This window comes from Phyllobates terribilis, unplaced genomic scaffold (genome assembly GCF_046119375.1).
Source record: "Phyllobates terribilis strain yellow unplaced genomic scaffold, ASM4611937v1 Scaffold_12__6_contigs__length_324123572, whole genome shotgun sequence".
Lineage (NCBI taxonomy): Eukaryota > Metazoa > Chordata > Amphibia > Anura > Dendrobatidae > Phyllobates > Phyllobates terribilis.
The window spans coordinates 278,194,610-278,255,557 of NW_027362772.1; the positions used below are offsets into that span (position 1 = coordinate 278,194,610).

General features: G+C 47.3%; 1 protein-coding gene and 1 pseudogene across 1 annotated transcript; both read left to right on the top strand.

Annotated features, from left to right (window-relative positions):
• The first annotated feature begins 22,797 nt into the window (after positions 1 to 22,797).
• LOC141171604 (nicotinamide N-methyltransferase-like) lies at positions 22,798 to 35,067 on the top strand. The gene is made up of 4 exons (XM_073655277.1): positions 22,798 to 22,852; positions 31,848 to 32,054; positions 32,392 to 32,599; positions 33,760 to 35,067. The coding sequence occupies exons 1-4, from the start codon at positions 22,801 to 22,803 to the stop codon at positions 34,187 to 34,189; spliced, it is 897 nt and encodes a 298-aa protein (XP_073511378.1). The 5' UTR covers positions 22,798 to 22,800; the 3' UTR covers positions 34,190 to 35,067.
• A 15,096-nt stretch (positions 35,068 to 50,163) lies between these two features.
• On the top strand, positions 50,164 to 59,968 carry LOC141171605 (nicotinamide N-methyltransferase-like; annotated as a pseudogene).
• Positions 59,969 to 60,948: the final 980 nt, after the last annotated feature.

Sequence of the window (60,948 nt, forward strand, 5' to 3'; positions counted from 1 at the left end):
AGTAAAGCATTGGAAACTGCAATTACAAGTCTCTGTGTTTCATCGCCGCACCAGCACCATTACTACTGGGATGCTCACACCATCACTCCCATCATCCACATTAGCTGCCCTGAGGCATTACTTCTCCCGTGGGGAGTTATCCCATACTCGGCTGCGCAAACTACATCAGCCTCAGCGGTCTGCAGCGCAGCGGCGGTCCCCACTGACCGCAATCCACGGGTGGCGTAGTCGGACAATTACAATACCAATAGACTGCCACTGGTTTGACCACCCTGATGCTCCTTCCTCCCACCATGCCGAGTGTCGTCAGACAGCAATTGATCCCACACTTGGACACTCTGAAGAGCTGTTGACTGGTCCATTTCCATATTTGTACCCCTCGCCTGCTACGCTTGAAGTGGTGGAAGAGGAGATCCCATGTAGCGATGCCCAAATATTTGAACAGCCACGGCCACAGGAAGTCGACGCTGGCAATTTGTCACAAGAGGAGGACGAAGACGAGACACAATTGCCAGGAAGTGAGGAGGAGCATCGTGGTGCGCAAGTGGAAGTGGAGGAGGTGGTGGATGATCTAGTAACTGATCCAACGTGGCAGGAGGATATGCAGAGTGAGGCCAGCAGCACACAGGGGGAGGGAGGCAGAGTACCCCAACAGGCAGGAAGAAGCAGTGTGGTGGCCGCAGACATAAGGCGGGCAACAGTTCCCCGTAACACCAACACGAGGGACGTTGCCAGTACAAGCGGTAGGTCTTCCAGAGTCTGTAATTTTTTTAAAGACTCTGCTGATAACCCCAAAAAGTCCATTTTTACCACCTGCCATGCCAGCATCAGCAGGGGTGACAAAACTACCAGCCTGACCACCACCAGCATGATCAGGCACATGGCAGCAAAGCACCCGACTTTGTGGGGCGAAACCCAGGGTCCACGACCAGTGTCAGCGGGTGTCACCACTGCTTCTATGGACAATTGAACGCTGCGGTGGGACGTGGACGTTGATGCTGTTTCTTGAGAAACTGCCATAACAAGTGAAGACTGAGAGGAGGGGGCATCTTTACATGCAGTATGGACAGGGGATTGCCTTGCACACACAACAGGGGGTTCTATTGCACGCACAACAGCGGAAGAAGCAGTGGTGACACCCGCTGACACTGGTCGTGGACCCTGGGTTTCGCCCCACAAAGTCGGGTGCTTTGCTGCCATGTGCCTAATCATGCTGGTGGTGGTCAGGCTGGTAGTTTTGTCACCCCTGCTGATGCTGGCATGGCAGGTGGTAAAAATGGACTTTTTGGGGTTATCAGCAGAGTCTTTAAAAAAATTACAGACTCTGGAAGACCTACCGCTTGTACTGGCAACGTCCCTCGTGTTGGTGTTACGGGGAACTGTTGCCCGCCTTATGTCTGCGGCCACCACACTGCTTCTTCCTGCCTGTTGGGGTACTCTGTCTCCCTCCCCCTGTGTGCTGCTGGCCTCACTCTGCATATCCTCCTGCCACGTTGGATCAGTTACTAGATCATCCACCACCTCCTCCACTTCCACTTGCGCACCATGATGCTCCTCCTCACTTCCTGGCAATTGTGTCTCGTCTTCGTCCTCCTCTTGTGACAAATTGCCAGCGTCGACTTCCTGTGGCCGTGGCTGTTCAAATATTTGGGCATCGCTACATGGGATCTCCTCTTCCACCACTTCAAGCGTAGCAGGCGAGGGGCACAAATATGGAAATGGACCAGTCAACAGCTCTTCAGAGTGTCCAAGTGTGGGATCAATTGCTGTCTGACGACACTCGGCATGGTGGGAGGAAGGAGCATCAGGGTGAGGAGGAGTATGCGGTCGAGACTCACAGCTACTAAGAGTTGACCGTGTGGAAGACAGACCGGAGGTGGTGGTGCCCAGGTAATTGGAAGTATTATCTGCTATCCAATTAATAACCTGTTCACACTGATCAGTTCGCAATACTGGTGTTGTTCTGTGCTTCCCTAGTAATTCGGTCAAGAAGTGGGAGCGAGAAGATGTGGCTGTTGGTTGTGGCACATTTTCACCTTGGCCACGTCCTCTGCACGTACCATCACCAGAACATCCAGTTCCACATCCCTTGCCACGCGCCTTGCCCATTGTAAAGGAAGTAAAATAGCTTACACTCGCACTATCAATGGAAAAAGGGTAATAAAAAGTAGATTAGAACCGTGGAAGAGGAAAACCACAGCTCTATTTCTCTGGCCTACACCCGACTCTTTTAAACAATCTGAACAATCAGGGAGAAACTATTACTGTTTTTCCTTATGTAAAAAATACCAAAACCTGAATAATAGAGATTTTTTACAGTGGAACGGCAAAACCACAGTTTTAATTTACTGGTGTATACCACACTTTTTAAAATATATAGATTTGCGGCTGAACAGTGAGCGACACACTCAAACTGTTTTTTTTTTAGATACCAAAGGCCCAAAACTGGATACTACAGAGATTTTACCCATAGAAGTGCAAAACCACACTGGGATTTGTCAGGCGTACACCAGACTATTTTCAACAGATATATTTTTGTGTCAGAACACTCAGGAGACACTACTGGGTTTTTTTAAGGCAAAAAATGCGAAAAGCAGGATAATAGAGATTTTTTACCGTGGAACAGCAAAACCACAGTTTTAATTTACTGGTGTGTACCACACTTTTTAAAATATATAGATTTGTGGCTGAACAGTGAGCGACACACTCAAACTGTTTTTTTTTAGATACCAAAGGCCGAAAACTGGATACTACAGAGATTTTACCCGTAAAACTGCAAAACCACGCTGGGATTTGTCAGGTGTACACCAGACTATTTTCAACAGATATATTTTTGTGTCAGAACACTCAGGAGACACTACTGTTTTTTTTTACTGCAAAAAATGCGAAAAGCAGGATAACAGAGATTTTTTACCGTGGAACAGCAAAACCACTGTTTTAATTTAGTGGTGTATACCACACTTTTTAAAATATATAGATTTGCGGCTGAACAGTGAGCGACACACTCAAACTGGTTTTTTTTTAGATACCAAAGGCCGAAAACTGGATACTACAGAGATTTTACCCGTAGAACTGCAAAACCACACTGGGATTTGTCAGGCGTACACCAGACTATTTTCAACAGATATATTTTTGTGTCAGAACACTCAGGAGACACTACTGGGTTTTTTTAAGGCAAAAAATGCGAAAAGCAGGATAATAGAGATTTTTTACCGTGGAACAGCAAAACCACAGTTTTAATTTACTGGTGTATACCACACTTTTTAAAATATATAGATTTGTGGCTGAACAGTGAGCGACACACTCAAACTGTTTTTTTTTAGATACCAAAGGCCGAAAACTGGATACTACAGAGATTTTACCCGTAAAACTGCAAAACCACGCTGGGATTTGTCAGGTGTACACCAGACTATTTTCAACAGATATATTTTTGTGTCAGAACACTCAGGAGACACTACTGTTTTTTTTTACTGCAAAAAATGCGAAAAGCAGGATAACAGAGATTTTTTACCGTGGAACAGCAAAACCACTGTTTTAATTTAGTGGTGTATACCACACTTTTTAAAATATATAGATTTGCGGCTGAACAGTGAGCGACACACTCAAACTGGTTTTTTTTTAGATACCAAAGGCCGAAAACTGGATACTACAGAGATTTTACCCGTAGAACTGCAAAACCACACTGGGATTTGTCAGGCGTACACCAGACTATTTTCAACAGATATATTTTTGTGTCAGAACACTCAGGAGACACTACTGGGTTTTTTTAAGGCAAAAAATGCGAAAAGCAGGATAATAGAGATTTTTTACCGTGGAACAGCAAAACCACAGTTTTAATTTACTGGTGTATACCACACTTTTTAAAATATATAGATTTGTGGATGAACAGTGAGCGACACACTCAAACTGTTTTTTTTTAGATACCAAAGGCCGAAAACTGGATACTACAGAGATTTTACCCGTAAAACTGCAAAACCACGCTGGGATTTGTCAGGTGTACACCAGACTATTTTCAACAGATATATTTTTGTGTCAGAACACTCAGGAGACACTACTGTTTTTTTTTACTGCAAAAAATGCGAAAAGCAGGATAACAGAGATTTTTTACCGTGGAACAGCAAAACCACTGTTTTAATTTAGTGGTGTATACCACACTTTTTAAAATATATAGATTTGCGGCTGAACAGTGAGCGACACACTCAAACTGGTTTTTTTTTAGATACCAAAGGCCCAAAACTGGATACTACAGAGATTTTACCCGTAGAACTGCAAAACCACACTGGGATTTGTCAGGCGTACACCAGACTATTTTCAACAGATATATTTTTGTGTCAGAACACTCAGGAGACACTACTGGGTTTTTTTACTGCAAAAAATGCGAAAAGCTGGATAATAGAGATTTTTTACCGTGGAACAGCAAAACCACAGTTTTAATTTACTGGTGTATATACCAGACTTTTTTAAAAATATAGATTTGCGGCTGAACAGTGAGCGACACACTCAAACTGCTTTTTTTTAGATATGTAGCGCCCCGAGGGTTCGGTTGCTACAGGGGTATTGCACCTCAACCAGAGGTGTGATATTTCACTCCCAGGTAAGGATGGAGTATGGACCAGGGCTCAGTAGCTGCATACACACACTCACCCCATTTCCAGGGGACAGCTCGATGGTGCTCCCATATAATTGCAGGCACAACTGACCATGTCCCTGGCTGGAGTGGGGAGGGGGGAGAGAACCCAGTGATGTAGGAGCAGAAGGGGACGGTTTCTGGAGCATAGGAAGGAGCTCATTGGGTGCAGGTCACCTGGGCTCAGACACAGAGAAGCAGATAAAAGGTGGGGGCCATCTTAAGAGGGAGTTCAGTCAGTACAGTGGAGAAGTGACAGGGAGCAGGGGCTCTGTAGGAGCTCTGCTCAGAAGGCAGGCCTAGAGAGAAGGCCGGGGCCAGAGAGAGAGAAGAGAGAGAAGGAAGGAAGGAGAAGAGACAGAGGAGTAGAAAGGCTCCAGAGACAAGAAGGCAGAAGGGACCCTAAGAGAGAGCAGAACGGACAGTAACCGTTGCAAACCCACGTGATATTGGGTGAAGGGTCAGGCCGTGGAAGGACACCGGATTCCCAAGTTGGTGGAGGTAAATTATCCCTCAGCCAAAGACCGGAGGTCGTGATCATCTATTGGTGCTACCCCCCGCCAAACCTGCTAGGAAGGCACCATATAGGATAGCGGGAAACGGGGGCCAACGTTTGCCCGCATAGATCCGCGGCAGCTGGACAGAAGTTTGGTCACTGGTGGGGCACAAGAGGCCAGAGAAAGGACAGAAGGGGGTCCTGTACCATACTCCTGAATTGCCTGGGGGTTGACCGAGCCCCTCACCTGGTGGACGCAGCATGGCTTGGGCAGTGACCTGGATAACAACTGTGAGTAAAAACCCTGGACTGCATTATTGGACTCTGTGTTATTTACGCTGCGCCTGCACCATCACCCCCAGCATCCACCTACATTGACCTGAGGCTACACTCTTCCCGTGGGGAGTTATCCTATCCCTGTGCTGCACACCAACATCAGCCTCAGCGGTCTGCCTTGCAGCGGCGGTCATCCCTGACCGCAATCCACGGGTGGCGTAGTCGGACATTCCAGAACACTGATAAATAGACTGCCACAGCATTTGGTCTGACCACCCTGAGCCACGGGATCGGGTTGCCACTACTACCCCCAACATTGCACCGAAGCCCGGTTCCGGGTGCCTCACGGCCCAGGGGGCGAGTCAGATACCAAAGGCCCAAAACTGGGTACTACAGAGATTTTACCCGTCGAACTGCAAAACCACACTTCTATTTCTGTGGCCTATACCAGACTCTTTTCAATAGATATATTTGTGTCTGAAAAATCAGAGACACACTTTTTTTTTGGGGGGGGGGGCGGACACCAATAGGTTAATAAGACGGGTATTTGTACCGTGTGTAGGAGGAAAAAGAAAAGAGGATTTAGATGAAAAAAAGGATTTTTACTGGCCCCCGAGACCTGCAGCTAAGTCCAGCAATTTCAGAAACAGGAGCACACAGGACTGTAATGCAGCGTTTGCTGGTATAACCACTGCGTCTCCTATACAGGATGGATATTAGTCCTGAGAAGGACTGTTTGTTTGTTCTGGCAGCCTTTACAGACCCTACACTAACTATTTCGCAGGAAAAATCTCTCCCTAGCTCAGCAGAGCTGTCCCTACACTGTCTGATCCGGAGCGTCTGTGTCCAAGATGGCGGCGCCTGGTTTTAAATACTCGAGGTGACGCTGTGCAGCCAGCCAATCACTGTAATGCCCACAAACAACATGGCTGCGGCATTACAGTGACTGGCTGGCAGTCCCTGCATGTTCATTGGCTCTGTAAAGAGCGCTAAACATGCAGGGCGGAGACCCGAGCTCCCGCCCGAGTAACCTGGAAATGCTCGGTGCTCGCCAAACATCCCGAGTAGCGTGATGCTCGGGCGAGTACCGAGCAGTGTCGAGCATGCTCGCTCAACACTAGTGTCTTTCAAAACTACAAGTCGTTCTGGGAACCTAATCTCTGCAGGACACAGCAGGGTTAAATTCCTACAGCAACCAGCCATGTCCCCCCTAAGGCTAGATGGAAGTCACATGCAGATGCTGCATGGAGCAGACTCAGCTCTTCAGACATGAAGAAAAACTGCATGGTGAGCAGAGTAGCGCTGGGGAGGCCTTCGAGTCACCGTCATGACATGCCCTATGTGAATGTTGGGAACGGGTTAAGAGGGAGACTGAAGTCCTCAGTGTTAACTCAACAGATGAAACTTTCTGGCTCTTTGATGGGAGATGCCACTGGGTGGGGAGACTGCATACAGCAAATGGACAGAGGAGATCTGTGCTGTTGTCTTCATGCTGAATAGTACGTATAAACCAATAGAAGATGGATTCTTGTGTAGTATTGTCGGAGTGGTGGAGATGATGTTCCACCTTCTGACACCCTAAGTGGTTAAATGCATTTTATAGTAATGTATGTTATCTGAAAGCATGAAAGCAAACCTCCCAGGAGCTGCATTATAGCCTAGACAGGGTCAACTGTAACAGCCAGCCCAGAATGGGGAGGAGGAACTGAGAGTTTGTGTCAAGTTCAGGGAGTGCCAGGTTCCATTAGTGGATTTGTGGTCATATGCTGTGGGCTGCTAGGGCCAATATGACCCTATTACTTGGGGCAGTGGATTGCCATAGAACCCTTCCATGCAAATTCGTCTTTCGGCCTTGGGACCTCGAGAAGGACATTGTGGCCTTTGGGTGCACTAAGCCTGTAGTGCTGCAGGGAAAGATGGACTCAAACTCTCAGAGGCCTAAGGTAATGGAATCCAGGTGCACTGCCTTAGGTGGAGAAGAATTCCTTGTGCAAGAGGAGTTAGCAAGAGGGATGCTCTACCCAGACCGAGAATTAGGGCTCAAGTTATATCCAGTACCTATGGGAAAGACTGTAACCTGTTGTGCCCTATCCTACATGCTTCATTGTAATGACCGTAAACTGCTCAGTAAAAGTTTGACTATTATAAAGCATTCTGTGTCCTCTGGATTGTGTTGCTGTTCTGGAAGATAGAAACCTGGAGCCAGTGAAGGCCTATGGGCCACAAGTAAGTGTAATGCACCCCACACATAGCAGCACACCGGGACTTGGAAACAATTTTCCTGTAGGGTTCCAGAGCATGCAGCATGCAGAAGCAGCGGCTTGCCCACGACTACCTCGCTCAGGCATCTTACATTTGACGTAGTTGGCACGATGCAACACTCAAGCATCGATATGGTGGATCAGTCAGTAACTGAGTCCACAAGGGGTAGCCTTCCCCTCGGAGCAATATTCAACAACATACCAAAATTTCGGGTGACAATTTAATGATGTGGGAGAGGGTTAAACATCTAAAAAGTATGTTACTTATGCACCCTATGACAACTGCCTCACAGGCGGAGATAGCCCTGCTGACTTTGGATGGAGAGGCCCAACAGATGGTCATGTTCAGTCAACCATGAGACCGTAATATTGTAGATAAGGTGGTCAAGATTCTAGAGGACATGTGACAAGCCCAGGGGGATGGGGACGACTCGGTACCCGGGCCTTTGCCTGGCCTTGAGGATGTCGCGGTGGTCGGCTCCCGGGCCCGTACCCTGGGGTCAGCTTTTAAAAGGGGATTATTTGTTAACTCTATGAAAGTTTGTGACGCCACCTGTGGTTTCTGGTGAGAATCACCAGCGCTGCGGCAGTCCACTGAGGCCAGTGATAAGGCAGCTCGATGGTATAGCTCCCCACAGGTTGAGCTAGGCCTCAGGGCAGCGTACGGAGAGGGGGATGCAGGACAGGCGAGACCCAACCGGGTCAGAGCAAGAACGGGGACGGACACGCTAGTCACTTCAATACCTTTTACTGGTGGTAGTTCAGGCACATCCCGGAGCACTGTAGGGTGAAGGGTGCATATCAGGATCCTCCCCAATGAGCGGGTGTAGGGCCTCCTGTTTCTTGCCTCTGCTTAGTAAGTCTCTGACCTGCCTGAAGCTAGGCCTAACTTTATCTCTGTCCTGCACCGGCTGACGTTGTGGTAGGGCTTTCTCTTGGAGTGCACGCTCCCAGCTTACGGGGCCTATGTGTCTCCTGGCTCTGTTACGTATCAGCTCTCTGGTGAACCTGGGACCTGTAATTCTCCAGGGATAACGGTTATGCCTTACTGGGTCGTAGAGATCCCAGTAAGCTCGGACCCGGTGTCCGGTATATGTTTCGGGGTGAGCTGGGTAAGCTCCTCTGCCCCCACTGCTACTCACTTTCCACTCGCCTTCGGCCACGCTCGGGCCCTCACTAGGCTACTCACAAAAACGGCTGCTTGCCGCTCTTCACCGCTCTTACAGGTGTCGGCACACCTTAAGCTCTAACTGAGCTCCCTGAATCTAGCTTGGCCTCCCTCTGCAGACAGACTTCTGCAGGAACCGAACTGAGAACTCTGTCCCTCTCTGGCTGTGAGCAGGAACTCTGTTCTGGCTAGACTGAACTGCCTAGCTTCACCTTCCCTATTTATATCCCTAACGGGCCCCCTCTGCTAGTCTGAAGTGGAAGGTGGAGATGTGTGAATGTTTATGGGGGCCTGATGTGGAGGATTCCATTAATGCATTCTTCTAGGATCTGTGGTACCAAGCGCAGCTGGGCGCCACATTCCCCCCTAGCAAAGCTCAGCACTCCCGGGCTGAAGTACATTTTAAAACAACAATAGTAAACATTAGCAATTCAATAACTCTTCCCTTTATGGGAGGCACATTTCTTAAACATTGCATAATAACATAAACAGGCACAAAGCATCCTTAGAATTCAAGTCTCTTGTGGTGAGGTTCCCAGAAAGGATGTCCATCTCACAGGGTAGAGTACTTGGTGGTTTGAGGGACCTGTCCCAAACCCTCAACGTAGGCCCTGGGGTGGCTGCAGGGCATGAAGATCCCGAGTTGGACCTCCAGTAGAGCCACTCCAGACAAGTTTTACTTCTGAGGTCACCTAAAGGGGCACTCCAGAGAGCGCAATTATATACAATAAATAGTTTTTGGGCTGCACACAGTCCTCAGCCACGGAGTTCTTAGATAAATAAGGAAGTCATTAGGCAAGTGTCCATATCACTTAAACTGTTCAGTAATAAAGCAAAGCACAAAATAATATACAGTACAGACCAAAAGTTTGGACACACCTTCTCATTTAAAGATTTTTCTGTATTTTCAGGACTTTGAAAATTGTACATTCACACTAAAGGCATCAAAACTATGAATTAACACATGTGGAATTATATACTTAACAAAAAAGTGTGAAACAACTGAAAATATGTCTTATATTCTAGGTTCTTCAAAGTAGCCACCTTTTGCTTTGATGACTGCTTTGCACACTCTTAGCATTCTCTTGATGAGCTTCAAGAGGTAGTCACCGGAAATGGTTTTCACTTCACAGGTGTGCCCTGTCAGGTTTAATAAGTGGGATTTCTTGCCTTATAAATGGGGTTGGGACCATCAGTTGTGTTGTGCAGAAGTCTGGTGGATACACAGCTGATAGTCCTACTGAATAGACTGTTAGAATTTGTATTATGGCAAGAAAAAAGCAGCTAAGTAAAGAAAAACAAGTGGCCATCATTACTTTAAGAAATGAAGGTCAGTCAGTCCGAAAAATTGGGCAAACTTTGAAAGTGTCCCCAAGTGCAGTTGCAAAAACCATCAAGCGCTACTAAGAAACTGGCTCACATGAGGACCGCCCCAGGAAACGAAGACCAAGAGTCACCTCTGCTTCTGAGGATAAGTTTATCCGAGTCACCAGCCTCAGAAATCGCAGGTTAACAGCAGCTTAGATTAGAGACCGGGTCAATGCCACACAGAGTTCTAGCAGCAGACACATCTCTACAACAACTGTTAAGAGGAGACTTTGTGCAGCAGGCCTTCATGGTAAAATAGCTGCTAGGAAACCACTGCTAAGGACAGGCAACAAGCAGAAGAGACTTGTTTGGGCTAAAGAACACAAGGAATGGACATTAGACAAGTGGAAATCTGTGCTTTGGTCTTATGAGTCCAAATTTGAGATCTTTAGTTCCAACCACCGTGTCTTTGTGCGACGCAGAAAAGGTGAACAGATGGACTCTACATGCCTGGTTCCCACCCTGAAGCATGGAGGAAGAGGTGTTATGGTGTGGGGGTGCTTTGCTGGTGACACTGTTGGGGATTTATTCAAAATTGAAGGCATACTGAACCAGCATGGCTACCACAGCATCTTGCAGCGGCATGCTATTCCTTCCGGTTTGCGTTTAGTTGGACCATCATTTATTTTTCAACAGGACAATGAATCCAAACACACCTCCAGGCTGTGTAAGGGCTATTGGACCAAGTAGGAGAGTGATGGGGTGCTAGGCCAGATGACCTGGCCTTCACAGTCACCAGACCTGAACCCAATCGAGATGGTTTGGGGTGAGCAGGACCGCAGAGTGAAGGCAAAAGGGCCAACAAGTGCTAAGCATCTCTGGGAACGCCTTCAAGATTGTTTGAAGTCCATTTCCGGTGACTACCTCTTGAAGCTCATCAAGAGAATGCCAAGAGTGTTCAAAGCAGTCATCAAAGCAAAAGGTGGCTACTTTGAAGAACATAGAATATAAGACATATTTTCAGCTGGTTCACACTTTTTTGTTAAGTATATAATTCCACATGTGTTAATTCATAGTTTTGATGCCTTCAGTGTGAATGTACAATTTTCATAGTCATTAAAAAACATAAAAATCTTTAAATGAGAAGGTGTGTCCAAACTTTTGGTCTGTACTGTACATATGCATGAAAACACACAGAAATACAGTTTAATACACCAGGGGTAACTATCTGCACTTTTTAGAGTTCAGCTATCTTACACAGTATATCTGACAGGGGGTTGACTTTTAGTACTAAGCGTGGACCTGCGTGGTACTGGAATGCGTGAGGCACTAATAGGTGCTTTACCTCCCAATGTGTCAGTACTAGGTGTGGAGGGGCTACAAGGCTGCATTGACCTCTCTACAGGACTGACAAGTTTACCATTGGCTGGGCCTTCTTGCTCTTCTCCTACCGGGGATCCTTCGTCCGGGGATTCTTCTTGAGCTGGCTCCTCTTCAGCACTTACAGGCTCTTCTTGCTGTGGGTAGAAGGTAATTACAGGGATGATTACTGCTCCTCCTAGTTGGGGCCAATCTGCCGGGAAATCTCCTAAGTCAGTGTGTATTACTGCTTCTTTAGGCTCCTCCGGAATAACGAGAGGCACTTCCTCTTGGGGTTTTAGCAGATCTGGACACAATTTTAGGTGATCCCTGGATACTGTTGCAGTTGTCCTTCCTCCGTCTCTACTAATTATGCAGGTCTTCTTATTATCAAATCTTGACTTCAACACAGTGTAGGGTTCCCTCTCCCACTGGTCATCAAGTTTGTGGTTCCTTCTTTTCCTTTTTAGTACTACTTCATCAGGTGTGAAAGGTTCTGCTTGGGCACCTCTGTTGTATTGAGCTTCCTGCTTGTCCCTCACCCGAGTGAGACTATCTTCAACACAGGCTTGTACTCTTCTGTACTGCTCCTGTCTGGCCGTGTCCCAGTCCTCAGTGGTAAAATCGCTTCTGGTTCTACAACACCAAGCTCCAGGTCCATGGGCAGCTTTCCTGGCCTAGCTCGCATGAGATATGCCAGAGTACAGTTGGTGGAACTTACTGGTATGTGATTGTACAGATCGACTAGGTCAGGTAGTAGGTCTGGCCACTGATTTCTCTCCTCAAGTGGTATTGTCTTTAGCAGGTCGATGATGATGTTATTCATCTTCTCACAGAGACCATTGGTTTGTCGGTGGTACGGTGTAGTTCTTATATTCTTACACCCGTAGAGATGGCAGAACTCCTTGAACAACTCAGCCTCAAAGGCCGGGCCTTGGTCCATCAGCACCTGCTCAGGATAACCATGGGGTCTACAGAAATACGCTTGGAACGTCTTTGCTGCTGTCTCTGCCGTCAGGTCTTTGATGGGGGCGACCACCAGGAAACGTGAGTAGTGATCCACCATGGTCAGACTATGTCAACCTGCTGGGGGACAGCTCGACATGGTCCAGGGCCACGATCTCCAGGGGTCGGGTCGTCTTGATGGATTGATGGATTCTACCCAGTAGAATCGACACTTCAGCAGGGTCTCTAGCTTTTTCCAGCCAAAGTGCCCTACCTGATCGTGGTAGGCCTCCAACACCATTTGGATGTCTGTCTTGGGGACCACTATCTGCCATACCATCTCATGGGTTTTTGGATTGACGTACCTCCGGCACAGCTTCTCACGGTAGATAAACAGCCGGCTTCTCTCGTTCCACAGCTGCTTTGCTTGCAGAGACGCTTCTTTTTCCAGGGAGGAACCTTCTTGGGTTATCAGCTCCTTGATGCGGCTGACAACCAGGTCACTGTCCTGGGTCTCTTTCCAGCTGTGGTGAGGCAGGGGGTTTAAAGTCTTTCCACGCTGCCTCCTGGAGGCTCGTTGCTCATGGATCATCCCATTCCGGTGAAAGGCAGGTAGCTCAATCTCTTCCAAGTCATCCACTTCTTCTTCTTTGTCTGAGTGGTGAGGCATCCTGGACAGGGCATCGGCGTTGGCGTTCTTGCAGGCAGCCCAGTATTTAATTGTGAATTGATAGTTTGACAGCCGAGCCATCCAACGTTGTTCCAGTGATCCTAGCTTAGCTGTTTCAAGATGGGTCAAGGGGTTGTTATCAGTGAAGGCAGTGAACTTACTGGAGGCTAGGTAGTGCTTGAACCTTTCAGTGATGGCCCAGACCAAGGCCAGGAACTCCAACTTAAAGCTGCTGTAGTTCTCTGGGTTCCTCTCGGTCGGGCGGAGCTTCCTGCTTGCGTATGCGATTACCTTCTCTTGGCCATTCTGCTTCTGACTTAAGACAGCTCCCAGTCCTTCGTTGCTGGCATCTGTATACAGCAGGAACAGTTGCCTGTAGTCAGGGTAGGCTAGGATCTCATCGCCTGTCAGGATCTCCTTCATCTCTTGAAATGACTCGGCTTGCTCCTTACCCCAGTGGAATGGGGGATTTCTGCCTTTGGGGGACTGCCCTACCAGGAGGTCTTGCAGAGGAGCTGCTTTCTTAGTGTGGTCTTTTACAAACCTCCGGTAGTATCCTACTAGTCCCAAGAACTGACGCACCTCTTTGAGGTTCTTCGGCTCCGGCCACTTCTGGATGGCAGTGACCTTCTCCGGGTCTGGTGCTACCCCTTCCGGACTGACAATGTGCCCCAGGTTCTGTACCTTTCTCTTGAGCAGGTGGCACTTTGAGGGCTTCAACTTCATCCCATACCGGGACAGTGACTCAAATACCTCTGCCAGGTGCTTCAAGTGGTCCTCATACGTTTTGGAGTACACTATCACGTCATCCAGATATAGTAACACAGTCTCGAAGTTGCGGTGTCCCAGGAAACACTCCATCAATCTCTGGAACGTTCCAGGGGCATTGCAGAGTCCAAATGGCATACTGTTGAACTCGCAGAGTCCCATCGGGGTAGTGAAGGCTGTCTTCTCCCGATCCTCCTCAGCCACAGCTACTTGCCAGTACCCACTAGTGAGGTCAAGGGTGGAAAAGTAATCTGCAGACTTTAAGGCAGCTAGGGACTCCTCTATGCGTGGTAAAGGGTATGCATCTTTATGTGTAATGCGATTTACTTGTCGGTAATCTACACACATTCTCATGCTCCCATCCTTTTTCCTAACTAGCACTAGGGGAGCTGCCGAGGGACTACAACTATCCCTTACTACCCCCGCCTTTCTCATGTCGTGCAACATTTCATTTACCTTCTGGTAGTGTGCTGGTGGTATTGGCCTGTAACGATCTTTGATGGGTGGATGGTCACCTGTGGGGATATGGTGTTGAACCCCCTTAATCCTCCCGAAGTCAAGTGGATGTTTACTGAACACCTGCGCATATTCTTGAACCACGCGGAGTACACCCTGTTTCTGATGGGCAGGAGTGGTGTCTGTCCCAACATGGAGCTGTTGACACCAATCCTCCACCTGGGTTGCAGGATCATTATCCTCCACTTCGTCTGGTGAAGTTAAGGACTCCACCTTGTGAATGCAGTTGTTATTTACAGCATGTAATTTGGCAACAGTGGCATAACGTGGCAATCTGACTTCATCTTCCCCACAGTTGAGAAGACGGACGGGCACCCTCCCATTGCGTACATCTACCACTCCTCTGGCGGTTAAGAGCGTGGGTCTGTGCTCGGAGCAAAGGGGTTCTACTACCGCCTGGTAGCTCTGTCCTCTAAGACCTATAGCAGCTCTACACCAGATAATCATTTCACTCATTGGGGGGAACACAATGGGTATGGGGTCCGTCACCCACACATTACCGATTTCACCATCTGTTAACCTTAATTGCTGTTGGTACATCAGGACTCGGATCTCCTTCTGCAGCGCCCTCCTCTGTCCTGGTCTGGCAGTGTCAGCTATCTGTTGGAGCAAGAACACAACTTCTCCCAAACAGTTACCAACTATGTTAGTGCCTAGTACCATATACGGATTGGTATCATCAGGATTAGTCTCTACTACAATTAGTCCCTGGTCCTTCAGCTCCACTCTCCCCACCTTTACTGTCACATTCTTAACCCCGATTAGGTTAAGGGGGAGTTCATTTGAGGCATAAACAGAAAGATTTGGAGCTGGCGGACGTAGGTCGTCCATGGACCAGAACCTCTTGTAGAGGACGTCAGTCATTATGGTTACCTGAGATCCTGTGTCCAGCAGAGCGTGCGTTGGGATGCCGTCCAGCACAATCGACAGGAAAGGTCTTCCTCCGACGAATCTGTTGTACCAGTCTGAGGAGCCTGGGGAATTTACTCCTGGGTGTCGGCCCTCGGCCCCAGGGTTTTCTCGTTTAAAGGACAATTCTGGGCGGTGTGTCCGGTCTTGCGGCAGCGGTAGCAGGTAGGGTCCTTCTGTTGACGGCGCTGGTCACTGATCCTTGTAGAGGGTGGTGTGGTCCTCCTCCTCCTTTGCATCTAGGGGACATCATCAGGGCTATCGGCTAACAGGATTTTCCCTCCTTCCTCGGGCTCCGTCCGCAGCTGCAGAGCACTCAGCACAGTGGTCAGGGTTTTTCTCAACTGGCACACTTCAGAGCGCAGACTGTCCAGCTCTCTAGGGGACGTTGCTGGAACCTTGGCTTCAGCAGCCACTGGGGAAAAGGTGGGTGTAGCAGGCACTGGGGTAGCCCCACCCTGGTAACATTGGATGGCATTTGTTTCCAGGGGCTGCAGTCCTTTTATAGCCATGTCCTTAAGATTGTCAAAGGTGGCATCTGGATGATCTAAGGACCACCAACATACAGTCCTGCTCTCCTCTGGAGACCTCAGTCCCCGGACAAACTGTTCCTTCAGCATTTTGTTTTCATTTTCGATGCTAGTCGGACTAACCTGTTTCAGAGCCCGCAGGGCCCCTTGTAGACGCCAGGTATAGTCCCGAACATTGTCCTCCGGCTGTTGGGAACAGTTGTAGAACCTCATCCAGAGGTCCGCCTGAGTATGATCCTCAAAAACAGTCTGTAGCTTTTTAAAGATTGCGGACACTGACTCCTGTTCTGCGGCTGACCATGTTTCCACTTCACGTTCCGCCGCACCAGTCAGTTGTCCTAATACAACAGCGGCCCTCTGCTTGCCTGTCATAAAGTACATGTCCAAGATACCGCATATCTTCCGTTTGAATCCAGACAGGGTATCTGGTTTGCCGTTGTACTGGGGGAGCCACTTTGCTCCAGGAATGTACGATAGAGTTATGGGAATGACAGGAGTTACAGGCGCTGCTGGTGGAGCGGCCGCTTCGGCCTGCCCGGCGTCGGGCGCGGGTTGAATATCAGGGCCGTTAACCGGTATTCCGGCGTCGTGCTGTTCCTTGGACATTCTGGCGCCCCCCTAGCGAACTGTGGCCTACCTTCTTTTCTTTTCTTCCGGTAGGCCGCAGCTCCGCAGGTGACAGTCGTCTTCAGGACCTTGCGTCGCTTGCGTCCTACGTCAGAGCGTTCAGAGACGCTCCTTCCAGGACCTGGCGCTTCCTGGTTTAACGTCGAGGCGTGGGGCGTGTCCGGGGCTTCACGCGCTTTTGCAGGTACGCCCCTCAGTTTCCCGCGGTTACGCCCTTCTTCTCGCTCAGCGGCCCAACTATGGCGGCAATCTTCACCACAGTTTAACGTACACAGTTTTTTTTTTTTAATTAAAGGCGCACAGTACCCGGTGGCGACGGGCATAACACTCCGTCGTTGCAGCAGGCACGCAATCCTGTTCGTGACGCCAGGGAAGATGACTCGCCCAGGGGGATGGGGACGACTCGGTACCCGGGCCTTTGCCTGGCCTTGAGGCCGGCAGTCTTGCTCCGCTCTGACCCTTTGCTCACTGCTCCGGCAGTCTCGCTCTGCTCTGACTACTCTTGCTCACCGCTCCAGGCGGCCTCGCCCTGCTCTACTCTTGCTCACCGCTCTAGGCGGCCTCGTCCTGCTCTACTCTTGCTCACCGCTCCAGGCGGCCTCGTCCTGCTCTACTCTTGCTCACCGCTCCAGACGGCCTCGTCCTGCTCTACTCTTGCTCACCGCTCCAGGCGGCCTCGTCCTGCTCTACTCTCGCTCACCGCTCTAGGCGGTCTCGTCTTGCCCTGCTCTCGCTCACCACTCTGGGCGGCCTTACTCTGCTGTGTTTGTCCGCCACATCTGTGGTTCTGTTCCTGAGTCCCAGTGTGTACTGGGTCCTATCCCGCCTGTGTTCCTACCTGCTAGTGCCTTCCTGTCTGCACTCTAGCCGTGCTTGCCTGTACCCCCCTGCCTGCATACCCGCCTGCCTGCATACCAGTCGTGCCTGCCTATATCCACCAGTCTGTGTGCCAGCCTAACCGGTCTGTTCCTGTATTCCCCTGCGTGGGTCAACAGCCGTGTCCGGGGTCTGTCCTGGAGTAGCACCTGGTCCCTCTGCTCGGTTCCTCCTTGGTGCACTGGCGTCGTATGCCGTCGTGCGACCCTGGTCGGATCGGGTGAATACCTAGTTACGCCCCTCCAGGCATTCACTCTCCGGCACGGTCCAGTGGAATCACACGCACACGCCGCTCAGCCCGGGTGTGTGCATTACAGCATGATCAGGCCATGGTTCCCGCTGAGCCCCACGGCCTTCGCTCTCTGAGACGTTTTTCCAGCGAATACGTGCATTAAAAATAAATAAAAAAATATATATATTTTTTTTTTTTTCCTTTAGCTGAGTTCCAGGCGAATTACGCACCCGTCCAGATGGATCTTTCTGCACTCATTCCTGCGGATCCGCCACGGTATTTTGGGGATCCAAAACAAAGTCGTGCATTTGTGGAGCAATGCATGCTACACTTCAAGGCCTACCCTCTCTATGTTCCTTCCGATTGGGCTAAAGTTGCCTTTATGATTGACTACCTAGCGGGTGATGCCTTGAAATGGGTCACCCCCCTATGGGAAGCTTGGGATCCTGTCGTCCTTGACTTGCAGGCCTTCCAGGTGGCCTTTCGTATGGTCTTCGAGGACCCTAACCCTGAAGCCCCTTCTGAAGCTTCACTTCCCAATATCCCGGAGCAGCCCCGATGGGTAATGTGTGTGGGTAGCGCACTAGTCCTCCTGCCCGAAGAGACTACTGCCCACCCAGAATTCACACGGGATGACTACGCTCTCCAGAATACTTCTCACGACCTCAAGAGGCAGTCCAGACGTGCTAGGCGTAGAGGCAAGCCGTCACGCCTGGGTCTGTCCTTCCAAAGACCTCCTGATCCCAACCTTGAAGTCCCTGCTGAAGCTTCATTTCCCTGTATCCCGGAGCAGCCCCTACGGGTAATATGCGTGGGTAGCGCACCAGTTCTCCTGCCCGAAGAGACTTCTGCCCACCTAGAATCCTCCAGGATACCACCTGATGACAAATGGAGAGAGACTTCCCTACACCCGGTACCCGATACTTCGTCCGCTCCGTCCTGTGAGCCTGACAATGGGTACCTCAAAGCAGTAGTTAACCCCGAGTCTCTACACCCCTCCGACCAGGCGGAGGACCTCCAGTTATCTCCAGAACCCTTCGGGGTGCTACCTGGTAGCGAATGGACAGAGTCTTCCCTATACTCTGTACCTGATACCTCGCCCGCTTCGTCCAGTGAGTCCGACCTAGTGTACTCCGAAGCAGAGGTTATCCCCGAGTCTTTACACCCCTCCGACCAGGCGGAGGACCTCCAGTTGTCTCCTGAACCCTTCGGGGTGCTACCTGATAGCAAATGGACAGAGACTCTCCTATACTCGGTACCTGATACCTCGGCCGCTTCTTCCAGTGAGTCCGACCTAGTGTACTCCGAAGCAGAGGTTATCCCCGAGTCTCTACACCCCTCCGACCAGGCGGAGGACCTCCAGTTGTCTCCTGAACCCTTCGGGGTGCTACCTGATAGCGAATGGAAAGAGACTCTCCTATATTCGGTACCTGATACCTCGCCCGCTTCTTCCAGCATGTCCGACCTAGTGTACTCCGAAGCAGAGGTTACCCCCGAGTCTCTGCACTCTTCCGACCCGGCGGAGGAGCCCCAGTTGTTTCCTGAATCCTCCGGGGTACCACCTGATAACAAAGAGACAGAGACTTTTCTACACCTTGTACCTGATACCTCGCCCATTTCATCCTGTGAGCTTGACAAGATGTACCCTGAAGCAGAGGTTACCCCCGAGTCTCTGCACCCCTCCAATCCGGCGGAGGACTTCCAGTTGTCTCCTGAACCCTCTGGGGTGCTACCTGATAATAAGTGGAGAGAGACTTCCTTGTGTGCTGTTCCTGGTACTCCACCCGTTTCATCTGTTGCTGAGGATAGCTGGATAGGAGGTAGCATCCTGGCTACTCAGATGAGACCAGTTTTTCCTGTGGACAGTGGAAGTGATCTCCTTGAAGTGAAGGATTGGCCCTCGAATTCCCTGCGGAACATTCTGGCAGGCCTGGAGAAGAGGGGGCGTAAGGGGGGGGGTACTGTAACATACCTGGCGGCGTCTTTGCATGGTGGTCCATCTCCCACTGTGCAAGAGCGCGCACTTGATCTCCGGTCCAGAATGTCTCTCTGGCTTCCCTCTATGCTGTCTGTTTTCTTCTCTTTCTGCTGCTTAAGGGCGGCGCCCGATCACTTCCTGTTTCTTGTACCTGATGCGGGCACACCCCTTGTGCGTCCTCAGCCTATTGCTGTCTGTCACCTGGTATTTAACCCAGCTGCTCCAATGAATCCCTGCCTGAGCATTGTGTTTCATTCAGTGTGCTCTTTCACTCTGAATGTGCCAGGTCCCTTTCTGTGTTTGCTTGCTTGCCTTTCTTGTAGGCTGTATTTCCAGTCCTGTCTGAACACGCTCCTTGCCTGTTCGTTTCGCCTTCTAGGGGCCGCATACCTAGACCCGCTCCCGTATCTTGTCTGTCCTGTCTGAACACGCTCCTGCCTGTTCGTTCCGCCTTCTAGGGGCCGCATACCTAGACCCGCTCCCGTATCTTGTCTGTCCTGTCTGAACACGCTCCTGGCCTGTTCCTCCCGCCTTCTAGGGGCTGCATACCTAGACCCGCTCCTGTATCTTGCTACTGTGTCTGTTCCTGTCTGTATACTCTTCTAGCCTGGTTCCTGTGTTTCTCTATGTCCGTACCTTTCCTTTTTCTGCAGAGTCTGAACTCGTACTTAACTCCTGCTCGTTGTCACTGTACTTCCGTTTGTGAGTTTGTGGTCCACTCGCTATTTCACTGCAAGTAAGCTGTGGGTATCTGGTTCTGCCATTCCCTTCCTGTCTGTTCCGTTTGAACCGAGCCCTGTCCCCCCTGCTCTGCCTTGCTCACGGCTCCGGCGGTTCTAGCATGCTCTGCCTTGCTCACCGCTCCGGTGATTCTAGCCTGCTCTGCCTTGCTCACCGCTCTGGCGGTTCTAGCCTGCTCTGCCTTGCTCACCGCTCCGGCGGTTCTAGCCTGCTCTGCCTTGCTCACCGCTCCGGAGGTTCTAGCCTGCTCTGCCTTGCTCACCGCTCCGGCGGTTCTAGCCTGCTCTGCCTTGCTCACCGCTCCGGTGGTTCTAGCCTGCTCTGCCTTTGCTCACTGCTCCGGTAGTCTTGCTCCGCTCTGACCCTTTGCTCACTGCTCCGGCAGTCTTGCTCCGCTCTGACCCTTTGCTCACTGCTCTGGCAGTCTTGCTCTGCTCTGATCCTTTGCTCACTGCTCCGGCAGTCTTGCTCCGCTCTGACCCTTTGCTCACTGCTCCGGCAGTCTTGCTCCGCTCTGACCCTTTGCTCACTGCTCCGGCAGTCTCGCTCTGCTCTGACTACTCTTGCTCACTGCTCCAGGCGGCCTAGTCCTGCTCTACTCTTGCTCACCGCTCCAGGCGGCCTCGTCCTGCTCTACTCTTGCTCACCGCTCCAGGCGGCCTCGTCCTGCTCTACTCTTGCTCACCACTCCAGGCGGCCTCGTCCTGCTCTACTCTTGCTCACCGCTCCAGGCGGCCTCGTCCTGCTCTACTCTTGCTCACCGCTCCAGACAGCCTCGTCCTGCTCTACTCTTGCTCACCGCTCCAGGCGGCCTCGTCCTGCTCTACTCTTGCTCACCGCTCCAGGCGGCCTCGTCCTGCTCTACTCTTGCTCACTGCTCCAGGCGGCCTCGTCCTGCTCTACTCTTGCTCACCGCTCCAGGTGGCCTTTTCCTGCTCTACTCTCGCTCACCGCTCTAGGCGGTCTCGTCTTGCCCTGCTCTCGCTCACCACTCTGGGCGGCCTTACTCTGCTGTGTTTGTCCGCCACATCTGTGGTTCTGTTCCTGAGTCCCAGTGTGTACTGGGTCCTATCCCGCCTGTGTTCCTACCTGCTAGTGCCTTCCTGTCTGCACTCTAGCCGTGCTTGCCTGTACCCCCCTGCCTGCATACCCGCCTGCCTGCATACCAGTCATGCCTGCCTATACCCACCAGTCTGTGTGCCAGCCTAACCGGTCTGTTCCTGTATTCCCCTGCGTGGGTCAACAGCCGTGTCTGGGGTCTGTCCTGGAGTAGCACCTGGTCCCTCTGCTCGGTTCCTCCTTGGTGCACTGGCGTCGTATGTCGTCGTGCCACCCTGGTCGGATCGGGTGAATACCTAGTTACGCCCCTCCAGGCATTCACTCTCCGGCACGGTCCAGTGGAATCACACGCACACACCGCTCAGCCCGGGCGTGTGCATTACAGGGTGGTGCACGTGGAGAGTATTATTCTAGGAAAAGCAAATCCCGAGACACTTACTTGAGGCAGGCCCTGAAAGAATGTTTGCGCTACAATTCTAACTTGAGATTCCTTGAAGTTGGAGCAGAAGCTAGGGAGAGAGCAAGAGGCTCCGACTGTAGCGGGTCTGGTCCGAAGCCAGGAAGTAACCTCCTCTGGGCGCCCAATGCCGAACCAGACTGGGCCTGTGAGTTACGACAGGAGATACGTAAAATTAAAGGGAAGCTATGGAGCGTAAGAAAAGTCACTACAGCTACCCTGGAGCTCATATGAGTAAGGGTGCGTTTTCTTGCACTAGAAACGCGTCAGGTTTCCATGTTTTATCTTTTTATTACTTTCTTTCAATAAACATATATATTATCTGGCTGGATGTGCCAAAAAATCCTTTCCTAGTTTTCTTCTCTCTTTGGCTTTTTATTCATTCCCGTGCCTTATAGGGAATTGTTATATTTTGGGCTAATTGAGATATATTGGTAATTTTTCTAGCGATTAAGCCCTACTACATCAAACAAACTGTGCCTGCTCCAGCAGACAATCTCATCTCTGCTGCATATGTCTTATATATTTTAAATTAGAGAAAAAAGATTTGCAGGACCCTGGTACAGCGGTCAAAGAACCAGAGCCCTGCGCACCTTCTCCCTACCTCTCTGCATCCGCGGCTCCTCTATGGTCGTCCACGACAAGACCTTATTGTTGTGTGGTGACGCAGGCGGTATCACAAGCACAGACAGTACAGCATCAAGCGCTGCACACAATCATGGCAATAAAACTTTTATATGATCCCCTTAATGATATATTTCACTATATTCTGAGTTTAGTATATTCTTTGTAAGTAAGGGGGACAGATAAAAGCTTTACTATCATGGCTGTGTGCAGTGCTGGTGACACTGATGGGATCTCTCCTCATCAGCAGTAGGTGATTGCACTGTGTCAGTGGTAACTGGAAGCTGCAGATTGAAGATAGAGGGGTTTGGGTGGGGTTTGGGTGGGTTTTGAGTGGGTGTGATATGTGCTGGCTTACAGGCCACTGTAATGCATGATCTGTGCCTCAGAGTTGCAGCCAGCAAAAAGGAAAAGCATAATACAAGGTAAATACTGCTAAAATAAGATTATAGATGTCATTCGAGGCACATAAGAGCAAGATTTATTAAAAAAACAACAACAGGGTAGTGGATAATCTCTTTAACCCTTTCACCACCTTGGGTTTTTGCTGGTTTTTTTTTGCGCCCCTTATTCCCAGAGTCATAACTTTTTTATATTTTGGTCAATATGGTCGTGTGAGGGCCTGTTTTTTTGCAGGATGAGTTGTACTTTTGAACGACACCATTGGTTTTACCATATCGTGTGCTTCAAAATTGGAACAAAATTCAAAAAAATGCAATTTCAGAATTTTTTTTTTTTTGCCATGTTCACTAAATGCAAAAACTGACCTGCCATTATGATTCCCCAGGTCACTATGTGTTTGTAGATACCAAACATGTATAGGTTCTTTTTTATTTAGGTGGTGAAAAAAAAAATTGCCAAAAAAAGTCGGCATTTTTTGAGACCTGTAGTGTCTTCATTTTTCGGGATTTAGGGCCGGGCGAGGGCTTATTTTTAGTGCGCCAAGCTGACTTTTATATTGATACCATTTTGGGGTAGATACGATGTTTTGATCGCTCGTTATCGCATTTTATTGCAATGTTGCAGTCAGCAATAAAATGTAATTCTGGCGTTTTGATTTTTTTCTCGTTATGCCGTTTACAGATCGGATTAATTCTTGTTATACACTGATAGATCGGGCAATGCTGAACGCGGTGATACTAAATATGTGTATATTTAATTTTTTTTATTGTTTTAATTTTTATTGGGGTGAAAGGGGGGTGATATGAACTTTAATTTTTATTTTTTTTTAATATTTTTAAAAACTTTTTTTCTTTTACTTTTCACTTGCTTCAATAGTCTCCATGGGAGACTAGAAGCTGCGATCATTTGATTGTCTGTGCTATACACATCAGGGCTTCAGCCCTACTATGTGTAGCTAAAGTGCTCACTCGCTATGAGCGCCGACTGCTTGGCGGCGATCATAGCATCCTGGCAATGACAACCACAGGAGTCTCCTGTAGACCCCAGGTTGTCATGCCAACCCATTGGCAACATGCAGTCATGTGACACGAGCGCCAATGGGCTGGACTTGTGATGTTCTTTCCACTGCAGCCATATTAAATGCTGTTGTCAAAGATTCATAGTGGCATTTAACATGTTACCAGCCGCAGATGGATTGTGATTCCACCCGCGGCTGTTAGAGGCACATGACAGCTGATCATATTAGCTGTCATGTCCCCGGAAAGGTGCGGGCTCAGCGCCAGAGCCCGCACCAAAAAGGGGGATGCAACCTATCAGGGGATAGCACAAACGGTGAAAAATTAAACAGGTTATGTTGACACAATGCTAGTGACACACGTTTCGTTCTACTATTACCATTAAACTATCGTCAGTGACGTCTTAGTCGTAATACCACAACCTAAAGGGTGTCACTATCACTACCGGCCCTGTCATCGTCGTCACTCTCTAGGCAACGCAAAATTTCGCACAGATCCTAAAGGGGCGGTCGACGATACTATTCGACAGACCACAAGTCCCAGATTGGTGGGTTACTCGGCACGCTGGACGCCTTCATTCCCTGATACCAAGGCCCGTTGTAGACAAAATGCAGCCCTGGAAGTGGGGCCAAAATGGTAACATATTGTACCTTCACACAAAAACATTTCGGTTGTATTAACATGCGCTAACTTCAGACCGCTAAACGAGCTTGATCCACAATACTGAAGTCGTTCTGCGCTTGTTTCCTGGCTTCTTTACACCGACTGAGGAAAAATGACGGGCACAGAACAATCACTAATAGATCAATCTGTTCCCATACAACATCACGTTAACAGCAGCATATCTGCAGTTTACACCAGGCGATGTGCTGCTGAGAACAAGGATTTTTTTTCCGGCATAAACAATCTATTCACTTGATAAATAGGCAGCATTTTGCTTCTTTAGTATAACACACCCCATAATCCTCCATATAGCATAATACATTTTCCATAGTCATCCATATAGTATAATACACTCCACATAGCCTTCCATATGGTATAATGGGCCTCACATACCCTCCATATAGTATAATGCACTCCCCATAGACCTTCATATAGCATAATACATTTTCCATAGTCATCCATATAGTATAATACACTCCCCATTCTCCTCCATATAGTATAATGCACTCCCCATAGTCCTTCATATAGCATAATACATTTTCCATAGTCATCCATATAGTATAATACACTCCCCATACTCCTCCATATAGTATAATGCACTCCACATAGACTTCCATATAGTATAATACATTCCCCATAGTCCTCCATATAGTATAATGCACTCCCCATAGTCCTCTATAAAGTATAATGCACTCCTCATAGTCATCCATGTAGTATAATGCACTCCCCATAGTCCTCCATATTGTATAATACACTCCCCATAGTCCTCCATATTGTATAATACACTCCCCATAGTCCTCCATATAGTTACATAGTTACATAGTTAGTAAAGCCGAATAAAGACTTGCGTCCATCAAGTTCGACCTGTTAGTTCTGTAATTGCTAAAGTTGATCCAGAGGAGGGCAAAAACCCCAAATGATTTAGCCAATCTTCACCTGAGGAAAAATTCCCTCCCGACTCTGAAACCAGCAGTCAGAATAAATCCCTGTATCAACCTACTATTTTATTCTATTTTTAAGTATATGCAGAAATCTGCCTGGTATCTAGAAATGCATCCAGTCCCCGCTTGAACTGGTGTAGTGAATCCGACATTACCGTCTCCTCACTCAGTGAATTCCATATTCTCACTGCTCTTACCGTAAAGAACCCCTTCCTATGCTGGTGCTGAAACCTTTTCTCTTCCAGTCTTAGTGAATGTCCTCTTGTTACCGTAATATCCCTCCTTTTGAACAAATCCCGGGCAAGGTCTCTATACTGTCCCCTAACATATTTGTACACATTTATTATGTCCCCCCTCAACCTTCTCTTTTCCAGGCTGAATAGTCCTAGTTTTGCCAACCTCTCTGGGTATTGCAGTCCCTCCATTCCCCTTATTAATTTTGTTGCCCTCCTTTGTACCTTTTCAAGCTCATTTATATCCTTTCTATATATTGGGGCCCATAACTGAGCACAGTATTCCAAGTGTGGTCTGACCAGTGCTTTGTACAGTGGAAGAACAATGTTCTCATCCTTTGCAGCTATACCTCTTCTGATACATCCCATTACCCTGTTTGCCCTTACAGCAGCGGCCTGACTTTGGGCACTCCAATTTAGTTTGCTATCAATCAAGATGCCCAAGTCCTTCTCCATCTCTGAATTCCCCAATGGTTTCCCATTCAGTGAGTACTGGTGACTTCCATTTTTCCTTCCCATATGTATGACCTTACATTTCTCCTCGTTAAACCTCATTTGCCATTTAATGCTCCACCTACCCAGCTTATCCAAATCCCTCTGTAGGTCTTCACTATCCTCTTTTGTATTAATTGTTTTACATAACTTTGTGTCATCTGCAAATATTGATATTTTACTATTTATCCCGTTGACTATGTCGTTAATAAAGATATTAAATAACATTGGGCCTAGTACAGACCCCTGTGGTACCCCACTAGTGACGCTTACCCAATCTGAGTATATTCCATTTATAACCACCCTCTGCCTTCTATCCTTTAGCCAGTTAGCTACCCACTTGCAGACATTTTCCCCCAGCCCCATCATTCTCATTTTGTATACCAACCTATTATGTGGCACGCTATCGAACGCTTTTGAGAAGTCGAGATACACGACATCCACTGGTTCCCCCTGATCTACTCGAGAGCTAACATCCTCGTAGAAGTCAATCAGGTTTGTTTGGCAGGAGCGATTCCTCATGAATCCATGTTGGTTCGGGGTTAATAGATTATTAGCATCAAGATGCTCCATAATTGCCTCATTAATAAAGCCTTCAAAAATTTTGCCCACAACGGACATCAGACTCACCGGCCGATAGTTTCCGGCGTCACTTTTCGCTCCCTTTTTGAATATTGGCACTACATTCGCCTGTCGCCAATCAAGTGGTACAGACCCAGTCTCAACAGAGTCCTTAAATATAAGATATAACGGTCTGTCTATCACATTACTTAGTTCCCTTAGTACCCGTGGGTGTATGCCATCAGGTCCTGGTGATTTGTTTATTTTAATGTTACTGAGGCGTTTCTGTACCCCAGCTTGGGTTAGATTTGTCATACTTAGTGGAGGATTAAGTTTGTCACTTCTCATTTCGCCTGTTAGTTCTTTTTCCTTTGTGAAAGTTGACGAAAAAAAATTATTTAATAGATTAGCTTTATCCTCATCTTTCTCTATGATTTTGCCTTCATCACTTTTTATCGGTCCAATATTATTCGATTTAATCCTTTTACTATTTATATACGTAAAGAACAGTTTGGGATTTGATCTACTTTCCCTAGCAATACGTCTCTCTGTTTCCTCCTTTGCTATTTTTATTTGTTTTTTACAGGTTCTCGTTTTTTCCTTGTAACACATTAGTGCCTCCTTGCTGTTTTCCTGTTTTAATCTCTTGAATGCCTCTTTTTTGCTATTTAACGCCCCTTTTACGTTCTTATTCAACCATATTGGTTTCCTCTTATTTCTGGCCCTTTTATTCCCATACGGTATATACCTCTCGCACTGAGTATTCAGAATTCTTTTGAAGGTTTCCCATTTACTATTCGTATTCCTTTCATTAAGAACTTTGTCCCAGTCTATAAGTTGAAGGTTTTCTTTCAGCTGATCAAACTTCGCCCTCCTAAAGTTTAATGTTTTTGTTGTTCCCTTATTGATAACCCTACTGAAGGGCATTTTGAAATTGATAATATTATGATCGCTATTACCTAGGTGCCCCCCTATCTGTACCTCAGTTATTCTATCAGGCCTATTAGTCAATATTAAGTCCAACACTGCCTTCCCTCTCGTTGGTTCCTGCACTAGTTGGGAGAGATAATTATCCTTGATATTTGTCAAGAACCTTTTTCCTTTCTGCGATCTACAGGTTTCTGTTTCCCAGTCAATATCCGGGTAGTTGAAATCCCCCATTACAATCACCTCATTATGTTTTGCTACTTTGTCTATTTGTCCTAATAGCAGTTTCTCATTCTCCTCTGTTATATTAGGTGGCTTATAGCAGACCCCCAGTAATATTTTATTATTATTTTTTGCCCCCTCTATCTCTACCCACATGGACTCGACCCCCTCTTCTCCCTCTCCTATATCTTCCCTTAGTCTGGGCTTTAGACGTGACCTTACATATAAACAGACTCCTCCGCCCTTCCCCTGTTTCCGGTCCCTTCTAAATAAACTATAATCTGTTAAATTTACCGCCCAGTCGTAGCTATCGTCTAGCCAAGTCTCTGTTATACCTACGATGTCATACCTCTCCTCCGATATAAGCGCCCGCAGCTCATCCGCCTTATTGGTCAGGCTTCTTGCGTTGGTCAGCATGCAAGATAAAACTTTGGGGTTATTTAGCATCCTATTCTTCTCTAACGATCTAACTGTACTATCCCCACCCCCCTCTCCACCCTCATTATATTCACTTCTCCCCTTCCCCCTTGCTTGCCTCACATCCCACCTATTTCCTTGGTTTCCCCCCCCCCGTCTCTAGTTTAAAAACTCCTGCAACCTATTAGCCATCTTCTTCCCCAGCACCGCTGCACCCTCCCCATTGAGGTGCAGCCCGTCCCTACGGTAGAGCCTGTAGCCGACAGCGAAGTCGGCCCAGTTCTCCATGAACCCAAACCCTTCTGCCTTGCACCAACTCTTTAGCCACTTATTCACCTCCCTAACCTCCCGTTGGCGCTCCTGTGTGGCTCGTGGGATTGGTAGTATTTCTGAGAAAACTACCTTGGAGGTCCTTGCCCTAAGCTTCCTACCTAGATCCCTGAAATCATTTTTAAGGACCCTCCATCTACCACTCACTTTGTCATTGGTGCCAATGTGGACCATGACCGCTGGGTCTTCGCCAGCCCCACCCAGTAACCTGTCAACCCGATCCGCGATGTGCCGGACTCGAGCGCCAGGGAGGCAGCACACCGTTTGGCGATCCCGGTCTTTGTGACAGATTGCCCTGTCTGTCCCCCTAATAATAGAGTCACCCACTACCAGGACCTGTCTAGCCTGCCCTACACTTCCCCCCTCCCCCTCATTACTGGAGCATACACTCCCCCGGCGGTCAGAGGATCTGTCGTGCTCCAATAATGCCGGTTCTGAACCAGCCTTCCTATACTTCTTCCCTCTATCCCTTCTAACTGTTACCCAGCTCCCTGCCTGTTCAGCCTGCGCTTCCCCACTAAGCTCCACCCCCAGTGTTGACCCATTGAGTGTCTGCTCGCTGAGCAGCAAACTCCGTTCCATGTTGTCGATGCTCCTCAGTACCGCTATCTGAGCACTTAGATCCAGGATTTGGGCTTCCAAGTGCACGATATGCTCACATCTCTCGCAGCAGTATGGATCCCTGAGCGGTAGCTCAGGGAATGCATACATTGCGCAAGATGTACACTGCACGGCTCCGGCCAACATGGACGTCATTCTAAATATGGGGATACAGTCAGTATATATGTACAAGTACAAAACACAATTATTTATATATAGGTGTATGGACGGGGATCAATTAGGGATGTGCAAGTGTATCGATTAGATATCGGCGCGGGATCAGTTAAGTATGGACGGGGGATCAATTAAGTATCAATTAAGTATGGACGGGGGATCAGCTGAGTGGGTCAGGTGGATTAATTAAGTATGGACGGTGTGTCAGTTAACTATGGACTGGGATCAATAAGTATGGACTGGGGAAATAATTAATTGTGGACTAGGGAATCAATCAATTAATTATGGACAGGGGGTTTAATTAAATAGGATGGGGGGTAAAGCAAATAAATAGGTATGGACGGTGGGTCAATTAACTAAGGACTGGGGATCAATAAGTATCAATAATATCAATAAATATGGACTGGGGAAATAATTAATTGTGGTCTGGGGAATCAATCAATTAATTATGGACAGGGGTTAATTAAATATGGTGGGGGATAAGGCAAATAGATAGGGACTGGGGATGAGTAAAAGTGGACAAGGGGAATCTATTAAATAGGACAAGGGGGATCAATCAATTATGGGCTGGGGGGTCAATCATTTAAATGTGGTCAGGGGGATCACTTTAATATGGACAGAGGGTGGTCGGGGATCAATTAAATGAGGACGGGGGGGTCAATTTAATGTGGTCAGAGGGATCAGTTAAATATGGACGGGGGTGTTCAGGGGAATCAATTTAAATATGGACGGGGGTGATCAATTAAATATGGACGGGGGGGTAATCAATTAAATATGGACTAGGGAATACAATACAATTACAATACAGATACAAATACAATACAGTACAGTACACACTTGGGTTCAGTAGGGCCGCTTATCGCGGCCTCCTGCCCCTCACTCACCTCCTCTAGGGACGCTGCACGCTATCACAGCGCGCTTGTCCCTCCGGTCGCCTCTTACCGGTCCTCCTGATCACCTCCTGGTCACCACCACCTGGCACCCTCCGCTGGCCGGCACTGCACGCTGCCACAGCGCTCTCTTGCGCTCGTCCCTCCGGTTGCCTCCTACTGGTCCTCCCGGTCCGCTCGGTCACCTCCGCCTGGCTCTCCTCCCTATAATAATACACTCCCCATAGTCCTCCATATTGTATAATGCACTCTCCATAGCCCTCCATATTGTATAATACACTCCCCATAGTCCTCCATATTGTATAATGAACTCCCCATAGTCCTCCACATTGTATAATACACTCCTCATAGTCCTCCATATTGAATAATCCTCTCCCCATAATCATCTATATAGTATAATACACTCCCTATATTCATCCATATTGTATAATGCACCCCCCATAGTCCTCCATATAGTGAAATTTCACCCCCCATAGTATAATTCCTTCCCCCATAGTTCTCAATGCAGTATAATGCAGGTCCCATATAGTAAGATAGTATAATGCACTCCCCATAGTCCTTGATAGAGGATAATGCAGCCCCCATATACTTTAATGCAGCCCCATATAGTACATATAGTATAATGCACTCGATAGTCTTTGATATTGTATAATGCAGCCCCCCTAATAGAGTATAATGCAGCCCCCCTCAAAGTATAATGCAGCCCCCCTAATAGAGTATAATGCAGCCCCCTCATAAAGTATAATGTAGCCCTCTCAGATTATAATTCAGCCCCACTAACAGAGCATAATGCTGCCCACCTCATAAAATAAAAAGATGCCCCCTCAAAAGTATAATGCAGCCCCCCTCAAAGTATAATGCTGCCCCCTCTAAGTATAATGCAGCCCGCCAATAGAGTATAATGTAGCCCACTCATAAAGTATAATGCAGCCCCCCTCGAAGCATAATGCTGCCTCCTCAAAGTATAATGCACCCCACTCATAAAGTATAATCCTACCTCCCCTCAAAGTGTAATGCTGACCCCTCAAAGTATAATGCAGCCCCCCTAATAGAGTATAATGCAGCCCCCTCATAAAGTATAATGCAGCCCCCTCATAAAGTATAATGCAGTCCCCACAGTTCTGCAGTGTTATGGCCACCATGTAGTCACTAATATACAGTATATATAAAAATAAATAAATACAGTACTTATTGCTGCGGACTCTGCAGTACGTCTCAGCAGCTCCACTGCCCTGCACAGCGTGGCAATATCATCGCGCCCGCTGTTTCAGAGGAAGAGGGGTAATGCTGGGAGAGGGAGCGTCACATGACACGCTCTCCTCCATCATTGCTGTTACCTATACAGTGGAATGCGGGGGGGAAGGCGGCACTGGCTCAGGAATCCCCTGACTCACGGACCCCATAGCGGTCCTGTGGTGTGCTGCCATTAGGCATAGGTCTTTTTAATCGCATCTATGGCAGAATAAAAGGAGCTTTTGAAGCTTTTTCACCTGATTTTGGACTCTGTCTCCTTTTAATGTTTGTAAATAAAGTGATTCTTTATCACAATCAGGTCTAGTTCTGAAGAATCTAACCAGTAACCTCCAACGGTCCCAAGGACAGGACAACATGGCCACATCTTCTACCTCCCAGCAAAACTACATTGATCATTTTAACCCCAGAGCTTACTTGCAAAGATTCTATGCGGAAGGCAATGGAGTCCATATTGGAGACTGGGCAACTTTTGCAATACAAAATCTCCATGAAACGTTCACCAAAAGTAAGTAACTCAGTAATTTCAATTTTATTGAGAGTTCAGAATTGTAGTATCACTTATGATATGGTTTCTATACCTCTTTGCAGAAATTAAAGGGTCATTCCCATGACAGAATATGCCATAAACAGACAAGCCAAGTTAATCATACATAGAATCAAAAGTAAATCTTATGTACTTGGGTCAGGTTACCTTTCCATGTAGCTGAACAAAGGACCCCAACAATCAGTTACTGGTGGGCCTTTCCAAACCCAGTCCGACACAGGCTGCACCAATAGCATGTCCACCCCTGCTCCTAATCTTTTTATAACCTGATATGTTACATTTTGTGTTGTCTTATAAGGTGGAGTAAGAGGGGACACGCTGCTTGATGTTGGCACCGGAGCTTCCATTTATCATCTCCTCTCGGCTTGTGAAGTGTTTGATAAAATCATTGTCTCCGATTTACTCGAGAGCAACCATGCAGATTTCCGAAAATGGCTGAAAAAGGATCCAGATGCTTTTGACTGGAATCACCTCATGAAATTTGGATGTGAATTGGAGGGAAATGGGTAAAATATTTTATTCAATTAATGTGCATGCATACAATATACATAACTATGGGAGTATATTAAAACTGACCAGGTATGCACTGTTTGGTGCAGGGCTAGTGCCAAGACTCGGCAGCTAATCTGACCGTATAGAGCTGCAGAAAAAAGACAGTAATGGTTTGTACCACAGATATCCTATAAAGCTAAGATTATCATACAGCTGTACTGTCACGGGTGTGTCAGATGTGACAGACAGTCACTCTGCGGTTGACTGCAGAAGATCTCTTTGTTTGGCATTACAGATGCCTTCTTAAATCTGTCTTACTTTAGGACCCAGAGGCTACCTCCCTCCTGCTCTGATTGACACCCTGGCCTGGGTGTTTTAAATACTTTCAGTTTGCTACAGGGAGGCGTTGGTGATATTCACATTTTCCCTTGTGAAGGCTTGGAGCTATTGCTGTCTGCTTACTTAATCTCTGATGCTTGAAGGACATTTGGTGTAATCTCTCTGAAGTCGTCTCAAGTCAAGTTGCTTCCCCCCGTGTTTGTCTCCCTTGTTGTCTTTAGTTCTTAGTGGGAACTGACTAGTGCTTATCCCCCCTTCCCTATTCAGGGCCTAGCTCTAGGGATATACAGGGCTTAGATTTCCTGTTCGGCAATTGGTGAGGAACCAATATAGGGATGGTAGGGGAGACAGGGTAATATTAGATCAGCCTAGGAGGGCGCCACTCCCCCTTTCCCTAGTGTCTGGGCTCCCTTCCCCTCATCCCTTCGTGTTGCACTTTGTCTTTCCTACACTGTGCGTGACATTTACAGGGGGAAAAAATAAACTCAAGTAACAACTCTAAATTGATCAAAACAAATATCTCTTTAAAGATGACCCTTGTCCACATGGCACATTAGGACATAGTGGAATGCCCCTTGCCAGAACAAGTGGCAACCATACTGCTCTGGTAGTCTGGTCTGTCCATGCATTACAAGCATGCTCATTTATGAGAGACTATGTATTACATGCAGTCAATCTAGAGAAACTCTACTTTTAGGTCCTCCATAAGGAGCTCCAATAGAGTAGAATCCACCTTTAGCATCTAATAAAATATTGTGGTTATCTTCCTGACATGGTATATTGTTCGGGCATTCGTTTCCATTTCAATAATTTGTTATGTTTTTTTTTTTTAAAGTGAGGATTATGAGAAAAAGGCAGAGCAACTCCGCAGTAAGGTGAAAGACATCCTAAAATGTGACGTTCTGAAAAGGAACCCTTTTGATCCTGTCCTCTTGCCACCGGTGGATTGTCTCCTGACTTGTCTTTGCCTTGATGTCGCGTGTGAAGACATAAAGTCATACTGTGAAGTTCTGAAAAACTTCAAGGACTTGATAAAACCTGGAGGTCACCTTTTAATGTTGGGTGTACTCAATGGGATTTCTTATTGCGTTGGTGAAAAGCGATTTAATGTAGCGACATTAGTAAAGGAAGATCTGGAGATGGCTTTTAAGAAAGCCGGCTACCAGATTAAGAAAGCTGTGTATACTCCACGAATCGATAAATCAAAAATGCATCTCACTCATTATGAAGCTAAATATTTTATTCATGCCCGTAAACCAGAGTAACTCCAAATTCTTCAGCTGTCACTTGTTGGAAATACTGATGTATAGGAGTGTTTTTTACAGTATGACAAGTGCTTTTGCACTTTTGCATTCATAATAGTAAGTGATTTGGGATTCAGTCTGAAAATTCAAAATTAAAAGAACTTGCTTTTTATGATTGAATCTGTGACATAATATCTGCTACCTAGTTGAATAGCTAAAATGTCGTAAACCTGGAAAGTTAGCGATGTTTAGCTTCTGTGACAAATGGTGCGCCCAGTTTTATTTCATTGTGTAGCACAGCTGTAAGAGTGGTGGACTGTACTGTCATGTTCCTGCCACTGAAGTCACCAATCGCATTGTATGATAGAATGTGATACGTGTTACCCAGGCACTAGGTAAAGTATAGTAATGCAAAACTACTGTACTATACATTACTATAGAATGTTATAGAGTAAGGTATAGCATAATATACAATTTAGGACACAAGAGTGTAATATACTTAGCAAGGTACTTACTGTAGGGACAGATAGTTAAAGGTTGGGACTAGCCCATAGTGGGAGGGATAAGTCCCAGTAAAAAGGCACTGTTTCCTGGTAGTGACTCAGGGAAGTCCAGTAACCAAGGTCAAGTGCAGTGGGCTGCTAGCCTCAGAGTGGATCTATTGTTCATGGCAGTAGGAGGCCATACTAGAATCCTTTGCAGACATTCCTGCAACATCCAGAGCTCAAGGCTCAGTACAGGTACTACGAAGAGTGCCTTATCCTCTGGCGTACAGAGGACGATGGACACAGAACCGCAAGAAGGGAAGGTAACGGATCCCGGGTTGAATGAATCAGTAAGCGTAGGGATAGTCCAGGAGCAACAGACAGTGATGAGCGAATACGTAGAAGTTCAGATTCGGCCAAACTAGATTTCTACGTTCGGGTACCCAAACTTGACCCCGAACAACATATAAGTCAGTGAAGATCCAAACACTGGTGCTGTAAAATGGTTGTAGTAAGGGCTAGGGGGCTACAAAAGGAAGCAAAATGGGGGTAAGAGCAGGACAATTGCCCTTCAAACAAATGTGGATAGGAAAATGACTTAAAATAACATATAATTAAAAAAAATAATCTTGAACCAGGAGGCAGAGGGTCAAGGAGAGTAGTGCCTTGTGTGTGTTGTTTACTGTACTTGTTAATAAATAAATGAAAAAAAGACATGAGGTCCCCCCTATTTTTAAAAATCAGCAAAGGGAAATCAGACAGCTGTGAGCTGGTCTTATTTGGCCCCTTACCAGCATATGTCCATGGACCTTCCCAGCCTATTAATATCAGCCCCCAACTGTCTGCTTTGCCTTTGGTTATTAAAAATGGGGGACCCTAAAATAAAAAATTATATGCGGTGCCCCCTATTTTTAATAACCAGCTAAGGCAAAGCAGAGAGCTTTGGACTGATATTAATGCCCTGGGAAGGGTCATGAATATTGGCCCCTTCCTAGCCTAATAAGACCATCCCTCAGCCACCCAGAAATGGCGCATCCATTAGCCATGGCTCTTCCCGATTGCCAATGCACCAGGGCAATCGGGGTATTGAGTTTGTGGGCTTGATTTCAGCAGCTGGTGCTGACTTGAAGCCCATGGGTTAGTAATGGAGAGAAGTCTGTCAGATACCCCCATTACTAACCCAGCAGTCAAAAGAAATAACCACACAGGTTCCTTTATTTGAAAAAAAAAAATCACTCCCTGTTCCTCTCTATTTATTTAAAAAAAAAATAATCAACACCAGTCCACTTTAATCCAAATGGAGTTTCCATGGCGACCCCAGTCTTCTTCGTCCAGTATATGGAGCCCTGTTCAGAGAACGTAGTTCCATAGACTGGATCAGCTGACACTGAACTGAGGTGACGTTGTTAAGGTTACCTCAGTTCAGTCACTGATTCTCGTGGAGTACAGCGCAAGAGAAAACCAACCCAGATCTTCAAAGCCAAATGCACTACCAGGATGCAGCAGACCCACATAAAGATGGCGGCTACACAGGTCTGTTCCCAGGGGGTGCACTTGGATAGTACTGGGCAGCCCGCCTAATCTAATAGTATGGGCGTAACTAGTAGGCTGTAAGCTGGATACTGTGCACTACCCTAATGTGAACAGCACCCTATACAAGCCTTTTTTTGTGCAATTTAAATACTAAGCAGTCGCCCCCTCCATGAAATGGTAGGTTGTGAGTGATTGTCTCATCAGTATTTTGCACCTGTGTAGCCGCCATCTTTATGTGGGTCTGCTGCATCCTGGTAGTGCATTTGGGTTTGAAGATCTGGGCAGGTAAACATTGCTGCCCTTTTTTGCTGTTTTTTCTTGAATTTTTGAGGGAATTTTAATTCTTCTTAGTGTGGCTTTTGCTGTTAGTGTTTTTAGTACAGCGCAAGAGCTAGAATCACCGCTTATCATTTTGGCTCTCGTGTTACCCTTGTGAGTCCAGCGCCTGTGAACTGAGGTAACCTTAATGATGTCACCTCAGTTCATAGCGTATCCGTATGTGGACTACGTCAGACTGACATAGGATCAACTCCGTTAATAAAAGAGGGAAGGGGGGATTATATAAAGATTTTTATATATTTTTTATATATTGCTTCCTGTTCTGGAGGCACCAGTACCAGTGACGCGCCCCCTGGGACATATTCCTTTTTGAGGGGAATACCCGGCACCGGATCAGATGGGGGGGGGTTGTAGTCTCCGAGCGGCTGTGACCCGGCCCCGTGCCCAGGGCGTCAAGCTCAGTGTTATGTGGCAGTCCTACAGATGTTATTAGTTCTTAATGTCGACTACGCCACCCGTTGTATTGCGGTCACTATGGCCGCCGCTGCAGCAGGGTCCGCTGAGGCTGATGGTGTAGGTGCAGCTTTTGGTGGTATAACCCCCAACGGGTGGGGTATAGCCTCAGGGGGTCAGATGCAGAGGATGGGGGTTGTAGTGGTGCAGCATAGATGTTAAAGGAAGACAGAGTCGGGTTGTGCAGTTTAGGGTATTTACTCACTGCTGATGTTCCGGTCACTCCAGCTGCTAGTGACCACCCGAGCCGTGCTGCGTCCACCAGGTCCTGGATCCAGCCAACCCCCAAACAAGTCCGGAGCGTGGCCCTGAGCTCTCTTTCTGTCCCGTTCTCTGGCCGTCCCCACCAGTAATCCACCTAGGTCCAGCTCCCTCGGGCCTTCTGTTGGGACACCCTTGGCCTTGGGTTCCCTGACCCTTCATGTGGTGTGCCTTCGGGGTGAATGTGATGGGTGACCGTGACAAACGCTGCCCACGGTCTCCGGTCTCTGGCTGGGGTGTGTTTTCTGCCCCCACCAGCTTGGGTTCCGGTACCCTGTGCCGATTCCCCAGTGCTTTAATTTGGGTTCTTGGGTCCTCTCTGTTTTCCCCTCTGGGTACTCCTTCTTTGCTCCTCTCTCACTCAGGGTCTCTCTCTTGCTGCAGGCTGACTTCCTCTCTGCTTGCTGTCTGCTCCTCTGCAGCTGTCTTGCTGTCTGCTCCTCTGCAGCTGTCTTGTTCTCTGCATCTGACCCTGTTCTTAGTTGGTGCCCACCTTATATACACCCTCTATGTGTGAGCTCAGGTGACCAGCACCCAATGAGCTCCTATCTTTACCCAGGCTGCTCCCCCTATCTGCCCCTACACTACTTGGGATGTACCACCCCCCTCCCACTCCAGCCAGGAACAGACTCGGTCGTACCTGCACATTTCTAAGTGGGAGTACCGTCGGCCTGTTCCTCGGAAATGGGATGTGTGTAGTGCATGCAGCTGACTGAGCTCAGTTCCACTCTCCATCCTTGCCCGGGAGTGGAATATCACACCTCTGGGTTGAGGTGCAATACTCCTGTAGCAGCCGAATCCTCAGGGTGCTACACCAGCATCATGGCTAGACGGCACAGGAGCGGGGACAGTAAAATATATAATACAGATGATGTTCTGTACAAGCAGTGGACAACACACAGTCCAATAACACCAGTGATTTTAAGCCAGGATCAAGTAAGAAAAACTAAAAAATTAGATTACGCCCTTATCTGGTGTGTTACAGGCCAAACATGTGCATGTAATATCGGGCATCTCCTGCATCGGCCATAATCCAGGCGAGGATATAGATCTAAAGATTGTGGATGTGACTGGCTCTATCTACAGATGTGATGGGCACAAATTTAACAGCAGATGTCTGAACATTGCCCAACGCTGCATCCACACATCTGTGAGTCACTGTCTGACTACAGACCGTGAGGCATTGACTGGCCATAGGTCTCTTGACAAGAACTTGACAGCCTCATATATGTCTATGACATGAACACTCGCTCTCGGCACCGGAGAATCCTGGCAGTGCGCAGTGCGCCGATGTCAGGATTCACAAGACTGCAGTCACATAGAGCGACAGCAGACTTTAACCCCAAGTCTGAACAACCCACTTTAACCACTTTACGACCTTTGACATATATTTACATCAAAGATCATGTCCCTGCCTTTGAGGGCATGCCAAGCCCACATCTTTGTCCACACATGATGACTGATTTAATCAGACATCATGCGACTTTTTTATAGCACAAGCAATCAGACGATCAAAGTTTCAAGTCCCCTTATTGGACTATTAAACACAGTAAAAAGTGAGAAAAAGTTTTTAAAAATATGAAAAAAAAAACACAAGTTCAAATCACTCCCCTTTTGCCCCATTAAAAATAAACAATAAAAAATACACATATTTGGTATCGCTGTGTTGGTAAAATTCCGATCTATCAAAATCTAAAATAAATTAATTCGATCTGCAAACTGCGTAACAAGAAAACAAATCAAAATGCCAGAACTATGTTTTTTTGGCCGCAATAAAATGCAATAAGATGCAAGCAAAACATTGTATCTACCCGAAAATGCTATCAATAAAAATACCAACTCAGGGTGCAAAAAATAAGTGTGGTTCCAAGCAACTGTTGTAATTTAGGTTAGTTACCCTTCCAGCCATTACCCTCTAATTTTCCAAAATGATTATTGCACTTTTAGGGCTCTTTCACACGTCAGTATCTCCGGTACGAGTGGTGACAGTTTCCACACGTACCGGAGACACTGACACACGCAGGCCCATTCAAATGAATGGGTCTGTGTACACCTCAGTGTGTTTTTGCGGACCGTGTGTCCATGTGCTCCACACGGAGACAAGTCCATTTTTTTCGGGCACACGGTCCACAAAACGTACCACGCGGATGACATCCTTGTGTCATCCGTGTGAAACGTACCGGCACCTGGGAATGTCGCTGTTCCCAGGCGCCGGTGCTGAATGCTGCCATCGTCATGGTTCCCTGCCAGCGCTGCGAACAGCACCAGCAGGGACCATGATGAGGGTAGTAGTAGTGTACTCTCAGTGTCTCCACCTGTAAAATTAAGAATAAAACAATAAAATCCGTATACTCACCTCTCCTAGGTGTCCCCCGCTGTCATCCATGCGACCGCTGCTGCAGAGAAGCCGGGGAGAATGAGCCGCTCTGGAGCTGCGCTCAGTGAGTGACAGGACACCGCTCCTGAGCTGCAGCTCCGGCTCATTCTCCCTGGCTTCTCTGCAGCAGCGATCGCATGGATGACATCAGGGAACACATAGGAGAGGTGAGTATGAGGATTTTATTGTTTTATTCTTAATTTTACAGATGGGGACACTGAGAGTACAATACTACACTCATCATGGTCCCCGCTAGTGCTGATCACAGCGCCGGCAGGGAACCATGATGACGACAACGTTCAGCACTGGTGTCTGGGAACAGCGCTATCTGTAGCGCTGACTCCCAGGCGCCCGTCCGTGTGATCCAGATGCAGCACATGTGCCGCACATGGATGCCACACGTAAAACACACACACGGCCACACGGGGCACGGATATCTCCGGTACCGTTTTTTCCTGTACTGGAAATATCCGGATGTGTGAAACTGGCCTTAATGTGTGCCCGTAATGAGTTTTTGGTGCGTTTTTGAAGCTGTATATTTTTGCTGCATCAAAAATGCAGCTTCTTACGGTTCCAGCAAAGTGGATGGGATTTATAGGAATCTCCTGCCCACTGAGCTGATCTTTTACTCAGTGTAAACTGGCCTTTGGTGCGTGTTTCCGATCGGTAACGTCAATTTCTCTTGTGGGTGCGCTGAGTTTTCTGTGCGGATTTTTCCAATATATTTAAATTAGATGCGGAAAAATCCCAGGTAAACAATCCACATACGTTTTTAGTGCATTCCAAATCAAAATAGCATGTAATCTGCACATGACTGTATCAATAAAGTTTTGTCAAAGACAAAAACAAGGAAGTATCAAAAACAAAGCGGCTTTGTTTATAACATGACAAACAAAGAAGAGACAAAACATGTTGCTTTGCGGCCATTTTGCAGCATTTTGCCATGGTTTTTAAAAATCACAGCAAAAACATGGTCATTTTCCTATAATCATGGCAAAAAAAACTCCACTGAGAACGCAATGCGTGAACGCAGCTTAAGGCCACGTTCACACATTCAGTATTTGATAAGTATTTTACATCAGTATTTGTAAGCCAAAACCAGGAGTGGGTGATAATGCAGAAGTGATGACATGTTTCTATTATACTTTTCCTCTGATTGTTCCTCTTCTGATTTTGGCTTTACAAATACTGATGTAAAATACTGTCCAAATACTGAACGTGTGAACATGGCCTAATTGTCACCACTTAGCTAGTACAAACATATTTAATTGCGATATCCAAGGCTATGTTTTCATGATGAGTTTTTGGTGAGTTTTTTTTTTTGCAGATTTTCTGCACTAATTATGTAAAATTGGTTACTTGCGGGTTTTTTTCTGAAAATATGAAGCATGAAAAACTCACCAAAAACTCATTGTGTGAACGTAGCCATAAGGGCATAAACAAATTGGTCAATTTATGCTCTAAGTACCTCAATTTTATAAGTATAGTCTATGTGGCAGTAACACAGTTTACATTTCATATATTCAATGTTTGCATATGTAGCACCCTGAGGGCTCGGCTGCTACAGGGGTATTACACCTCAAGCCAGAGGTGTGGTATTCCACTCCCGGGTAAGGATGGAGTGTGGAACTGAGCTCAGATAGCTGCATACACTACATACATCCCATTTCCGGGGGACAGATCGACGGTACTCCCACAAATATATGTGCAGGTACGATAGTGTCTGTCCCTGGCTGGAGTGGGAGGGGGTTGGAACATCCCAGTAGTGTAGGGGCAGATAGGGGGAGCAGTCTGGGTAATGCTAGGAGCTCATTGGGTGCTGGTCACCTGAGCTCACACATAGAGGGAGTATATAAGGTGGGCACCATCTTAGGACAGGGTCAGTCTGTCAGAGTTTAGTCAGAGGAGCAGAGCAGAGAAGCTCAGCCAGAAGGGCTGACAGGGAGTTGTGGTTCCGGCTGGGCCCAGCTCCAAGGCCAAGTCTGAGAGAGAGAGGAGTCAGAAGGACCCAGAGAGAAGAAGAAGGAACCCCAAGACCCCAGAATACAAACAGAAGGGTGAAGGGTTGGCACCCAGGGTACCGGATCCCAAGCTGGCAGAGAGAAAAGCACACCTTAGCCAGAGACCGGAGGTCGTGGGCAGGATCTGCCACGACCCTCACTAAATCCACTAGGAAAGCATACCAAGTATAGGGTCAGGGAACCCAGAAGAGGTGTACCCACCAAGAGACCCGAGGGAGCCGGACATAGGTGGATCCCTAGTGAGAACGGCCAGAAGAGAGGGAAAGTCAGACAGGAGCTCAGGACCACGCTCCAGAACTGCCTGGGGGTTAGCCGAGTCCAGGACCTGGTGGACGCAGCACGGCTCGGGTGGTCGCTTCAGGCCAGAGTGACCATAAGAACACCCGTAAGTAAAAACCCCTGAACTGCACAGCCCGACTCTGAGTCTTCTTGCTGATTCATCCTGCACCTTCACAACCACCATCCTCTACATCTGACCCCCTGAGGCTATACCCCTCCCGTTGGGGGTTATACTACCAAAGCTGCACACATACCAACAGCCTCAGCGGACCCTGCTGCAGCGGCGGCCTTTTGACCGCAAATCAACAGGTGGCGTAGTCGACACAAAGAACTCTAATAACATCTGTAGGACTGCCACACACTGAGCTTGACACCCTGGGCACGGACCGGGTCACCGCCACTCGGAGACTACAACCCCCATCTGATCCGGCTCCGGGTAATCCCCTAACAGCACTGGCCCAGGGGGCGCGTCAACTTTGGCGTAGTCGGCAGGATAACGTGCCCGCAACCACCGGGTACTGCGTGCCTGAAGAAAAGTTTATCTGTACCGTAAAAAGAAGTCTCCCGCCAATTCCAGAGGGTCCCCGCCATCGGACGCCATCTCATAGAATCATAGAATCATAGAATCATAGAATGGTAGAGTTGGAAGGGACCTCCTGGGTCATCTGGTCCAACCCCCTGCTCAAAGCAGGATTCACTAAATCATCTCAGACAGATGTCTGTCCAGCCTCTGTTTGAAGACGTCCATTGAAGGGGAACTCACCACCTCTCGTGGCAGCCTGTTCCACTCATTAATCACCCTAACTGTCAAAAAGTTTTTTCTAATATCTAATCTGTGTCTCCTCCCATTTAGTTTCATCCCATTGCTTCTAGTCTTTCCTTGTGCAAATGAGAATAAAGATGATCCTTCTACAATGTGACAGCCCTTGACATATTTGTAGACAGCTATTAAGTCTCCTCTCAGTCTTCTTTTTTGCAAGCTAAACATTCCCAAATCCTGCAACCGTTCCTCATAGGACATGGTTTGCAGACCAGTCACCATTCTGGTCGCTCTTCTCTGAACTTGCTCCAGTTTGTCTATGTCTTTTTTAAAATGTGGTGCCCAAAACTGTACACAGTATTCCAGATGAGGTCTGACCAAAGAGGAGTAAAGACCGATAATGACTTCACGTGATCTAGACTGTATGCTTCTGTTAATACATCCCAGAATTGTATTTGCCTTTTTTGCTGCTGCATCACACTGTTGACTCATGTTCAGTCTATGATCTATTAGTATACCTAAGTCTTTTTCACATGTACTGTTGCTTAGCTCTATTCCTCCCATTCTGTATATGCTTTTTTCATTTTTATTGCCCAGATGTAGTACTTTGCATTTTTCCCTGTTAAAAACCATTCTGTTGGTTGCTGCCCACTGCTCCAGTTTATTTAGGTCTTTTTGAATCCTCTCTCTCTCTTCTCTAGTATTAGCTATCCCTCCTAGCTTTGTGTCATCAGCAAATTTAATCAGTTTACCCTCAATTCCTTCATCTAAATCATTGATAAAGATGTTGAACAATACAGGTCCCAGGACGGAGCCCTGTGGTACCCCACTTGAGACATTCATCCAGCTGGATGTGAAGCCATTTACAACCACCCTTTGAGTCCGATCACTAAGCCAGTTATGAATCCACCTAACAGTTGCCTGGTCCATTGCATACTTGGTCATTTTTTCAATAAGGTTGGTGTGAGATACTTTGTCAAATGCTTTGCTGAAGTCAAGATATACTATATCTACAGCATTTCCCTGATCCACCCAGTCAGTGATTCTGTCATAGAAGGAAATTAAGTTAGTCTGACATGACTTGTTAGTTACAAACCCATGCTGACTCTGGTTAATCACTTCATTCTTATCCATGTACTTACATACATGTTGTTTAATAATTTGTTCAAAGATCTTTCCTGGTATAGAAGTCAGACTCACCGGCCTGTAGTTCCCTGGGTCCACCTTCTTCCCCTTTTTGAAGATAGGAACAACATTTGCTCTTCTCCAGTCTTCTGAGACTTCTCCTGTTCTCCAAGAATTTTCAAAGATTATGGAGAGTGGTTCTAAAATTTCTTCTGTGATCTCCTTCAGTACTCTGGGGTGTAATTCATCTGGACCTGGAGACTTGAACTCATTTATGTTAGCTAAATATTCCCTCACAATCTTTCTGTTTACAGATAACTTGGATTCCTCTATTCCTCTAAAAGGACAGTGAAGATCAGTTGATGTTACATTTTCTTTCTGAGAGAAAACAGATGCAAAATAGGAATTAAAAAGTTCGGCCTTCTCAACATCCTCTCTTACCATTTCTCCATTTTCATCCTGTAAAAAGCCTATAGCATCTTTGACTTTTCTTTTACTTTTGACATACCCCCAAAATCCTTTTTTATTGCTTTTGACATCTCTTGCAAGCCTTAATTCATTGTCAGCTTTAGCTAACCTGATACGTGCCCTGCAGGATCTGCAGACTGCATTATAATCTTCTTTAGATATGCCTCCCTCTTTCCATTTAATAAACATTTCTTTCTTTCTTTTTAGCATGTGTTTAAGTTCTGTGTTCATCCATCCTGGTTTCCTTAAATGCTTCCCATTCTTCCTACTTTTCGGGATTGTTAACGATTGTGCTTTGAGAATCTCATTTTTAAAAATTTCCCATCCTTCCTGGACATTTTTGTCCTTAAGGACATCCAGCCATTGGATCCCTCCTATTCTTTTTCTGAGTCTCTTAAAATCTGCCTTTCTAAAATCTAACCTTGAAGTTTGAGTCTTCACATGTCTTCCTCCTCTAGTTATCCAAAATTCTATAATAGCATGATCGCTGCCTCCTAGCGTCCCAGCCACCTTTACCTCCTCAACCATTTCCTCCCTGTTTATAAGGATTAGATCCAAAGTAGCAGATCCCCTTGTTTTCTCCCCTACCTTTTGGAAGATAAAGTTGTCAGCAAGAGAGGATAAGAATTTGCTTGACCTGTTAGTTTTACTTGAGAGAGATTCCCAACAAATGTCTGGATAGTTGAAATCTCCCATGACCACTACGTCATATTTTTTGGAGAACTTGGTCATTTGATACATAAAGAGTTCATCCATATCTTCAGCTTGCCCAGGTGGCCTGTAGTAAATGCCTATAATGGTGTCCTTTCCGTTGTTCTCTCCTTGTATTCTTACCCAAACAGTTTCCACAGAACTCCCAGTCTCTGAAGCTTCAATCTCTGTGCAGATATACGCTTTTCTAACATACAATGCGACACCTCCTCCTCGTTTATCAAGTCTGTTTCTTGCAAATAAGTTGTATCCTTTTAGCCTTTTATTCCAATCATGTGTATCGTCCCACCAAGTTTCAGTGATTCCAATGACATCATATTCCTTTTCCTGCATTAGTAGTTCCAATTCTCCTTGTTTGTTGCCCATGCTTTGTGCATTTGTATAAAAACATTTTAGTTTGTGATTGGTTTCTCTTCCTCCCATATTTTTATTATTTAAATTGTTTTGTCTTTGTTCTTCCTTTCCACTTCCAGTAGCAGAGATCTCAATAGTATTTGTCAGCTGTATGGCTTTTTCTGGCCTTTTGCTTCCTTTCCCACATTGTTCTAGTTTAAAGCTCTCCTGATGAGTGTAGCAAGGCGACTTCCAAATACATGTTTTCCTGTCTTCGTAAGGTGCACCCCATCTCTAGCAAGTAGTCCATCGTATAGGTAATTCATTCCGTGATCCAGAAATCCAAATCCTTGTTGACGGCACCATCGACGTAGCCAGTTGTTCACCTGTAGAATCTTATTCCATCTCATTGTTCCATGGCCATCCACTGGGATGATGGATGAGAAGACGACCTGCGCTCCCAATTCTTTCACTTTCTTGCCTAAGTCTTCAAAGTCACTGCAGATGGTTTCCAGGTCCTTTCTTGCGGTGTCATTTGTCCCCACATGTATTAGCAGGAATGGGTAGTGATCTGTAGGTCTGAAGAGTCTTGATATCCTGTCAGACACATCTTTAATTTTTGCTCCTGGAAGACAGCACATTTCTCTTGAGGTTATGTCTGGTCTGCAGATAGCGGCCTCTGTTCCTCTTAACAGGGAATCCCCCATGACCACCACTCTCCGTTTTTTCTTGACAACATTCTTCTTTCTCCATCCAGGAGGATTCTGAGGGCTTACAAGGTTATTCATTGCTGGCAAAGTCTTATTTTGCTGTATTTCTTCATGGTTCTCCTGCGTGAGAGCCTGGTACTGGTTCCTGAGCAGTATGGGTGCTGACTGCCTCTCGATCCTCCTACTTCTCTGGGTCACATGCTTCCATTCCTCTGTTTCCTCAGGTGCAGTTCGAATTTCTTCTCTTTCTGAATCATGAAGAGATAATTCTGCTCTGTCTAAGAACTCTTCACCTTCCTTAATGATTTTCAAGGTAGTTAACCTCTCTTCTAGATTTCGCAACTTTTCCTCCAACAGGGACACAAGCTTGCATTTCTGGCATGTGAAGTTTGGCTTTTCCACTGGCAAGTCTGTGAACATGTAGCAGGATATGCAGCTCACCAAATGGCTCCTGGACTCTTCCATGTTCTTACTGTTAATGTTCTGAAAACAGTGAAAAAAAAAAGCTTTAAAAAAAAAAAAAAAGCCTCAAAATGCGCGCGGTTTACCGATGTCCTCTTTTCAGCTCCAACAGCCAAAATCCAGTGTTCTTTGAGCTCGCGGATCAGTTCCCGCCATTTGCCCGTCATCTGCAGTCTTTTCCCGCCATCTGCAGTGTTTCCCGCCACTGGGAAGCGGTTCCCGCCATCTGAGAAGATTTCCCGCCTTGGCAGAGCGAACGCCATTATGGGCGTGCCAGAGGATGGCAAGAGGCCACCTCCCATCGTGGGACAGGATCGGAAATGGCGCCAAAAGTGGAAACCGCCCCCACCAGCAGAGACTGTGATGATTGATATGTCCATCAGCGTGAGGGAACTGCCCCTGGAACTGGCAATCACAAAGTTGCCCCAGGACGACCCCCAATGTGGGCGGAGACAGAACAAAAGGAAGAAGATGGGAGCAGCCTGGAGGAGTCCAGAGAGAACACACCCGGAGATGGAGGGAGAGTCAGGCAGCACCGACCCTGTGGTCAGGAGCCTGTTGCAGGCCGCCACTCCAGAAGGCCTGCTGGAGATCCTGGCGCAGCTCCCCGGAGATCGGGAGCATGCACAGACCGCGCTGGAGGGCCTCGCATGAAGGATGGCCCGGGTGCAGCAGGAAACACTGGCGGAGTGGACCCGAGAGATGGCCCTGCAGGCTGGAGCCTGCCAGCGAAGCATGCCACCCGCAGCGAGGAGCAAGTCTACCTCTGAGGACGGCGAAGGAGGGACGACGGCCGGAGACGACGCCGCGGAGGGAGCCGAAGAGATGAAGGCAGGTAATGGGGACGACAATATCCCGTGCCCAGAAGCCGTAAACCTGCCCCAGCTCCCCGTCGCAGAGCCCGAAGCCCCACTCACCGTTCCCGTAGCCGCTGCGTCATCGCTCCAAGCTAGGCCTCAAGCGGCCGGAGCCGCGGCCACGCCCCCTGTGACGTCACGCGCCTCGATCCAGAGCACGGCCAAGCAGGAGACGCCACCGGCCTGGTCGCAAGGCCGAGTGCCCCCGGGCGCCGCAGTGCCAACAGCGCCCTCTACCTCCACTGAGCCACCGGCCTGGTCACTGGGCCAGGTAACCCCGGGCGCCGCCGTCTTCACGGTGCCCTTTACATTCAGGGTGCCCCAGGCCTGGTCGCAAGGCCTGGTGAACCCGGGCGCCGCCACCACAACAGCGCCCTCAACGTCCACAGCGCCACACCTGGGTGAAGACCTATTTGCCCAGCACACATGCCCAGATGGGCAGCCCTTTGTGTGGCCACCGGAGTTCCACCATCCCCGACTCCGGAAAGAAAGACCTCTGGATGAGCCCCTGATCCCGGCTCCGGCGCCCGCCAAGATCACCCCACTCTCGCTGGAGGAAGCATCAGGAGGACGCCGCTACTAAAGTACGGTAAATGGAACTGTAAAATAGTTACCCGTTAGGGTACAGGAACTGTTACCATTATAGTCCCCGTTGGGACCAGTGAACTGTTCCAGTGTGTCCCATCTCCCCACAGGCTGAGGACTGAGAGCGGCCATATCCCTTGTATATAGTTGCGCTTTCTAAGGCGCCCCCTACCGGTTTTATAGGAAACTGTTGTTTTTACTACAAGAGACTGTCGCACTTTACCCGGTCACAAGTTGCACCGTGGCCGGAGGAACAAGAGTGTTATTTATGACAAGCTTTATATGAAAAGTTTATGCTGATAATATATGATGTTTTATATGTTTACGTTTTATGAAAAAAAAATGTATGTTTGTGGATGTTTTTGTTCTCTTACAGCCCGAGGACGTGCTGTGATTTACCAGGGGGGAATGTAGCACCCTGAGGGCTCGGCTGCTACAGGGGTATTACACCTCAAGCCAGAGGTGTGGTATTCCACTCCCGGGTAAGGATGGAGTGTGGAACTGAGCTCAGATAGCTGCATACACTACATACATCCCATTTCCGGGGGACAGATCGACGGTACTCCCACAAATATATGTGCAGGTACGATAGTGTCTGTCCCTGGCTGGAGTGGGAGGGGGTTGGAACATCCCAGTAGTGTAGGGGCAGATAGGGGGAGCAGTCTGGGTAATGCTAGGAGCTCATTGGGTGCTGGTCACCTGAGCTCACACATAGAGGGAGTATATAAGGTGGGCACCATCTTAGGACAGGGTCAGTCTGTCAGAGTTTAGTCAGAGGAGCAGAGCAGAGAAGCTCAGCCAGAAGGGCTGACAGGGAGTTGTGGTTCCGGCTGGGCCCAGCTCCAAGGCCAAGTCTGAGAGAGAGAGGAGTCAGAAGGACCCAGAGAGAAGAAGAAGGAACCCCAAGACCCCAGAATACAAACAGAAGGGTGAAGGGTTGGCACCCAGGGTACCGGATCCCAAGCTGGCAGAGAGAAAAGCACACCTTAGCCAGAGACCGGAGGTCGTGGGCAGGATCTGCCACGACCCTCACTAAATCCACTAGGAAAGCATACCAAGTATAGGGTCAGGGAACCCAGAAGAGGTGTACCCACCAAGAGACCCGAGGGAGCCGGACATAGGTGGATCCCTGGTGAGAACGGCCAGAAGAGAGGGAAAGTCAGACAGGAGCTCAGGACCACGCTCCAAAACTGCCTGGGGGTTAGCCGAGTCCAGGACCTGGTGGACGCAGCACGGCTCGGGTGGTCGCTTCAGGCCAGAGTGACCATAAGAACACCCGTAAGTAAAAACCCCTGAACTGCACAGCCCGACTCTGAGTCTTCTTGCTGATTCATCCTGCACCTTCACAACCACCATCCTCTACATCTGACCCCCTGAGGCTATACCCCTCCCGTTGGGGGTTATACTACCAAAGCTGCACACATACCAACAGCCTCAGCGGACCCTGCTGCAGCGGCGGCCTTTTGACCGCAAATCAACAGGTGGCGTAGTCGACACAAAGAACTCTAATAACATCTGTAGGACTGCCACACACTGAGCTTGACACCCTGGGCACGGACCGGGTCACCGCCACTCGGAGACTACAACCCCCATCTGATCCGGCTCCGGGTAATCCCCTAACAGCACTGGCCCAGGGGGCGCGTCACATACATCTTAGTGTATACAGTGGCTGCTGCTGCATGCTTTTTTGTATATAAGACAGTGAGAGCAGCTTGCAGCTGTTCATACTTGCTTCATTCTGTTAGGCTGTGTGCCCACGTAGCATTTTTCAAGCGTATATGCTGCGGAATTTCCGCAGCGTAAACGCTTGAAAAACGCATGTATATCCGCACCCCATGGTCCCCAATGGGATTCCGCAAGTTCTATGCACATGCTGCGGATTTTTCCGCAGCGTTTATGCCGCGTTCAAAAATCCGCAGCATGTCATTTAATTTTGCGTTTCCGCAAGCGGAATTGCCTTTGTCCAATGCATAAAAAACGCAAGGCAATTCCGCATGTGGAAAACGCGTGATAAACGCGCGAAAAATGCGCGATAAACGCGTGCGGAATTCCGCATGCGTTTTTCCGGGAGAGGACTTGCATTTATGCAGCAGAAATTTTCTGCTTCATAAATGCAACGTGGGCACATAGCCTTAGGAGGTGCTGGTCAGTTTTTTTCTTCTTTGTTTCACCCAATTGTAGCACCCGACTACCTTCATATTTGACTGAACTCCTCCCATCAACCTAAGGCTGTTTTTAATTAGTGCTGGATCCTACCTGCTCTTCACGTTTGCAGACTTTCCTACCTGGGAAGGGTATTCCTGATAGGAAGAGTTAGGGTCCCATCGAAAGGTACAGCTTGTTGTGACTGGTGTGCACACATGACTTTATTTTGGGGTAAAAGCCTGTTGATTTTACCGCGATGTATCACTCCTGTAGGAGTTTTGTAAGAAGAGTTTTACATTCCTCAGTGGCTGCACTCTCAGCCTTCCACTTATTGTTATCATAGCACAGACTCCATGGACTGCCCCCGAATCACTCTGCCACCTTCCAGTATTTGTTTCCATGCTGTCCCTGTATTCTCCATATGCAATTTCCTCCGCTTGAATTTCGCAAAACTGCAGCGAGTTGTGGTCTCCAGTTTACTGAACCGTAGAAGACCAAGCAAATAGATTTTTCCGCAATTGATTTTCTAATGAAAAAAATGCAAGGTCTAGCTATGACTCTTACAGGTCTCTCCTGACCAACGTGTTTTCATATTGGCTTTCTGTTCTACCCTCTCATGTAGCCAAATCCCTGCTATTCCATTTACATATTCATATGTTTATTTTTAATTTTTTTTGAGGGGGGGAGAAATTAGTCGAGTAGTCCCCTATTAGTTTTTAATGAGACTGCAATCTTGGCAATACTTGATTTTTCTAAGCTAGACGCTGATCCGTACTGGATGATGACCTATATGCTGTTCGATTATCTACAAGTCTTATTTGCTTTTTTTTAAATTATTTTTCTCCTGAATATATAGTAAAGAGGAAGCTGTAAATAATACCATCCTTACAGTGGTTTAGTGCCATTCTGGAGTGTTTCCTATGTCACCTGATGGTGAAATCTGGGCATTCTAGGTTGGCTACTTTGTAATAATTAGCAGACTGACTGCATTGACGGAAGTTATTGCGCCTGTTTGTTTGATGATGGATACATTTGTTTGTGTGTAACATGTAGCCGCAGTATATATGTTACACTACAATCTATGCAAGGGGTAAACTTTTTAAAAATGCCTCTTTACATCTCCCCAATAACTTGATACAAAACGCACCTGCAACATTAAGGTAAGCAATAAGCATGCCTCCTAAATGTGAATAATAGAAAAGAGGGGGACACCTATTGTGGTGTACGCAACGCACCCTCCTGAAATGATTTGACACGAAGTCACTTCCGTGATCTCTCCCAGTTCTTATGTGCCCACACAAATATTACTCCTAGTGAAGCATATTAGCGTTTCCACACAGTATTATGCCCACCCCAGTCAGTGCCCACCACAGTCTTATGCCCCCCTCTCAGTGCCCACCACACAGTATTATGCTCCCCCCCCCCGTCAGTGCCCACCACACAGTATTATGTTCCCCCCCCGTCAGTGCCCACCACACAGTATTATGTTCCCCCCCCCCGTCAGTGCCCACCACACAGTATTATGCTCCCCCCCCGTCAGTGCCCACCACACAGTATTATGCTCCCCTCCCGTCAGTGCCCACCACACAGTATTATGCTCCCCTCCCGTCAGTGCCCACCACACAGTATTATGCTCCCCTCCCGTCAGTGCCCACCACACAGTATTATGCTCCCCTCCCGTCCGTGCCCACCACACAGTATTATGCTCCCCTCCCGTCCGTGCCCACCACACAGTATTATGCTCCCCTCCCGTCCGTGCCCACCACACAGTATTATGCTCCCCTCCCGTCAGTGCCCACCACACAGTATTATGCTCCCCTCCCGTCAGTGCCCACCACACAGTATTATGCTCCCCTCCCGTCAGTGCCCACCACACAGTATTATGCTCCCCTCCCGTCAGTGCCCACCACACAGTATTATGCTCCCCTCCCGTCAGTGCCCACCACACAGTATTATGCTCCCCTCCCGTCAGTGCCCACCACACAGTATTATGCTCCCCTCCCGTCAGTGCCCACCACACAGTATTATGCTCCCCTCCCGTCAGTGCCCACCACACAGTATTATGCTCCCCTCCCGTCAGTGCCCACCACACAGTATTCTGCTCCCCTCTCAGTGCCCACCACACAGTATTCTGCTCCCCTCTCAGTGCCCACCGCACAGTATTATGCCCCCCTCTCAGTGCCCACCACACAGTATTATGCCCCCCCTCTCAGTGCCCACCACACAGTATTATGCCCCCCCTCTCAGTGCCCACCACAGTATTATGCCCCCCCTCTCAGTGCCCACCACACAGTATTATGCCCCCCCTCTCAGTGCCCACCACACAGTATTATGCCCCCCCTCTCAGTGCTTACCACACAGTATTATGCTCCCCCCTCTCTCAGTGCCCACCATACAGTATTATGCTCCCCTCCCGTCAGTGCCCACCGCACAGTATTATGCTCCCCCCCCTCTCAGTGCCCACCGCACAGTATTATGCTCCCCTCTCTCAGTGCCCACCACACAGTATTATGCTCCCCTCTCTCAGTGCCCACCACACAGTATTATGCTCCCCTCTCTCAGTGCCCACCACACAGTATTATGCTCCCCTCTCTCAGTGCCCACCACACAGTATTCTGCTCCCCTCCCGTCAGTGCCCACCACACAGTATTCTGCTCCCCTCCCGTCAGTGCCCACCACACAGTATTCTGCTCCCCTCCCGTCAGTGCCCACCACACAGTATTCTGCTCCCCTCCCGTCAGTGCCCACCACACAGTATTCTGCTCCCCTCCCGTCAGTGCCCACCACACAGTATTCTGCTCCCCTCCCGTCAGTGCCCACCACACAGTATTCTGCTCCCCTCCCGTCAGTGCCCACCACACAGTATTCTGCTCCCCTCCCGTCAGTGCCCACCACACAGTATTCTGCTCCCCTCCCGTCAGTGCCCACCACACAGTATTATGCCCCCCTCTCAGTGCCCACCACACAGTATTATGCCCCCCTCTCAGTGCCCACCACACAGTATTATGCCCCCCTCTCAGTGCCCACCACACAGTATTATGCCCCCCTCTCAGTGCCCACCACACAGTATTATGCCCCCCTCTCAGTGCCCACCACACAGTATTATGCCCCCCTCTCTGTGCTCACCACACAGTATTATGCTCCCCCCTCTCTCAGTGCCCACCATACAGTATTATGCTCCCCTCCCGTCAGTGCCCACCGCACAGTATTATGCCTCCCCTCAGTGCCCACCACACAGTAGGATGTCCCCACAGTACAATTACCTCCTCATGCGTCGTCACAAATAGTATGATGCCTCTACAATGTCTTTCGCACATAATATCATGCCCCCTACAGTGCCCCCACCCCAACATAATGCCCTCCATACAAGCATACAACAGCGGTGAGGTATGCGATGTGCATACTCCCGGGCAGAAGCCGGTTAGTGGTCGCGCCCTGGCTCTATACAAGTGTATGGAGCAAAGCTGTGTCCACTGCACGAGAGTCTGCACATCCCATACATCACCGCCATTCCCGGCTCAGAAACCGGTGAATCCTCGTAGCGCACTGGGGGAATTCATAAGTCTGTAGTCACACACACACACACAGTGACTGCAGACTTTTAATTTTAGATCGGACAACCCCTCTAAGGTTCATTCAGTGACTAAGAAATATGCAGTGCATTGTCTATTTTTATTAAAGGCTACTTGTGCTAATGTGCATCCTTCCTCATATATTTTTGTCAGTAACCTAATCATAGTCCAATATCTTAAGGCCTGCAATCCTTTTAAAAATTAGATACAAATAAAGATAAGCACTCAACCCTTAATCAGTCGCGTGAGGTCCATTGGACCACAAGTGAGTTTGTTTTTGTCATTTTTCCACAAATATGGAAGGTAGATAACCTTCTGTCTCAGACGCTTCCTAGCTCAGGCACCTCTCCCTCCTCTGCGAGATGTGGCGTTGACTTTTTGTAGACTGGCTGAATCCCAATGTAAACTATGCAGAGACTGTGTGGTCTGCGGACCTAAAGCATGTCTAGTATGCTGCACTTAATGAAAGTCTATGCAGTCCAAATTTCACATATTGAATGCTTGCACACATTTTAAGACACAGAGGCTGCTGTATTCTTTTTTTTTTTTTTTTCTTTTGTAATCTATATTTTCTACTAATTATATTCAATAATCATCTTTTAACCCCTTCGCGAATTATGACGTATAGGTACATCATAGGTTGTGTCCCTCCCTTTGGCACGGGCTCCGGAGAGGAGCCTGTGTAGCACCCCGAGGACTCGGCTGCTACAGGGGTATTGCACCTCAAACCAGAGGTGTGGTATTCCACTCCCGGGTAAGGATGGAGTGTGGGACTGAGCTCAGTTAGCTGCATGCACTACACTCACCCCATTTCCGGGGGACAGAACAACGGTACTCCCACTAGGTAGATGTGCAGGTACGACAGCGTCTGTCCCTGGCTGGAGTGGGGGGGGGGGGGACATCCCAGTAGTGTAGGAGCAGTCAGGGGAGGGACTCTGGGCATAGGAAGAAGCCCATTGGGTGCTAGTCACCTGGGCTCGGGTGTCAGAGGGAGTATAAGAGGTGGGCACCATCTTGAGACAGGGAGTTAAGAAGAGGAGAAGAGGAGTCCCAGACAGAGACATAGTCTGGTCTGGAGAGGAGCAGCTATAGGAAAGAAAGATCAGGAGCTCAGTGGGAGCAGTGCTACAAGGAATCAGGGGCTGGCAGCTGTAGAGCTCGCCCTGATTGAAGAATTATCACCGGACCCGGAGTCCGAGGCTGTGGGGACAAATCCTTACCCAGCAGCAGAAACCGACCGGCAGGGGATTTCAGGTCCTCTGGCCAAGAAACCCGAAGGCACGGTCACACACGTGGGACCAGCACCGCCGTCGTGGAGCGGAAGCTACCAGAAGGCCCCGAGTCACCGGCCATACGGGTGAGCACCACACGGTACACTCAGGGACGTGGGCTACTTTTACCCGCCTCTAGCAAGGTAGCCAGAAGAGTACAATTAGTTGGGGAGGCCTACAACTCCGCCTGGCCAGGGGAAATCCCATCTGCTCAAAGACTGACCAGGCCCCGATCGCTAGCCAGTACTCCGGGAGGGCTATCTTGATCACCAGTAAAGACCCTGAACTACACCGCATCGTCTCTGAGTGGTTCCTGCTACCCCCATCATCCACGTCGGCTGCCCTGAGGCCATACCCCTCCCGTTGGGGGTTATACCATCTACGCTGCACAATCGTACCACCGGCCTCAGCGGTCTGCCCTGCAGCGGCAGCTCCATAGTTGCATTCAACGGGTGGCGTAGTCGTCCAACATCTACTGCTAATACTCAGCCACACAGTTTGACTCCCTGGGCACGGACCGGGTCACCGCCACGAGACTACTACCCCCAACAGGCCCGGCTCCGGGTAGTCCCCGCGTGCGCAACGCTACACCAAGTAGGCCCAGGGGCGCGTCACCTGCATCTTTCCTGGAACTTGACAGCTGATTTGATCAGCTGTCATGTGCCCTAACAGCATCGAGTGAAATCATGACCCACCCGCGGAATTTTACATGCCGTTGTCAATCACTGACTGTCGCATTTAACTCGAGTGCGCCGAAAGCGCATCATAAGACTTTCTTTCTCCTCAAGGGAACCATGTTGCAAGTATGGATGATACTTGGCTTCTCTGCTACTGACGCTCCGGAACTCCCACCTGGAGCCCACTCTTCATCTCCTATGCTCTGTCCTATCTTGTACCGTTACCTCTCGGACTTATAAACTCTGGGCCATACTACTAGGTGTCCTCTCCTGGGACCCATTTCCAATTAACCACACTGTCTTTTCATTGGTTCTTCTTTCCTCTTTGCTCCAGTTCACGCTAACCACAGTTTTGGGCTCCCCTCACTTCAGAACACACGCGTCGTTTGGCACTGCTGGCTGTTTAGGCCATAGGTCTACTTCAGACGCATATTGGGCCCTATCTGACGTCTTGACAGGAAATTGTCTCTGTCCCTTCAGCTTACCCCCCCCCCACACACACACTCTGGGCTAGTCCCAAACTTTAATTCTAACTCTCCCTACCATAAGGCAACACACAACACTAATACCATTAACTCACGTCACAGTTCACATTACACAATATAACAATACATATGTTCTTCATCGGTGAATGTGGGCAGTATGTCCATCTCCTTACAACACCACAAAATTTATTTTTCTTCATTGCACACACAGAAATTTAGGCACAAAATAGTTTTGACCCAAAGTCTCTAAAATGGCTGCTGAGGAGGCCTCCTTCATCCATGTCATTTGTTTGGCATATTGTCTTTTACATGCAGGATTATAATCTGAAGTATCTACAATACAGTGATCCTGAGGAAATATCAACATGGAGACTCCTTTTACCAGTCAGCAAACCTACATTGACGACTTTAGCGCCTCAGATTACTTACAGACATACTATAAAGAAGAGGAAGGAGTGCTACGTGGAGAAAGTACAGATTTTGTACTGAGGAACCTTCATGAAACGTTCACTACAGGTAAACACAATACTGAAATGATGGACAAGATATTGTGGATTTTCCAATAGAAACCAAAACACGCACAGTTCTATTGCTTTTCTTCTTTTTGTTTATTGCTAAAGATACCCTGAATACTATGATTAAACTCTGTAATAGAGCTGGAATTTAGAGGACCTGTCACACATATGTAGCTATTTAACTGCTGTAAAAGCCGCTGTTCTCCTGAATCCAGTGCTTTTTTCCTTTTGTTCCTGCGCCTCTCCGTTCTCGAGATATGGCCCCTTCTTTCCTGCATATAAATCTAGTCTTGTAAGCAAAGTGGGCGTGGTCATATGGAAGATTCCCATAAAGAATTGAGGACCACGCCCACTTGGCTTACAGGACTAGATTTTATATGCAGGAAAGAAGGGGCCATATATCGGCAACGGAGAGACGCAGGAGCAAAAGAAAAACATCGCCGGAATCAGAACAGCGGCATTTACAACAGATAACAACAATATTATATATGTATGGCATGGGACAGGTCTTTAAAAAGTATCAGTGACCAGATTTTGCAATATAAATTACATTAATTAATAAATGGATATCTTACCCGATGAAGCTGGTGTACTTATTTTGAAAATCCAAAATAAGTGGGAGATCCTTTAACCGCCAAACAGAATTCAGATTTTTGCTACAGGGGACACAACCTGGGTGCCCCCTCTGAACTCTTTTTAGAAGTTAAAGGGTAAAAATCAATTGAATAGGGGCCGATGTGCAGAAGTCGGGAGCGGCCATTAAACCATGTGTCAGAGAGGTGGCGTATCACTCCATGCACTGTTTATATTTGGGTGCTGCTTTGAGCTGGTAACAGCTCATCGGTGGAAGTCCTGAGTGTCTGACCCCAGACAATATATTATGACCTATGGTAATATATAGTCATACTGGGTGTCCCTTCCATCCTGCTTCCCAGTTTTCGGGCCCCTTTCTGTGTTCCAGTGGTCGGACCCCCACCGATCTAGAAGATATCGCCTATCCTAGGGTTAACTTCTGCCTGCAGAAATTCACAAACTTGTATTGAGACTGACTAAACATTACGATGACTTTATTACATGTCCAGGATAACTTCTAGATTTAGTTAATTTCTGATAACCCTAACTCATACACTGTACACATTTACCTGGGTCACACAACAAAAACTTTGTAGTCTTGAAATATTTCCAATTTAGAATTAATTTAGCTTTATTTTTTTTCATCAAATTGCAAATATTTTGTCATCTTCCAAGGTGGAGTAAAAGGAGACACTCTGACTTTGGTGCCGGACCCACCATTTATCACATACTTTCTGCTTGCGAAGTATTTGATAAAATCATCACTTCAGATTTCCTGGAACAAAATTGCGTTGAACTACAAAAATGGCTAAAGAAGGATCCAGAGGCTTTTGACTGGACCCCAACTATAAAACAAGTGTGTGAGATGGAAGGAAACGGGTAATGAAAGTGTGAAAATTCCCCTTTAAAAAGGATTTGTCACCAGGTTTTTGCTATGTAATCTGAGAGCATCATTATATCGGGGAAGAGAGCCTGATTCCAGTAATGTCACTTACTGTTCTGTGTGATGCTGTTTCGATACAATCAGTGTTTTATCAGCAGCAGATTATTATTGCAGGACTAGGTGTCTCCTGCTTCCAAGTCCTACCACGCCCCCAGCACTGATTGGCAGCTCTGTCAATGTACAGCATACACAGAAAGCTACCAGCCAATCAGTGGTGTGGGCGGAGTTATACATGGCTCAACATTCTGAACTCTGCTAGATCTACAGCAGAGAAAACTATGACTCTAAGTGGTACATTGCTGGAATCAGGATCTCTGTCCCTACATCATGCTGCTCTCAGATTGCAAAATCTGCTGACAAATTCCCTCTGACACTTCTACTATGCATTTTATATCTGAAACATGAACTACACTCTGTGTACGAGCATTTTCATTTGTTTGAAAAAGTTCTACATTAAAATATTGTGCAACATGTAAGTTATAAAACGTATCCCCATACTTAAAGTTTCAAACAATGTTTGGAATGAACTGTTAAATGTGTTAGAGGGCTGATTTTACAGTTTTTGCAGACACCAGGACTCAAAGGAAATGACATGTAAAGAATTTAATTCTAGTGAGATGAGTATGAAAAGGAGTCCTGATGTTCTGCTCTAAACCTTAGATCTAAAAGTTAAGTTTCTACATGTTACAGAAACGCATCTTTTCTAATGTAATGTTGAAAAAAGATTAACGTAGAGAATTAAATGATTGATACTGTCATTATTTTATTAAATTTATAAATAGCAGTAACATGGTTTTTATATAATAGTTTAGTGTTCTTGTTCAATTTTTTTTTTCTTACTAATTATTCCGTTCATTCCAGAAACTGCTCCTATACCTGTTCATAGGTTGTCTGGGATTACAGCTTGACTGTAGGTAAGCTGCAGTACCACTTACAACCTGTGGACAAGGATGGCTCTGTTTTGTGGGTGAAAAACATGGCTGCTTTCTATTGATGATACCGTGAAGAAAAAAGAAAAGGTGCATGACGTCTCCTAAAATATAACGTTTATCGAATTTAATAATTAAAACAATAAAAATCATAAAATTAGAGCCAGAGTAACCCTATAGAGGACTACACAAAATGTGATCTAGTATTAGTGTCAGTTGTTACATATACTAGGTATGTTTTTTTACCACTAAGCTCTAGGCTCTAAAATGACCAATACTAATTAATATCAGACTGTTTAAACCAGAACGGCAGCGCAAGAGTGAAAATAGGTACGCGCATTAAGAAGAGCTAGTATATTCTGTGGTCCTCGCTCCCCAACGCGCGTTTTACCCAAGTTTCGTCAGGGGGCATGTGACAGTTCTTCTTTAATAAAAGATTATTGAAGAATGTAAACCTATATTAATGAGATTAAATACGACTTTATTTTTCTGTGTTCTAAGGGACAATTATGAGAAAAAGGCTGAGACGCTCCGCAGTAAGATGAAAGAAGTCCTTCAATGTGATGCTCTGAAAAGAAACCCTTTCGATCCCATTCTTCTACAACCTGCTGACTGTCTCCTTACCTGTCTCTGCCTTGAAGCTCCTTGCGAAGACATAAAATCATTCTGTAATGTTCTGAAAAACTTTAAGGATCTGATTAAACCTGGAGGTCACTTGCTTATTTTAAGTATACTAGATGCTACTTTTTACTATGTTGGTGACCGGTACTTTTCTAGTATGACCACAAGAAAGGAGGAGTTGGAGGAGGCGTTTAAAGAAGCGGGATATGAGATTGAAAAAGCCGTATATGCTCCACGTAATCATCAATCAAGGATGGATGTTTGTGACTATAAAGGCTACTATTATATTCATGCCCGAAAACCAAAATAAGGTGCATCCTTCCAGTGTTATTACAGGTGTAATAAATCCTTACCTACATCTACTATGAATATATCCTGTGTAACACAACTGAGAATACAAGCCCTTGTCTAATTCAACATATCACTGAAACTAAATTTATATTCCAACTCAGCAAATTCAACAAAATGTGAAAATCTGATTCATCTAATTGTTGTTCTATTGGCCAATACTCTGTTGCCTCTTCTGTAGTGTAAATGGGCTACATGGTCTCTTAAAGTAGAACCATACTGGCTACATGCACTACTGACTCTGCTAGGTAGCAGTAATATATATATTATACAATATCTCTCTAATCTCTATTTTCCATGACCAAAATTGGTCCATTAATAAAAAAAAACAAAAACGCACAGCTGAACAGCCCACTTGAATAATATTTGTCCTAGTTCTTTATGTGTAATATCAGTTTTTTGCTGTGTTTTTTTTTTCCTCCTCATGGCCAGCTCTCAGACTGAAATATGGTTGTGTGAACCTGGTCTTAGTAGCACAGAGGTGGTTGAACACATATATTTCCACTATGGGAAGAGGGGTGAAAGCATTTAACTACAGTCTCACAGAGGGCAGAAGAAACAGTCTACAGATATGAATAAAAATAAGTGCAGGATAGAAGCTGTGCTGATATGTTCAAGAAAACAGCAACCTCCCATCCAGCCTGTATTCCTGGGAGAAAGACTTCCACAAGCTAAAAAATCTGAAACCTGCATCTGAACAAACCTGCTGTATATTCTTGAAGCATTTATCCAGTTTTAGAAATATTTATAATGAAAAGTTGAATGTTTTGGGCTTTTAATTCTTTAAAAGGACCTCTGCTTGCTGTGTTCAACAGGAATGCTCAATCCAGAAAAGGAAAATGGACAGATCTAAGTTTTGGTTTCTATGTACAGTATATTATGGGCCTCACATTTAAAAAAATAAATACAATCAAATCAAGGCTGGACAACCCCTTTTAAGGC

What these genes read in the sequence shown, in the direction of transcription:
- LOC141171604 (XM_073655277.1), top strand. Translation starts at nt 22,801, where the DNA reads ATGATCTGTGCCTCAGAGTTGCAGCCAGCAAAAAGGAAAAGCATAATA. An exon ending in AAGGAAAAGCATAATACAAG is followed by an intron (nt 22,853 to 31,847) that starts GTAAATACTGCT and finishes TATCACAATCAG; the next exon opens with GTCTAGTTCTGAAGAATCTA. An exon ending in TGTGAATTGGAGGGAAATGG is followed by an intron (nt 32,600 to 33,759) that starts GTAAAATATTTT and finishes TTTTTTTTAAAG; the next exon opens with TGAGGATTATGAGAAAAAGG.